This window comes from Pagrus pagrus (assembly GCF_965226575.1).
Source record: "Pagrus pagrus genome assembly, chromosome: 15".
NCBI lineage: Eukaryota > Metazoa > Chordata > Actinopteri > Spariformes > Sparidae > Pagrus > Pagrus pagrus.
This window is the reverse complement of record NC_140199.1, coordinates 28472923-28545011: the sequence shown is the minus strand read 5'-3', so window position 1 is coordinate 28545011 and position 72089 is coordinate 28472923. Positions and strand designations below refer to the sequence as shown.

General features: G+C 40.3%; 3 protein-coding genes across 5 annotated transcripts in view; 2 read left to right on the top strand and 1 right to left on the bottom strand.

Annotated features, from left to right (window-relative positions):
* The window catches only part of exo1 (exonuclease 1), a 26158-nt gene extending 20554 nt beyond the window's left edge, over positions 1–5604 (top strand). For both annotated transcript variants that reach the window (XM_084375118.1, XM_084375119.1), the window contains exons 13-14: positions 3405–3601; positions 5384–5604. In XM_084375118.1, the coding sequence (XP_084231244.1) occupies positions 3405–3601; positions 5384–5438 (252 nt within the window). In that variant the 3' untranslated portion in view covers positions 5439–5604. The remainder of the gene's footprint in view (positions 1–3404; positions 3602–5383) is intronic.
* A 22088-nt stretch (positions 5605–27692) lies between these two features.
* LOC311270950 (uncharacterized protein) lies at positions 27693–34649 on the top strand. Its single transcript, XM_084376228.1, has 5 exons — positions 27693–27756; positions 29533–29610; positions 29781–29901; positions 30030–30205; positions 30789–34649. The coding sequence occupies exons 2-5, from the start codon at positions 29605–29607 to the stop codon at positions 34242–34244; spliced, it is 3759 nt and encodes a 1252-aa protein (XP_084232354.1). The 5' UTR covers positions 27693–27756; positions 29533–29604; the 3' UTR covers positions 34245–34649.
* A 3251-nt stretch (positions 34650–37900) lies between these two features.
* On the bottom strand, positions 37901–71867 carry edaradd (EDAR-associated death domain). Of its 2 annotated transcripts, none has more exons than XM_084375358.1 (6): positions 71699–71867; positions 53150–53208; positions 52696–52738; positions 51080–51153; positions 41671–41719; positions 37901–38915 (listed from the first exon to the last, which is right to left on the bottom strand). In XM_084375358.1, the coding sequence occupies exons 1-6, from the start codon at positions 71754–71756 to the stop codon at positions 38527–38529; spliced, it is 672 nt and encodes a 223-aa protein (XP_084231484.1). In that variant the 5' UTR covers positions 71757–71867; the 3' UTR covers positions 37901–38526. The 2 variants fall into 2 exon arrangements, with proteins under 2 accessions (XP_084231484.1, XP_084231485.1); XM_084375359.1 differs by having other exon boundaries at positions 51080–51150.
* Between the last annotated feature and the right edge of the window lie 222 nt (positions 71868–72089).

Genomic DNA, 72089 nt, shown 5'->3' with positions numbered 1-72089 from the left:
ACAGCAAAAGTTTGGATTTAAAATGCAATGACTGTCATAAATTACACTTGAAAAAGATTTAGATGTAATCAGATTCTTTAATAGGTCAATTAAATACCTTTAATAGAAAATACATTGTTGTGTTTTGGTAGTGTCACATTTTGGGAGAGGAAAAATATTTACATTAAAAATATATAATATGTATAAATGTATATATTCACATTATCATCCGTTCTGAGTCATCCCATCACAAGTGGACCGCTTCAAGCCCGTCAGTTCACACCTGGCATTAAATGAGTCTTGACATGTGTCTTGAGTGACCCCCTGTGATTTGATCTCACTTTCCCGCTCTATATGCGAATATATACCTACATCGCTGAAACAAACAAATTAGGGGTGTAACGATACATGTATTCGTATTGAATTGTTTCGGTACAGGACGTTTGGTTCGGTACAGGGCTGTGCACGGGTGAGTTTCCAGAACAGAAGTTGCGTGTGTTTATTTTCTGCCTGCAGCTACACGTGCAGCCCGTTTACATCATGGCTAACGCTAGCGCGAAACCAGAGCTTGAAGACCCTCCCTTGTCGCTAAAGTCTCCTGCTTGGGAACACTTCGGCTTCCTGGTTAAATATTGCAACGGAGAAAGACAAGTCCGGCACGGCGCAGTTCCGCCGAACAGCTGGAGAAACGAAACCGGGGAATTCCCGTGATAATTACATAATCACACACGACTGCAGTTATACGTGTTATAAACATAACAACACGAAGTGTTCCCGACTGAAGGATTAGAAGAAGAGCGCGTATTTGTCTCTTTTTTTGAGGTTTTTGTGCTTGTATCAACTCGGAGTGTTTTATTTTGAAAATCAACCGGATGTATTGTTGTTGTTTCGTGTTAGACTTCCTGTCTGCTCTGTGCTAAATTCGGCTGAATTTCTGCGTTGTGCCGCAGCACTTGAAACGGCACCACCCAAGTGTGAATATCACTGCTACAAGAAAAAAAAATGACCTTAGTGCAAACGCAGCTGAATTTGGCAATCAAGCAGCCTCTCCCTAGCAACTCCGCCCATATGAACAACTCACCAGTGCAAACCTGGCAGAGGGACTTAAAGAGACAGTGAAAATAATTTATTTAACTTATTACCAGGCAGCACTTTACAACAGTATTCTATTTTTGTATTTTATTTTCATATTTTGTATAATGTTACAATAAATTGTTGTCTTACAAAAGTTCCGAATAAACAACAAGCAAAATTATGTTTTGCATTTTGTTCCTGTACTGTACCGAAAATGAACCGAACAGTGACCTCAAAACCGAGGTACGTATCGAACTGTGATTTTTGTGTATTGTTACACCCTTAAAACAGATGCGACGTTTTTTTTTTGGTTTTTTTCACAAAGAAAGAAATATCATGTAGAATATTTAACAGAATTAACAGGTGGGCTCAAATAGTTATGAATGTGTTGTTGTGTTGAGTTTCACAAAGTTTATACAGTTTCTCCAAACTCCAAAAGTGTACTTGTGTTATAAGTAAAATACTTCATTAAATATAAATCTTGTCACAAAGATTTTGTCTTGGCATTTTTATGGGATAGCAGACAGACGGGAAACAATGGGAGAGTGCGGCATATGACATGCACCAAAGGCCCCAGTCGTTTTCGTACTGAAGGTTAGTCAAGCTGAAATTAAAATTTAAAAAAGTCCTTTAAACCCTTATTATGGTCACATTGTGCATCTATTTAATGAAATGTGCAAAAAAAAAATCAATTTCTTTGTATTTTTATATCCACGTCCGTCATGATTTCTTCTTGTAAAACTCAATGTCACATGCACTTCCGTAAGCTTGTACTAACCAATTTAATCCAACGATCCACCCATCAATCAATCTTCATCTTTAAGCGATGAGTGAGTGGCACAGAGCTTGAATTTCATGTCAGAAAGATGCTGCTGGAGCATATTTCACTGATTACGGTACAAAAACAGAAATTCATAGCTTTATTCACTGATTTGAGTGAAACTGGATCATATTTTATGGAGGGAATGTCTTCTGGTTTCCCTCTAATGTCTTCCAGCTGTGGAGTGATTTAATTTCCTGATGAACAGATGGTTTTACCTGATGCTAATGTAGCCGCGTACAGTGGCTAACTGTATTGGGCTTCACGGGGAATCCGATATTGAGATGATCCAGTCAGACAGAGATGACTACATTGACATGTAGGTGGGGGGTGTAACTGACATTCAGTGCTAACACTATTGGCTACAATAACAAGCATTTTACAGGAAACGGAAGCAAATATTAGTTTGCCTCCCTTTTCAGCTCGACTTAAACCATTTGTCTATTAGGACACCACGATAAATATTAATTTTGACTTAAATGGAGTATCTTTGTCATTGCACAAGTACAACAAGTTTGAGTAACAGTTAGATTGAGAACAAGGTAAAAATGAAATGGTAAATAAGATAAATATTAATATAAAAACATAAATTGCCAACAAAGTAACAAACCGTATCAACAGTATGAGGCAGTAGTAAATGGTGCAGCAGCTCAGATGCGCAAAGCAGTAACACGACCAGTACAGTATGTAGATACTGAAGCATAATGCATGCATGCTCATGTGTGTGCGCAAATGCTTGCACTAACCCAAATATTTATTTCTGACATCGTCAAATAATCACTTGCCCCACCGGTTGTTAGCGGTAGAGATTGAGGAGTCTGGTGAGGTGGTTTAAATTGATTAAAATGATTAAGCATCCTAAGCCTTCTTAACCAAACTTTAATATTTGATCCGTATGTTGATGAAGGTTCATAGTTATCCAATTTGATCCTCATGTACATTTAATAGCAACATTTTGAGTTCAAGACTAGATTACCATGGATCAATTTATTAAATCAATTTTGCTTAATTTCTTCTGGTGTCTTTTTTTAAGTTTGCATTCCACATGAATGTTATGAATGTAATGAAATTAATCTATTGTGACACCAAAAATCCTTGAAAGCATCTTTCTGGCCAGTAAAAATTATATTTGGTTGATGTAATCTACCAGTCAACTTGGTTGGTGAGATAAAAGTCCATTTCAGACACTGACTGTACCCAACTGTTCCAACAAAAGAAATACGTTACGTATTTACGTTACGGCACAAATTCTCCTTCAAAAGTTAATTTTATGTGAATGGATTAAACAAGTAAATACTACTACTTTATTTATAAGCTTTAGAGGTGTTGGTAGGTGTATATTTTAAACAATGATCAGAGCCGTTTCCCCCTACTTTCAGTATTTATGCTTGCCATGTTCTGATTCTAGTTCTGTACACAGGAATGGGGATTGGTATTAAATCTCTCATCTTATTCTTGGATTTTTGTATTCAATTTAGAATTGTGTTGATTTTCCGCTGTATTTTAATTTAGTCTCATTTTCTTGCTACAGGTCTCAGGTCTGTCGAAGCTCAAATCCAGCAGTCAGGGTCAATCAGCAAAGGTGAAAACGCTGGGCCCTGCCAGGGCCAGCGGACTGAGGAAAAGACTTGTGGGTTGTGGGAGGAAAACCTCCTCCACCAATAACGAGAATAAGCCTGGTGTCCAGGCCACCATCAGCATCCTCTGGAAGAACTTCAGCTTCAAAAAGTAAAAGTAGTACTCATGTTACTTACTGTATTTGAGGGGCTTGCTTACTCGATACTAAATGCATCTTAGAAATCCATTTTTGCACAAAGAAAGGGGGGGGGGGGGCACAGTTTTTTTGTGTGTGCAAAAATTGATTGCCAAGTCATCCTTTGTTAATGGTTTGTAAGTGGTAAATAATGACTTTATTAATGTTTGATGAATCATTAATTAATACGTAATTTATACTAATGAGCAGTTAGACACATGGGCTGTAGCTCAGTGGGTAGAGCAGGTGACCAGCGTTCAGAAGGTCGAATCCCGGCTCCCCTGGGCGGAACTGAGCTACATGTCGAAGTATCCTTGAGCAAGATACTGAACCCCAAAATTGCTCCTGATGCGCAGTTGGCACCTTGTGTGGCAGCCTCTGCCATCAGAAAAGGGCCCTGCGATGAGCTGGCGACTCGTCCAGGGGTGTACCCTGGCCTTCGCCCATTGAAAACTGGGATTGGCTCCAGTAACTCCCGCAACCCCCTTGAAAGGGGGGGATTTCGCGGCAACATCCCCGCGACCCTCACGAATAAGCGGCAGAAAATGAGATGAGATGAGAGCAGTTAGACACCATTAATAAGAACACATTTTGGGGTGGCAGGTCGTCAAAATCTCCCTGGCAGCATGACACTGGCTATGTCTTTTTAGCCCTTTAGTTCATCAGGTCAGGTCAATCAATTCAAAGCCATTATTTACAGTGTATAAACCCATTACAGGTGCCACCTGGTACCAATAAATCTCAAAGCGACATTATGTCGAAATTGGCATTTTGTGTGATTTGGCATCCCCAACAGTTTCTGATACCACTGTCGTAGATACAAATCCCAGGGGTCTCATTTGTTAATGTTGCATACGCACAAAACAGAGCCTGAAAGAGGTGTATGCACTAAACGGCGCCTGAAAGAGGTGTATGCACTAAACGGAGCCTGAAAGAGGTGTATGCACTAAACGGAGCCTGAAAGAGGCATACACCACTTTCCACAGACAAGTTATGATGTATAAAAACAAACTTGATGGGAGAATGTGAGCACCTGTAAGTAAACTCTGACCCCTGCATAGGATATGATAACTATCTTGCAAGCACGTTTCAAGTGTAAAAGATATGTCAACTCAAATTCAGCTCAATATATATAGAGAGGTGAAGAGCGTAGGAACTGAGGAATGACTGTGATGGTGGATGTTTATATGTGCAGGCGGGGCTTCACATTTGTCACCACAGGTTATCTGCCTTAAAGGCATGATTAGAGGTGTCTTCAGTCAGACCACCTGAGGGTGTGATATCCCATCCAATATGTTTCGTACCGAGTTGACTGAAAGGGAACTGGGGCTGATCTGAGGCTGATCTTCATGCGCACACTTCCAAGTTTATTTGGGATTTATAAAAGGTAATTGTACACTGTTGGGTGAACACCAGGTTTTACCACCCGACTGGTTACAGAAATATTGAGTATGAATTCTCTTAGATAATTTAATAGCAAGGAATTTCATTTCATGGTTCGGTTGATGGTAGCCAAATTTCTTTGCCTTGCTCAGCCTATTCATCACAGTACATTTTATTGGCCAACTGAAGTAGAAACCAGATTGTTCAATGTTTAAAAAACACTGTAAAAGTAGGAAAGCGGAATGGTTTAAAGTCATAGACACACTCCAATATTGAAAAGTTATGTAAACAAACTGGCACTGTGATAGCTAACTTAAGAGTTGGAGTACTTTCTAATGGAATTGCTCTTAAACCAACCATCTTGTGTTTTTTAGAGATGCAAGGAAGATTAATCCCTGTGAGGACCAAGTGCCCATGTCTCCAGTCTAAGACAACCTGCCGGCCAGCTCATCTCAAACTCAACCACCAGCTTCTGATAGATGCTTTGAACTGTGGGAGTGAGGCTTTTAAACATATTATGTATGTTAACGATTTCTCATCAATTTGTATTTCTTAATGTATAGTTTTAATAAAACAATGTCTTCTGATCCCAGCGTATCTTGTGTTTGGTGTTGAGTTTATTAACTGTGCACAAGTTATATGAAGTGAAGTTGCAGGAAATCTTCACAGCGGTCAAAAAATGTGTCACCTAGCTGTAAAAATGCACAATGCAGTGTTAACTGCTAATATGCCCTACCCCCATGCAAGCTGAGGAATGTGGCAATGCTGTCTTCCTATGTTTTTAGAGCAGTGTTGAGTAACATTCAGCACTGATTTGTGCACAGGCCTTTCAGTGTGATTTAGTGTACAGAACAGAATTAGTTATTTCTTTAGTCATGTCATGTTGACAGAAGACAGCGTCACGGATCTGTTTTTTATAATCCCACTTGCAGTGGGTGATGTACAGTATGTCTTCCTCTACTTAACTGAGTGGTATATTGTAGCATTGTAAGCAAACATCAAATCAAACTGTTTACACTCAGATTAAGTAAGGGTGTTTGTCTGACGAGGTGTCCATTATCAGGAATAAATGGCAACGTGGAGGACGGTTGCCTCGCAAAGTTCATCAATTCCCAATTAAGGAAAAAAATACAAATGCGCCACACTGTCTGCTGATGACTAAAAGTTATAAAAGTAAAAATTTTAATTAGTAACTCTTTATAAAAACATTCTGCCCCTTTACACAAGAAGAGGAGCAACAGCTGAGTAGTAGGCCTACAGAAGGCTGACCCTTTTCTCTATATGAGCTTCATCTCTATTGTCAGTGATGACTGCTGTAGTGTAGAGGTGTTGTCAAAGAAGACGGATGAGTACGAAGTGAAAAATATTAGTCATTCCACAGTGTTGCTGTGGGGCAGAATAACTGAGCTAGTCCAGATACCAGGCATACTTCAGTCACTCTTCAACCAGCTTGATTTATTGCACAAGGACCTGTGGCCTCACTGACTGCTTTAACCTTGACACGTGTTTCCTGGTAAGGACTCATTGTACAACAAGATACTTAAGCACAGGTGATGAAGCAATTGCAGCATATTTGGGGTGATTTGTTTTTAATCCCATATATCCACTTGACTTATCCACTCCACTATATCCACTGACATTTTCTTTCAAGTATGATTTTGTTTGCTGCCTGAAACCTGTGTTTTCAACAACATGAAAAACATTTGTATAGCAAAGTAGGATGCCACTAGTATGAACAATGACAATCATGAGGACATTAAACAATCTCAGTGACGACTGAGTTAAACAATCTATATATAAAATCTTACCTAAATACTAAATGGTCCAACTTTTTAATTATTTTGGCAAGATGATACTTGCTGAACTCCACCTGGGAGAAAAAATGTTGCTCAATAAAGGAGTTAAAAATTAGAAAGCCACAGGTGTACTGCAGGTGTAAAATTCAAATGGGAGCATGCAGTATTCAGGGCACATGTATTCCAATCAGAGTTCTACAATTATGTTTTACTGTAAACAGATGTTATTACACAGGATATATAGACCAATTACATTATTAGTAATTATTTCATGTTCCAGGATTAGTTCTTTTGACATTTCCTGCCTCATACTTGTGCTGATGTGATGTAGATAGATCATCCAGTTACTTATGGTAGTAAATGGGGATGTACTGGGACAAAAATTCAGCCCTGGACCATTGTCTAGGCCAACCAACACGCCATCCCATAACCACCTATTTTTTCCTGGAATACAATTGAATAACACATTCTGCTGATACAAATAAGGCCCCCCTTTCTCCCTATATGTGTAAAAAAACAAACAAGCTGTAGAATAAACAGTAATACAGAGCCATACTTAAGCTCAAGAGGATTGGCGGAAACAATCTAAGAAATGCAATCAACTGACCCATAGACACAGCAGCCAACCGGAATTTTTCCCAGGTTGTGCAATGGCCAGTACATGCCTGAAAGTAAACCTTCTGTGTAACATATACAGAATGTATAGAATGCCAAATGTACAATTACATGTGTAGATGTTATTGGTTTCTTCATCACATAAAACTATTCACTGCACTGCAGAGGTTACATGTATCCAACAGTTCTGAAGGGTTAGACAGTAAGCTGTCTGAGTTCACTGTGTCTACTCTGCACAACAGTGCAGAAAGAATGCAGTTTCACAGCATTCCCTCTTGAGCTCATTACAATGTGAGACTGTATCAAAACTTGTGTAACACTTTGTTGTTACAGCAACATCCGAGCAATCAATCCAAAATCAATCATACACCAACAAGCACACCATTCTATAACATTTAGCCAGCTGGATGAACTAAACAACAGGCTATATATACTTTCATCCAAGGCAGACTTTTTAGCCATATGATCATTGTAAAGGTTGAAGTGTTTGGTAAAAACTACATGACTCAATTCAAGGAAGATGGAACTGTTGGAATCTGAGAAGTTTATTTCCGTGTGCTTGCAAAGGAATTGGCTGTCTGAAGGGCTTCAAACAGGATCTCTTAAAGTGTTGTGCATTAAAAAGTGATAACAACATTGTACATGAGTAGATGAGTAAATGTAACTTTTTGGTGGTGTTTAGAGACACGTCTTCCAAACTAGGAATTAACTTGGCTTACAAACACATAGTGATGAAACATTTAGTTCTTTGTTATATTGAAGATTGATACCATGTAATGTAAGTTCATGGAACCTTTTACACCTGCTGCTCTGCACACCTACCTACCGTTTGAGCACTATCATGCAAATCTGTAAGGCGCATAGGCTGGTAATGGTAGGCTCTAATACTAATGCAGCTGTATAAAAGACACTCTTCCTTTCATTTCATCCTATTTTACAATATGCAACAACATCTATATTCTTAATCTGCTAAAATATCCAAGTGTATTGGTTCTACTCACATAAATAACTTTACCAAATATTCAAATGATTCCAGCTTTGTTGTATAGAACTTTGTATGTGGAGTCAGAGTGTCAACAGAATCTGTCTTGAACCAGAGGTGGTCTTGGTTGAGGTAAAACAATATTTGTATGGGAACGATTTACATAGTTTAATCATGTTTTACTCTGTAACATTACATTTTTTAATTACACCTTGATTGGAAGAAATTTTTCTTACCACCTCTTTACAACATCCTCGCAGTGAGAGAGGGGGAAGGGTAAGCAAACGTATCAGTGTTAGATTAAGTAATTTTCTGCACTGCATGTACTCTCGAGTACTACAGTCTGTCAATTAAAAAAAGTTACATATTAAATATAACTTAAGACATCATGTTTATCTTTGAATTATTATTTGGATTTAGAAATCACCCAATCAGGTCAAGAAAACAGCTTGGAAACAGTTAACTGTTTCCTGAACGCACTTGGTTTGAATTATATGTTTGCATGTACATGTTGTCCTCCTCAACACTAGCTCAGTTTAAGAAAATTCTTTACATGTTAGGACTAATTGGTCAAATTGGCAAATGTCTGTCGCCTTCTTAAATCTTACAATAATGCCATGGACCGACATACTGGTCACATCTTTACACAATGCTGGTTGTTGGTAAGATGTGAGTAGTTACACCAAGGAGTAACTTTCCCTTTTCAGATTGTTTCATTTGAATAATTTGGTTTATAAAAAATACCCCTTTGAGCTAAAGCTCAAACAGGACCAATAATGTGTTAATGAGTGTCCCAAAACACCCGTCACTTCTCTCAGAAACAACTGCCCAGAAATGAAAACATATTCATTAAAATAATTTGAATACTTGAGTTTTTCATTTTGTTATTCATTATATTAACTGCTCAATCATACTTTTTCCTAACATGAAGATCAAAATGTTCTCCACACTGCTAAGAAAATTTGTATTATTTATCATTTTGTTGCCCTAAAATAAACACACATTCCGTCTAAAAATACAGAATTTATCTAACAATTACTTGTAATTGTTGAATGTTAACTCCTCCCAGGTTGATAAAAATGAAACTGCCATGTTTGAGTCTCAGTCTCGGCCCTTAAGAAGACCAACCAAAATGCCAGGACTAAATTACAAAAGAGGCATTTACTATAAGTAGATAAGTAAATCCATTGTTCTCTTAATGAACTTAATCTCAGATTACAGGTGCTCTCTGCAACTGTATTCAACGTACCAGATAAAGTTGAAGCTATGTTAAAGAAAATGTTTTTGTTTGGTTTGTTGAAAGTAACTAAAAAGTTGTGTAATAAATGATCTATTACTCTATGGAGACAGTAGTATTGTAACGTAATATATTACTTTAAGATGAAGGTAACTAGTAATTTGTAATATATTGCTTTTTGATCAAGTAACTTGCCCAACACTGTTTGTGTGCAAATCAGCTCAGTGTGAAAGACGGTGTAAAATTCGACATAAACACACCTCCGTGAGCCGGTTGTGCAACTGCCCAGGTACTTCCACGAAACTGATGCGTCGGACAGTTGGATTCGTTATCCCTTTTCTGATGTGCCTTCTGCCTTACCAGCATCTGAGCAGGAGAGCCTCATTGAAGTCACAACAAGTGGATCCATGAAAATTGAATTCAATCAGAAGCCTCTGCCGGATTTCTGGATAGGACTACACACAGAGCACCCTGCACTGGCCAATCGTACTGTAAAGACTTTGATGCTGTTTGCCACCACATACTTATGTGAGAGGAAACTGGTCGCTCTTTTCCTTTGCAGAGATAGCAGCTTGATGCTTACTTGTTTTTCTTCCTCTTGCTCGTGAAGCAATACAGACACAGACTGTGTGGAAAACGATTACACGGTATGTGGCTGGAAGTTGCATGTTTTTGCATGTGGTGGCCACAGACAATTGCTCTCTCCTTATCCTTCCTGACTGATTCTTCTCTAGTTTTGTGTTCTGCGTGTCCTTGTCATTACTGTTAGCATGAGGCCCCTTCAGGTTACACAAGTAGTCAAGCTTCAGGATGGCACATCCACACGTGTGGTCTCAAGAAGGTTTGCTGTGTCTCCCGGCACAGTCTCAAGAGCACAGAGGAGATACAGGAGACCGGCCATTACAGGAGGAGAACACATGTCTATGCCTGTCTGTAACAGAAATTAACTGTTGGCATATTTGTTTCACATCAATATTGTCCAGTTTGTCCTAGTGGATTTGGACAATGTGAGACATTATTCTGACATTTGTTTTCCCTGGATGCACAGAACAGCTTTGGTGCAAATAAATTCAACCAGGATGTAGGTAACTACTACAGCCAGCCCACATTCATGAGCCAGCCTATCACACGTCAGCAAGAAAAGACAAAGCCAATCCTTTTAGCGTTATTGGTTGCGATATGTCCCTAGTGTCTGTACCCAATCCTACATCCATGGAAGACATTGATGCCATTGACTGGCTCTCTCGTTTTCCGTGACCTAAATCCAACTGAGCACCAATGGGACGTCATGTATCGATGCATCCGGCGCTGTCAAGTACTACCACAGACTGTCCAGGAGCTCACTGATGCCCTGATCCAGGTCTAGGATTAGATCCCCAAGGACTGCCATCCACTGACTCATCAGGAGCATGCCCAGACGGTGTTCCCTTCATTTTTTTGAGCAGTGTATACACAGTATAAAGTAGCAAAACATCAGCTAGCAGTGTATGTGTGCCTGATAAGTGCCCCCTGACAGAACAAAGAAAACGGATACAATTAACATAAAAAAGACCACAACAAAGTGGGCCTGTTACACCTACTTGGCAACAAACACAGCACTCCAATGGTAGCCCAACTTCTCCAAAAGTTATTTTATTAAAACACTGGTTAGAAATCTTAAATATTGTCAGGAATCATACAGAATGGAGCTGGCAACTATTGAATCCAGCCAGTATCACATCTAATGTAAATAAAAAGTATATCAGGGAGTTTCAGTTGATGCAGCCTACCTCTCTGTCAGTTAGCAAAGGCTTTGACCCAGATGCACACAGATATACCTTGTCACGCTGAACAAACCCCAGAACACACACAGGCAGGGGATGAAAAATTAGATAACGGGATATTTTGGTCAAATTCATAAGCTTCAAAATGGACTCTGAACTTAACTCAGTTCCCCAGAATTCCCCAGTCTTCACACCTATGTGCAAAAAATCGCCAAGAGACCCAGCTTTGAGCTACTACTGGTCAGGGTGACAGATACTGACCAGATAGTCAAAACTTCAGCTTCTTCCTTTGTTCTATCTCTTCTCCCACTGGGCTGCCTTCCCTCTGAGCTCTTGTCTCCCTTCCTCTTCTCCACCTCTTCTCCCACTGGGCGGCCTTGCCCCCAGCTCTTCTCCTGGATTCTCCTGGGCTCCGCAGCTGCTGAGAGCTGCCAGTTGCAGTCCCAGCAGGCCTACAGAACTTCTCCCCACAGCAGCAATGCAAGGTCCTGCTAGTACCCCAGCTCAGTTACCACAAGCAGTTGTCACACAACGCTTGAAAGCTTACTTCACGAGCAAGAGGAACAAAAACAAGTAAGCACTGAGCTGCTATCCCTGCAAAGGAAGAGAGCGACCAGTTTCCTCCACCCGCCTTCTTTCATCGGACTCTCACAGCATGGACAGCACTGTTCAACATTGGGATTTCAACATCCTGCTTGGTTCATCAGCCAAAGAACCACCAGCACTTTTCTGCAAAGACTGGTAACATTGAAATGGGCCTAGATAGCAGACAGTGTAGCATAGCGTGGCTAAGCACAGGACTCTGGCTGATGTAATGCACAATCTCAATGCTCAATCTATATGTCTGTTCACTGTTTGGTTGTTATTGTGATCTCAGGTCAGGTTATTGGTAGTTACCTTTGCTATACGGCTAAAATTATGTTTGTTGGATTATGCTTCACACAGACTCATGGTCTTTGCATGCAGCTAACCATCTTCTCTAACCTGACACCACATACTCCTTCATTCTGGATCATATCATACCTACATGTGATATCAGTGAGCACATGGTACAAAGACACACCTATCAAAGACACATGTGGTGATCCGCCATCTTGGACTTGAGTCCACCCCTCGTCGGCCATGTTGTAGTTGTCTTTGTTCAGCTCTTTGAACCCTAGCCACCATTTTACTTGGATCTTACACACACACACACGCACACACACACACACACACACACACACACACACACACACACACACACACACCTGTATATCGTACATATTAGTTAGATTGTGTTTCATTTTGTGTTCAATAAAAGACTTTTGAACCTACATGCTGTCTATTTAATATTGTACAACAGTGAATGTTGCCAACCTCTACTCAAAAAATAGACTCAAATGCTCAAAGATCACAAAAGAATACTAAATAAAGTTCAAAAAGCTTGCCAAATACTCACTGTGACCACTAGGTCTCACTCATGCCACTCATCCCGAGCTTGGCTTCTTGCAACAGTTCAAATGCAGAAGAGATTTAAAGGAGGGGATGCCTGTTTTTCAAAAGTGGCATCATTGAGTCCTCAGTAGTCAATGCAGGGGCAAAGAGACTTGTCCTTTTTCACAAAGACGCCTGCTCAAGCTGGGGAAGAAGATTGTTAGCTGATTCCTGTAGCAAGAGAGCTCTGGTTGTAGGGGTTGAAGTCACTGGAAGGAGATAAATAGCTGAATCATAGGGACGATGTGGTGGCAGAGAAGTGGTGTGCACCTTTGTTGAAGACTGTCTTGAGAACCAAGGTTGATTGATGGGTGAAAAAAAAAAAAAAAGATGTACTTTTCGCGAGATCTCGCAAAACCTTTGCGGGATCTGCAAAGGGGTTTTTTTGAGATCTCGCAAAAAGGTTTTAATTTAGGTCAATGTTTTTCTGGGTCAGGGAAACCGAAAACAAACCAACCAAATACAGAAATGGAGTGTGCACACCCATGGGAGAGGTTAATAGAGTTTTATTTTGAGATTGGCCTCAAATATAAAGACATTAAATCAGTGCTTGGCAGTAGACACGGTTTTCTCATAAGCGAGAGACATCTGAAGAGACTACTTAAGCAAGGAGACTCTTTCATAGCAAAGCGTACTCTGACCTTGTATTAGTCACTATCCCAGGCTCTGTGTTATGTCAATTTATTGAATGAATTTTATGCCCACCTTGTCTCTTTGCATACGCATAATGTCCTCTTTTGGGACCTCTCTTGACCGCAGGAAATGCTCGAAATCCTCCTCCATGACCTTATACTTTTTGCTGATTCCCAAATGGCCAAGCTTTCGCGTTATTCTGCCCCCCACAGTCTGAAGATGTATCTGCATTTAAGGGGTGTCCCATTTCTAAGTGACAAAATAACCCTCAACACTTGGTTTTGAGGGCCAGTTAAGATTAGGGTTGAGCTTGAGGGTTAAGATCGAGGGTTAAGATAGGAATTGGAATTGGCCCTAAGGCTTTGATGATACCTGACTACATTGTCCAGGAGAGAGCACAGGAACCAGGTGAGAAAGTGGACAGGGAGTTAAGAACATACATTAATAATGCCAAGGGAACTACTGTTTTGGCCACAGTAATAGCAGTGGGCTCCACTATGATTTCACATGAATAAGGAGTGTGTTAATATACTGTTATCAAATGTGGAACCTCCACCTACATTTATTTACATCATTAATACCCCATTTGCTTTATTTGTTATCAGATTCTGTCATCTTCTGAGAGCCCAAAGGATATTAAAAGACAACCCCACCCCAGCCACCATCTGTTCACCCTGCTGCAGTCTGTTCAAGTGATAGAAAATTGTTTTGAATTTTTTATTCCTTAATTTATATAACTTTGGCTTTTTTGTGAGTATCATAAATGTGATGTAGTGTGATTCGCTTTGTGGAAAGTAAATGTCCACTAAATGAACAGTCCTCTACTGACAATATCGCTGTGTTGTTCGCTGGTAATCATCCTACACTTGGCACCTTTGATGTTATGACAGAAACATTCTCCAGAACAATGCAACAACCCTATAGCTTCACCAGTTTTAATTAGGGTTCAACCCTATAGCTGTTGTGCCAGTTTATTATTATTGGTCTTATGCCACGGCTCAAATTGCAGAGAGCTGGATTGAGCTAGACACATGAAAGTTGGCATAATAAGTGGAAAGGATGTGTAAATGTTTCTCAAGAAATATGAGCCAAATTGACCACATGGTGGTGTGATAAAAAAAAATGCAATTTTGGAACAGCCACGGCCCAAACACAGTAGGTAGATATATTTATTTCATCTTTTGTCTCTGATGAATCATGTTTGTTCTTCATGTTGCCTTTGCAGACAGGTCTAAACACTACAATACTCTTGAGCCTCTGCAACTGTTGGCATAGTGAAGAGCCCAGTCTGAGTTCAATCAATGACTTTCTATCAAAGAACCAGATATTTTTATGACATAGTTCCTAACCCTTGCACTGATGGTTTGACTGGGAGAGTTTCATGCTGATCCAAGACCTACAAGTATTCCATGTGAGAGGCACGTAACATTGCTTTGTGGAAAAATTAATGGGACTTTTACTTCCACAGCAATTACTTTATAGTAAAGTTGACACACTGAATAATATCCCAGATGTTCTCTGTGTATGACAGGACAGTTTATTGAGGTGATGGATGCGATGACTCTCTTTGCTCACTTGGTTCAGAATAAACCGCTAATGAACCAAACACGAGGTATGTAACCCTTGGCACACTTCAGGATTGAATAATCAAGCTTGTGTCAGTGCTCACTTGAAGCAGTATATATGGCCGTAATAATACTCACTTTCCTCCGCGTGCTTGACATACCTTTCCTTACTATAGGTAGCACTTAGTAGATAACACTGCTACACAATAACCAGAATGACAATGTCTAAACAATCTATCATCAGAGAGATAAAACACAACCCCCCACTGCAAGCTGCATCTAACAAAAGGCTGAAAAATGAAGAATTTTACTTAGATTTGAGAAGGCCAGCTATGAAGGGAATGCTGTTGAAAGGCTGTTCAACAAAATCCTCTGCTGCAAAGCCTACAGCATAGTAGTTAAGTTGACTGATGCAAACATAACATTTGTGCTGTTGCAACAGTAGAGGCGATGTGTATGTCTGTGTTTATGTGTGAATCTTTGTTTTACAAACCCCAGCCTGCTCAGCACTGTTCCACAGGTATTCATTAAAGGCACAAGTTTAGACCTGAAGTGCAGGCAGTGAATGAAACATGAATCGAGCACTCATGTTTCTTTTTCTCTCTCTCTGACTCGAGAAAAAGTAGCTCTCAGCTAACAGACATGTACTGACAAAACCACCAACACCAACCCCTCACTCTGAATGTTCTGTAACTTTTTGATGATTTGACAGTATTTATTTCACCAAACCCAAGACTGTCACTAATGTAAAGTCTGAGTGTCATGCTGAAAGTAAGGTAATGTTGGCACCAGGTTTTGAAAAGCAGGCAGTGGTGCCTCTTCCTCTGACAACTCCACTGCCTCCCACTCATCATCATTCTTCTACTTCTACAGCTTTTAGACCATAGTAAGCCTGGTCTGTTTATTAAGTCATAATAATAATAATAATAATAATAATAATAATAATAATAATAATAATAATAAACATTTCTTAGCAGAGTTTTAAGACTGGTCATATGCAAAAAAAAGGTGTGATAACTCTCTGAAGAAAATAATAACAAGATAAGCCATCTTGTTATTATTTTCCCTCTAGACTCAGTATTCCCAAACTGGGGAACGCGAAGTGACATACGTGAAAAAAAAAATGTGGTTCACACATTCTAAGTCAAATAGTACGATTACATTTCAAACTGACCTATAAATTGATGTAATTAAGGACAATTAGGGACAATTAAGGACATGCGTTCTGTAAACCAGTGGAAACAAGGACAACGGAAGAGGACATTTTCAAACTGCTGGACCCCTTCATAACATCAAATGGATGGAGTGGGTTCTCGGCTTTGGCAAGCATGAAAACAAAATATGTGCACGAGTGCATGCATGAGTTGTGTGCCTCATCTCAAGCACACCCTTCTCATTAACCAGTGGCACATGTGCAAGTTGATTTTATATGCTATATATTGTATGTGTGTATGTGTGTGTGTGTGTGTGTGTGTGTGTGTGTGTGTGTGTAGGGGGGGGGGGGTCTTAAAAACATGGGGAAAAAAAGTCATATGAATGTGTCATGGTGGTGGGGCACTGTTGGGGGTATGTGGCTGGAGGTTGAAAGTCTGAAGGGGTATGGGACCAACCAACTGCTGAATACCAATTATCTTGCAATTTCCATAGTTCTATCATTTTACTGCCAATTCTCACATTAAACAAGGTTCACTTTTTGTCATGCTCCAAGCTGGATTTGTCTCCCATCCTGGATCTCTCACCTCTCCTCCTTGGAGCGGCCCAGCTGGTCTAGCTGAATGGTCTGACCATGCCGTGGGCAGTGAACGTTTCATAGTCCACTGTGCTCTTACTTCAACACCTGCGCTTTCTTCTCTAATGGTGATGAATGTATTTATGTCATAGGTAACACTTGTTTCAGCAAGCCAACAAAAAAACTGTTCAGTCAAGAGAGAAGTGAATGCAGCAAAGAATATGTTTATTACAGCAGATGGTAGGTGAAAATGAGTCTTGTCAGAAAGTCTCCAAAATATCCCCCAAAGAAGAATAGTTTTGGCAAATGCAGAATCAGCAAGGGAGTCAGACTCTGTGTTTTCAAAATAGGTATACTGCCATTACTTTGAGCCTATCAGAGAAATGGGACAAAAACGTAGAAGTCAAGTGCAATCTATGTTCTGTAAAGCTGAGTGAACCCTGTACAGCGAAATATAGTTTTCAAGGACTCCTAACTGAGCAGACTTTGAACTTTTGATATTGCCCATTCCTGTGTCCAAAGCTATTCACTTATTTAGAAAGGTCTAGGCTATGAGTTACAACAACTCACCAACGACTCAACTTGAGGTGATTGGTGAGTCACCTTTTGCCGTACCACCAATGCAGCACGGTTCCATGGTTCTCACAATCTTCCCCAAAACACATCAATCAAAGCCTTTCTGATCACATTTGAGGTGGATCTGGTCAACCCAGTAGGAGGAGAACCTACAGTACAAACAATGCAATTTCCTATTGCCAGTAGGTGGCACTATGTCTATGAATTAAATTGTCATGTAGATGTCATCAGGCTGGAACTTTTATCTATTTATTTTAACATGTGAAGTTTACCCACACAACTACATCTTATAAATCTAGGTGCTACATCACAGGCAACTGGACTCCGTTTCTTGAAGACGAGTCACCTCTCATCCAAGGGGCTTCTTCAGTTCTAACTAGCTGGAGAGGAGTTGCAGGCTTCTAAACTCTGTGTGGGTGTGTTCTTACGGAGTCGTTAAGGACACATGTGAGCTCTGAGTTTCAGAGTCGTTAGGGCCACTTGTGGGTTGTTTGTCCAACCGGCCTTCATGTGGGTTGCTAAGGCTAGATGAGCCCAGGTGTGAATGATTGTTAAGCTGTCTGGGGAGGGACACATTTGCTCGAGGAGACGTCTTTTTTAAGACTGGAGGTATTCTAACTGCCTGCCAAATTTTGTGCACCTCAGTGAAACGTACAGCAGGGCCTACTTTGTTAAGATTTTGTACAGGGCACTATCGAGACATTTGTTCCAAGCGCAATCCTGAGACAAATCATGGTGTGCTACTGTTGACAAGTCACAAGAGTTTTCAAGCATCCCCAGCCCCTCTGTAACAACTTCCAGTTTCATGGCATATAGTATGTCGCCATGGCAACTCCATTAATAAAAACTCACAAATTTTGGATGGATGGGTCATTAGGTTCCTGAGCATCTACTCCACTAGAAGTTATTGATATGAGTATAGGACCTTTAACTTCTTTTAGCCAGTAGGGGGCGTTTAAATATACCTGCAAAAAAGCATGTTGATGTCTTTGGGGCAAGAATGTGATCAAACACATTCAGTTTGGGGCAGACTGGATGAAGTTTGAGTGTGTTACAACTTCCTATTTCATAGTGTCACCCTAACATTCGGTGCAGACATGTTGCCAGATGGGTGGAAAATAATGAATTAGCATTAAATAAAATAAAACAAAAACTCGGTAACAATAACAGTGGTACTTAGCATATGGCAATGTTCAAATTAACAAGGTCAACAAAGCTAAATTATTAGGAGTTAAAATACAAAACAATCTCTCATTGACGACTCATATTACAGATCTCTCTAAAAGAATGATAAAGATGGCAGAAATGGTTGGAAAAATGGCAAAGTTTTTATCTAAAGACAATCTCAAGGCGGTATGCCATAGTCTAATATACAGTCACATTATGCAGTGTGGGGAAACGCAGTTTCGGCCCACCACCTAGCCCTACCCCTCAGTTTTGTGCGTTCAAGTCTAGGTGTAGGCTGTCCTGATTCTTGTTGGGAAAGAGGGGTTGGGGGAGTTCTTGGGGCTACATGGCCCTCCAAACTGAGTTTTTCAGATGTACACTTCAAACCAAGTGTTATGAGAACAATCTGCCATTTCAATGTATTGTGGTCCTTTTCTTTTAAAAAAAAATGCAGCCAGTTTGCTGATGTCTCAGTAGCTAACCAGTTGTCTAGCTTACATTACATTGTTAGAGCTTATTTGTAAATGATAGTCGTGCATTTTTATGTATTTCAGTGTTGCATTCCCCCTTTGATGGCATATGCGCCTGATATTTAAGTCCAACATCAAAGTTGCTGCAGAAATAGGATTGGGCCTTGGTAGTGATGAGTGGGTCTACCCATAACCCACGGGACCCATCAATTGCCCCCTGAGTTGTGCGGGTTTGGGTCAGCTTTTGAGAAAATGATCACAGGTGAGGGTGGGCAGACAACGAGTGACAAAGCAGCGTTGCCTGCAGAGTCACTTCACTGTCGATGAGTGCCAGGAAGTTACACATACCCCTTCCCTGCTGGCTCCAGGATGGTGGTGCATTCCAGCAACAAGACCCTCCAGTGAGCGTGCTTGCAGCTCACCTGGCTGTGCACTCGAACGCGTCGAAACAGGTTAAATCCTGGAACTGCGGAACACATTGCAGCCAAAGGCTAAAACACTGCTGAGAAGACTGACAAGCAAATATTTTGTTACCGTTTGCTGTTATGATGTAAAGAATGCATAGTTCTTTTGTGTGAGATTGACAAAAAGAGAGGCGGAGTCTGTTTTCAAAGTTTAAACTTGTATAAACTTTTGCTGCCATTCAACAATAAATACTAATTTTGGAACATTCGTTAATTCTTTTCATTTACGATTATGAGTATAGGAGAAAGACTGAAAAGAGAAAAGAGAAAAGAGAGAGAGCACTCAGTAACATACTCATCCTCCTCAAGCAGTGTAATCACGCCAGTTTTGCCCTTTGTCTTATCCTCAGTAATATAATATAATGATAATGATAATAATATAATGTAAAGAGTTGTTGAATGGGTCGGGCTGGACACGGGTTGTTGATTAGCACATTTCATGGGTTGGGTGGGGCGGGTTGGCTCTCATAACGGGCTTTGTGGGTGCAGGTGTGGGTTGGAAAAAGGAGTGAGACAGCTACATTATATACTGGCATCGCTCATCATTGAGGAGCAAGTGAGAACATTCTATTGCATTCATTAAAAAAATGTAAAAGTTCAACAAGTATTGAAGACAAGCTGTCACTGGTACATGATAAACATCAAGTTATCATAAGAGTAAGAGATGAAAAAAAAAACACCATGCGCAACCAAAAATAACAACTGAAATGGGAAGATGTATGTTCATTTTCAGAGCTATTACATTATGGAAATCGTTATAGTAACTCACTGCCGATTGTAAAGTGTAGTTATCATTATATTATTGTATTGTTGGTAGGGTGTGGAGTATTGGTATGCCATTAATGTGAACAATGTAGATGAATATACATACATGAGAGTATATGTGGAAATGTATGTTGGTTAAATGTGTGTATGTTTGTTGTTTGATATGATATGTGTATGTGTATGTCAGTAATTATGTGCTTTAAATTCATGAATTATTGTATGCTTAAATGTTTTTAATGTGGAATCTTGGAAGATTAGCCAGTGAGAACATTAACATTAACCTGTTGCCTCAATTAGTCAGTTTTGTTAGCTAAGCACAAAGACTCAAAGCTAATGGCTGGCTGGAGCTTATTTATCATACAGACATAACTGTGGTATCAATGTGTACCTTCAAGTCAAGTGAGACATTATGCTGAGCAGTTGCAGATATACTGTATGTAACACACAAATATGTTGTACACAAAACATTCTACATTCTCTCCGCAGCTACACACAAAGATTTCACTTTAATATTATCTAAAACTGTTAAGTTAGCATGTCGGTCATTTTCCTTCATATTTAAATCACTTGTTTTAATTTCCATGGGTACAAAAAAACCAGAGGTACTGTATATATAGTAACTATTATCCTGGAGCAGCTCAGGCCTATGGTCAGGCCGCACCTGGATCCCCTCCAGTTCGCCTACCAGCCCCGGATTGGAGTCGAGGATGCCATTATCTACCTGCTGAACCGTGTCTACGCCCACCTGGACAAGCCGGGGAGCACTGTGAGGGTCACGTTCTTTGACTTCTCCAGTGCTTTCAATACCATCAGGCCTGCTCTACTGGGTGACAAACTGACGGCGATGCTGGTGGATCGCCTTGTGTCCTGGATTGTGGATTACCTCACTGGCCGACCACAGTACGTGCGCTTGCGACACTGTGTGTCAGATACTGTGGTCAGCAACACCGGGGCCCCACAATGGACTGTCCTCTCTCCTTTCCTCTTCACCCTTTACACCACAGACTTCAGCTACCAGACAGAGTCTTGCCATCTTCAGAAGTTTTCTGATGACTCTGCTGTCGTTGGATGTATCAACAAGGGTGATGAGTCTGAATACAGGGCTGTGGTGGATAACTTCGTCACATGGTGTGAGCTGAACCACCTGCAGCTCAACACAACAAAGACCAAGGAGAACCAGGAGATCTGAGGAGAAACAGGACACCAGTGACCCCAGTTTCCATCCTGGGGAATAATGTGGACATCGTTGAACAACTCTCTACTCCTTTAACATCTGCCGGACTATGCTGAGGATGTTTTATGAGTCTGTGGTGGCCAGTGCTATTCTGTTTGCTGTTGTGTGCTGGGGCAGCAGACTGAGAGTAGCAGACGCCAACAGACTCAACAAGCTGATCAGGAAGGCCAGTGATGTTGTGGGGTGGAGCTGGACACTTTGACAACAGTGTCAGACAGGAGGATGCTGTCCAAGTTGCGGGCGATACTGCAGTATGGCTCTCACCCTCTCCACAACGCTCTGGTCAAACAGAGGAGCACCTTCAGCGAGAGACTAATTGCTCCCAAATGCATCACTGAGCGCCACAGGAAGTCATTCCTACCTGTGGCCATTAAACTTTACAACTCCTCCATCTGATGATCGGACTCAAATGGCTATATATGTTTATATATTTATATATGTACATATATGTTTATCTATGTATATTTCCCATATACCATATTTTTATTGCACTGTATATATGTACATACTTGGAGTGGTCACTGTACACTTATGATTGTCTACTTTATAATTTTTTGTTGTTGTCTACTTTACTTTGTATTTATATCTTTATCTTTATCTCTTGTTTCCATTCATGCTACATTTCTATCTCTATTTTGCACGGAGCATCTGGAACAAAAACAATTTCCCCCCGGGGATTAATAAAGTATTCTGATTCTGATTCTGATATTACTTGAAACAAATACACTTCTATTTTGCAGTAAAATAATCAAATGTAAAAAGTGGCTCATCTTACCCTGGCCTCCCCTTACTGAATCATTAATTACCGTTTTTGTGTACCTACAAGTAAAGTGAAACATAATACTAAGTAATTACCCAACAGACTAATTAAAGGCTAATTGATAATCATTAGTTATTCTTTTTCCTTGGAGTTCAGTATTACTTGTTTTGTAACAGACCAGACAGCAGGATTCTCAAAAAATATTAAAATTTTATTCACATCACATACATATACACCGATCAGCCACAACATTAAAACCACTGGGTACAGAATAAATTGGACGAAGTCAGCTTTCTTACCTCTGAATGACCAAATGAGAAATATAACTTTACCTGCGAATATACCAGTAGTCAACCAGTTTAAGTATTTGGGCATTAAGATTGGCTCATCATTACAGACCATTGTCAAAACCAACTATGAAGAAACCTTGTCCAACATTACCCGTGATCTTGATAAATGGTCTGTGCTGCCAAACTCTCTTAGGTCTCGTATATCTATTATTAAAATGAATGTGCTTCCCCGGATTAACTTTGTGAGTGCGATGCTGCCTTTACCACCTCCCCCACGTTTTTGGGACAAGGTCCAGCAGATAATGTCTAACTTCGTCTGGAACGGTAAGCGCCCTCGTCTCAGATTATCCACAGCACAGAGAGATAGAGCTGACGGGGGACTGTCACTGCCTAACCCTAAGCTATATCACTGGGCCTTCACTCTGCGCCCTTTGATCAGCTGGTTCGACAATAGAATCGAGACTTCATGGTGTGCTCTGGAAGAGAATATGGTTCTTCCATTGAAACTGAATGAAATCTTATTCTCTAATATTCCCATAAGAAAATCTCAAGTCCGCTTTGGGCCCATTGTGTCTCACTTATTAGCAGTCTGGAGGGCGGCAGAAAAAACGTGTGGCATTTCATCTAATTGGAACCCTTATTCACCTATTTTTTTATAATGATCGTTTGTTGATTGGTAAATCCCCAATTAAGTTTGGTCAATGTCGCCAGTGGTACGACAAGGGGATTCACTCCCTTGGTGACATATTTGGAGACAGGGGCCTATACTCCTTTGAAGAACTCACATTCCGGTTTAATTTACAACATTCCACTTTTTATATCTACCTGCAACTAAGAACAACCATGAAGACATATGGGGTATCATGGCAGGGTCCACTGGAGGAGCACTCTTTGCTCAAGGTTTTGCGTCAGGCCCGGGAATCACGAAAAACTGTGTCTAAATTGTATCGCTATTTCCTGGAAAATTCATATGTTGCTCTTCCAGTGGATGCGTCTTGGCGGGCAGATATCCCCGACCTGAACCCTGACTTCAGCTGGGATGGTGTCTGGGATACGGTTAAACAGTCATCCAGAAATCCTGACCACCAACAGATCCATTTAAATTTCATTCACCGAACATATATGACTCCTCGTAAACTTCACAGTATGAAATTTAAAGATAACCCAAACTGTACACTATGTTTTCCAGGCACAGTAGGTACCTTTTCCCACATGATTTGGGAATGCCCAGGCGTTGCTAATTTCTGGAAAATGGTAGGGGGAGAACTGTCCTCATTAATGTCCATCCCTGTCCCATTGTCCCCATCTGTTTTTTTTTTAAATGATCTCTCTCAGCTGAAACTACGAAAATCCCAAAAGCGGGTGTTTCTGGCTGGCCTGACAGCCGCTAAAAAGATGGTTGCAACCAGGTGGAAACCTCCTCATACACTAACTCGGCGACAGTGGCTGCTTATTTTCATAGATGTTGCGCATCTGGAACTGTCTACAGCACGCATCCATGGGGCAAAGGAGGAAGTGATAATGTGCTGGGCTCAGACAGTGGAGGATCTCAAAGGCCTTTTGATATGACCCCCCCACCCCCCACCCCCCCTCTGGTCCTGTTTTCTTTGGTTAATGTTCCCTGTTGAGTTTCGTATTATGTCCTTTACAAATTATTAATGGTATCTAACAGTTTGGTATATTTAGCTAGGTTGTAAGACTTTCAACATCAGTAGCACTTTATCTCTTTGCTTATGTAACATTTTGCCTGATTTATTTACCTATTAATTGTATTGATTTTTTCTGTTTAGCTAATTAATTATTATTATTATTATTTTTTTATTTTTTATTTATTTATTTATTTTTTTCTTTCATTATTATGTGTGTGTATGTGTGTATATATGTGAATGTGTATATATATATATATATATATATATATATGTATACATATTTATTTATTTATTATTATTATTATTTTTTTTTTTCCCATTTATGTTTTATTTGCCACCTCATTCAGTATCCCTTACTGTAACTACTTGTTTGTATGTAGGCCTATATGTTGTATGTCTGTGTGTATTATTTGATGTGTCACCTAAATTATGCGGGAAAGTATGTACATACTCCTTCTGGTAGATGGTGAACGTTATTAATTTTTTTTTTTTTTTTTGGTAAATGTTGAATGTATTTTTAATTTACTTCACGTGCGTACTTTTTAGAGGCTGGTTATCCTTCCTATATTCTGCTGACCGTTTGTGTTGTTGAGTGTTTTAACTCTTTTGACTGCTGCTGTGCTGTTGAATGTATAAAGATGCCTTTCAAATTCTAATAAAACATTTGATCACAAAAAACATTAAAACCACTGACAGGTGACGTGAACAACATTGATCATGTCATCACAATGTGATGTTCTGCTGGGAAACCTTGGGTGCTGGCATTCATGTGAATGCCACTTGACACGCAGCACCTATCCAAACACTGTTGTGGACCAAGTACACCCCCTCATCACAACAACACTACCCGATGGCAGTGGCCCCCCAGCAGGACAGTGGGCCCTGACACACTGCAAACACTGCTCAGGAACAGCTCGAGGAACACAATAAAGGGCCCAAGGTGTTGACCGGGCCTCCAAATTCCCCAGATCCCAATCTGATCGAGCATCTGTAAGACGTGCTGGAGCAGGTCTGATCCATGGAGGCCCCACCCCCCAACATACAGGACCCAGAGGACCCACTATAAAACACCCTGGTGCCAGACACCACAGGACACCCTCAGAGGTCTTAAGTCCATGACTTGACAGGTCAGAGCTGTTTTGGCTGCACAAGGGGAACCTTCACAATATTAGGCAGGTGGTCATAATGTTATGCCTGATCGGTGTATGTATTCACATCCAAGTCACATTCTGTAGCATTAGAGATGCTGACACCTTAAAAATAAATGTCTGCTGCTGCACACCTCGCTTTAAACCCACCATCCTCTGTTTCCAGTGCTTCCCAGGGCCTGCTCGGCTCACACATTGGATTGACCGGCATGCTGCCCCTGATTTGGACCATCTCCCGGCTCCACCTCCTCTGGGAGGTCCCCCCAAAACCTCAAACAAAACATTGTCCAACTTTAGCTCTTTTCATATCAATATATACTATTGCTATTAATAAAATATATGCCCTTGTTATGCATATGTATTTGAAATCAGCATTACAGTAAAATCCGATTTAACTAAAATAGTCAATGAGTAAAATTTATATCTAATGAAGCCAAATCAAATGCTTTTCACTAGATGTGACCATGTGATTACATGCACAGTCATGGTCAGAAGTTTACATACACTTTTAAAGAACATGTATATCATGCCAGTCTTGAGTTACAATGATTTCTACAACTCTCACTCTTCTGATGGAATGAGTGGAACACATAGGCTTTGTCACAAAAAACATTCATGAAGTTTGGTTCAGTAATGAATTTATTATAGGTCTTCTGAAAATCTGACCAAATCTGCTGGGTCAAAAATATACATAAAGTAATTCTAATATTTGGTCAAATATCTCTAGACCATTTTCACCTCAGTTAGGTACTTTTAGCCATCCACAAGCTTCTGGTAGTCCTCTGGCTGAATTTTTAACCACTCCTCTTGACAGAATTGGTGGATTCTGTGAAGAGGACTTAATTTGTTGGCTTCCTGGCAAAGACTTGCTTCTTCAGTACAGTCCAAATGTTCTCAATGGGGTTCAAGTCAGGACTTTGTGAAGGCCATTCCAAACCACAATTCTAGCCTGATTCAGCCATTCCTTTACCACTTTTGATGTGTGTTTGGGATCATTGTCCTGTTGGAACACCCAACTGCACCCAAGACCCAATCTTATGACAGATTTTGTCTCCTGATTTAGGCCATGATGTTGGGAAGTTGGAGGATTGCTGACATGATTATTATGACCCGACCCCTGCAGTGGGTAATGTCACAGAATGCCTACAGAATTCACAACTTCACCAATACCAAATCTCAGTCCAAAGTAAATTGAAAAGTTCGTAGCACTGATTGCAATAAATTTTTACATAAGAAAAGTACACATGCGCATATTACATCACATTCAAGTCTCACAACACCAGTCTGTTCTCGAGTGAAACCAGAGCTAATCTTACAACTGCCAATTCATTATCATGGCCTCTGGTGAAGAAATGCTTTCACTGGGTGAGACTTTCACCATTATTTTGTCTTTAAAGCAGAAAACATGCAAATATCACAATACAGTGCAAGTTATTTCTCTTGTCTGTATTCAAGTATTTGGTACTGAAGTAATCCAAAATTAATGGAAAGTAATCAACCTACATTACTTTAATATTTTAATACCTGGATTAGGTTACTGACAACATTTTGTAACAGGTAATGAGTTACTGTATCTGAACTCAACACATTATTAAAGTAACCCTCTGATTATATCATTTCATTATGGTGTGAAATTCAGATTGATGAAACATGATTATCATGTCTTCTTGTTTTGTTGTTACATTTAGTTTGTTTGTAGTAATAACTGCTGAAGTATTTGCTTCACAAGTCTACACACCAACTTGATTTTCATAATGTACCTGAGTAGAAAGCAGTCTGTTCTGAAATAATGAAAATATTTGTTACCAACCCTGAAAACATTTTCGTGTTTTCAGGAATGTAAAGAAAAAATAACTTAGTATAAATTCAAAACAGCATTATAATCCTTTAACTACTCGCCTTAATTGTCAAAATTAACTCATACTGTCACAAAATTTGATTGTCATGGCCTGGCAAGAGTGCCAAAAAGAGATTGTAAAAACATGTGCTCAACATCAAAATGTCATTTGTCAAAATGGAAGCAGTGTGTGAGTTAAATGTTGTGTGTGAAACAGTGTTGCTATGTGTTTGTTTCTTTGTAAACCTGGTTAGTCCTGTTAAGGAGTGGTATCTTCTCTCTTGTGCTTTCTGGTCTAGGTTTCGGTTGCCAAAAGGCCTGTGAGTCACTCTCTGTAACATAGTTTGAAGTCAAGGTGTGTGTGTGTGTGTGTGTGTGTGTGTGTGTGTGTGTGTGTGTGTGTGTGTGTGTGTGAAATGGAAAAGGGGGCACTATGAGAGGCGGTACTGATGCAGCCTAACCTGTTCTCCTGGCTCAGTTAAAGCTTATCGGTATTTAACTGGCAGATCCATCCCATCCTGCCTGACAGAGCAGCAGTGATACACTGAGGAGACATCTCGCTTCCTAAGGTGGCGTCTCTGGAAGCAACATAAGGTGAGTCCATCAAATATGTTGTCTATGGCCTCTCCCAATGACGAGATCATTTGGAGGAAAATTGTATTGATTTAAAAGAGTTAACTGAAGTTAAAATAGTAAAATAACTGAGGTACATTATGAATATTCAATTATATGTTTTATACATAGACAGGTGCTTTTTAAGAACATAGCTATAAAGCTGATAGGTGAAAATAATTTTTACGACTTGCAAATGAGAACTGGTGCAAGGATACACACAGGGCTTAACAGAATTGAGGTGGATCCATATTCTTTACACAGACTTACATATCACCTTGTATTATTCTACAAATCTGTTCGCAAGTCGAGGTTTTGATATGACCTGGACCAAATGTAAGGTCATGGTCTCAGGAAATGTGTTGCAGTTTTTTTCACCCTGATAACAAGTAAGGTCTACAAAAAATGAAAAGACTGTAGTTAAAAGAACATACCGTATATCAAATTTTATATTCTGGATAAAAGCAGTACTGTTATTGTAACCTGCTGTTGTCTAGATTGGGATATGCTGCCAGCTGACTCACACCCTGCTGTTTTGTTGTTTGTTGTTCATGTTATTATTGGGAATATTTTCTTTCTTGTTTGCTGCTAATTTCTAGTTTATGGAGTTATGCATAGAACCTGAAGCCACCATGCAGTTGTCATTATTTTAATTTATTATTTCTTTGGAAATCAAAGTTGCCTATAAAGTGATGATGGGTCTATATTTTGAAATCTCACTCTATAAATCATTTGAAGAAAATGCATTAACCATACCCGTTGCCATCAGGTTACTAATTAGTTTACATATGCACATAGCACATAGTTGCACATAGCAAAGTTGTTGAGTTAGTTATAACTATGTGACTATGTTATGACTGCTGAGTTATTTTTTCTCTTCAAAACCTAATAAGCTTTCAGAGGTGTGTCTTTTCATGACTGTTGCATTAACACTGACGAGTATTGACCACTTAACATCACATGTTTTTATGGTATTGATGTACAGTTTAGATCTAAGTGGAAGAAAACATCGTTGATTGCCTATTCTTGAGGACCAGTTTCACAACCCAGCATTTTTAGACTTAAAGCCTGCTCTGTCTGCAAGCGAATTACATTAGCCTTTCCATCTGCAGTTACTGGGGTGTGGTTGTAGGAAGTGCTTCGCAAGTATTTGTGTGCTGAGTGGTGTGGCATGTCAGTCATGATACATCCAAACCAACAGGTTTAGATGCATACATTCCCCCGAACAAACCTGGCAGAGGCTTTGAATTCCTGAAGGGTGAGGTTATTATAATGTGTGGGGGTGGCAGTTCCCTATCAGAAAATTAAGAGAGCTGCGTAGATCTTCAACTAGTGCTGTAGTCACAATATAACTTTTGGTGGAGCTGTAAGTACTTCTGAAATCTTGTCTTCTTTTACATTTCAAGGTCAACTTCTATGTTCAACTGTATTTGATCATCCATGGTCAAATATTAGTTGACTTGTACACATTCTGTAAGATATATTAAACATGAAAACCATGTTTCTGGCAGTATTTTGGATGAGGATGAAACAAAACAGGAGAAGGCATTTGATGAGCAACTAACAATCATCCGAGTCAGCATATAAAGATATCACTTTTGGTTTCAAACATGTTTCAAAGGCTAAATCAATGATGATTTGTTGAAGTTCTGCTTTGCTTTTCTGCATCTTCATTTCCCAAAAAGAACATAGTATAGTAATGTCACTGATTTAAGTCATATAACCATGACAGCTAAAGTTGCTTTCTCTCTTTTACAGAAAACCTTGCTGTGGTTTGGTGTTTACATGGTTTCTTGTTTTGTGGATAAATCCCATAATATGTGGATGTAAATGATGGTAAGTATGAAAAATCAAAATACTAAATGTATGTGATAGCAATCATGAAAATATCTTTATCCATAAGCCTCAGTTTGAAAAGATGGAGTATAACAAAAGGCTTGGTGCAAATATGTAAAAATGGTGCAAACCTGTCTAATTGTTTGCATTGTAAATCACTTTAAACACAGAGCGGGGACAGCAAGAGTAGAAGTTTTTCAGAAAGCCTGGTGCTGGACGACTCTGAGAAAGGAGTCATCATTACAGGAATCACAGATGACACAATTGCTGCAGAGACTGGCCTGCAAGCAGGTAAAAGAAAAGCTAGTGAACATCGAAACTTGTGTTATTCTTGCTGCAATCAATGAAAGTTTAACCAATGTCTGTAGGTAAATGATTTGAGGAAAAGTTAGAAAGCTATTTTTTCCCACTTGTTCCAGGGGATGAGATTGTTGCAGCCACTATACACCTAGACCACCTCAACAAACATGAAGTGATGAACATCTTGAAGGTCTTGGAGCCATATGATAACAACATGAAGGTTCTGACAAAGAAGGAGCTGAGCACCAGTGCTGACCTTGGCTCCTTGGGATTTGGTCTCAAAGACCCTGCAGAGGTAAACATCACTAGGGTTGGTTCAGCCAAATAAAAAACCTCAAACCCACCCATCTATACAGGTAGTTGTAGTTTTCTTTGACCAAATTCCTGCCTCCCCTCCTCTGCAACAGAGGTGAAGGGGACTGAGCTTGTGGTGCTAGTAGCATTGAAAATAATAGCTGTGAATAGTTTTCATAGGGCAATTTCTTCATTAAAAACTAGTTCCAATCTCTAACCAGTCTCTAAACTTGGGTATATTAAACCAACACTATGTGCATTCCTATATACCATAAGAGATAAAATAGAACATCTGATTTTTGTAATTTGGGTCAATTGACGTAATGGCCGTTAATATTACACTCATATATTGTTTGTTTCTCCAAGGCCATTTAAAAAGTCCCTAAAACCTGCAACAAATGCTTTTTTTGCACCTTTTACTTATACATTTAATTGTCAGAAATCGTACTATTAGTTGTTTTTGCAGCTCTCTGATACAGCGTCAATAACAAGTGAACAGTATAAACTTCATAAAATTGATTAATGACATAAGAGCTGCTTGAATCAATTCTAACCTACTTTGTGTATCACTTCACTCCCAACAGATTCTCAACTTAAAGAAAGATCTGTCACTGGACGCATCAACTGAAGCACCAGTTGTCTCCCTTGGCCAGAGTAGAGAGCGCAATACTGTGCAGGGGTTGGGGGGTGGAACAAGTGGTCCTACCCTCAATGGAGACCTTCCCAGTCTTAGTCTGAATAAGCCCTCAGGACTGATTGGTCCAGATATTAAAGGAGATCTAGGTGGCACCCTCAAAGCACCTGAAGTCAGTGTTGCAACTCCACAGGTCATCACTCCCAGTTCCTCACTTGATATCAAGAAACCAGAAATGAAAACAGGCAGCCTGAAATACAAGCCCCCAGTGTTTAAAATGCCAAACTTCGATCAGTCAGCCTTAAATTTAGATCTTAAACGTCCAGATTTGGATCTGAATGATCCTGATGTAAATTTGGAAACCCCGCACGCTGAAATCGAGACACCTTCAGACAAAATCAAGTGGCCCCATCTAAAATGGAAAGGTCCCAAAGTTAAAAGACCAGATACTGACTTAAATGCTGACTTACCTGCACCTGAGGCCAGCCTGTCCTCACCAAGGATCAATGGGGATTTTAGTACACCGGGTATTGACTGTAACATTCCCAAAGCTGACATCAACGGCTCTGATCTACATATTCAAACCCCAAATCTTAACAGTGATGCCCCTAGTAAAATTAACTGGCCTCATTTGAAATGGAAGAAACCCAAACTTCCTGGCTCAAAAGCTGATCTGGACTTGGATACAAACCTGAACACACCAGATGTTGATGTCACTGTTCCAAACATGGAGGGTGGAATAAATGCCCCTAATGCAGAGATACATTTGCTGAATGCTGACCTCAAAGGCCCCAATGTAGACATGCAAAAACCAAATATTGAAGTGGAGGCTCCATCTGGTAATATCAAATGGCCTCATCTGAAATGGAAGAAGCCCAAAGTTCCAAAGTCAGGCTGTGACATAGAACCACCTGAGTTAAATCTCCAAAATCCAAAGATTGATGGTGACATTAAAGTACATGATACAGAGCTTAATCTCCCAAAAGCTGACCTCAATTGCCCTGGTGTAGATGTTCAGACCCCAGATCTTGACATTGATGCTTCATCAGATAAATTCTGGCCTCATCTGAAGTGGAAGAAAAACAAACTTCATGGCCCCAAAGCTGATGCGAAACTAAATGCAGATTTGAGCACACCAGATGTTGATCTTTCCGTTGCAAAACTTGATGGTGAGATTAACACAACGGCGTTAGATGCTGACATCGAGGCCCCTTCTGGTAAATCCAGGATCCTAACACTCAAAAAGCCCAAATTCCTGCTTTCTGGAGCGAAGGAGAAAGCACCAGAAGTTGATCTTGATGCCGGAAAGACGCCTGATCTCAGTCTCTCTCCTGAAACTTCACTTGATGGGCCTGATGCTGACCTGAATTTAACCAAACCTGAGGTTGATGTTAAATTAACAAATGTAGACAGTGGGCCTCCATCTGGGAAGTTCAAATGGCCCACCCTTAAAAAGCCAAAGTGGTCAGCATCAGGTCCTAAGGTTGATGGTCCCGGTGTTGATCTAGATGCTGATGTTTCAGCACTTGCCTTGAGTCCCTCAGCTCCAAAGACTGACATTGAGATAAGTGCAAAAGATGCAAATCTTAACTTACCGGATGGCCCCAAGATTGACAGTAATGCTCCAGATTTTGAAGCTGGAAAATTCAAATGGTTCAACTTTAAGATACCCAAACATGGCACACTGAAGGGTCGAAAGGATGAAATTGATGCTGACGTTAAGGTACCAGATGTAGACCTCAAGGGACCTGATGTGAATTTGAGTGCACCAGATGTTAATCTTTCAGGGGGTGTGATTGAAGCTCCAGACTCGCAGGAGCTCAGTTTCAGCAAACCTAATGCTGATGTGGATTATAATGGTCCAGATCTTGACCTTGACTCACCTGATGGCAAGCTTAATTTACCTAAAATTAAACTACCAAAATCAAACATTGATGTCAGTCCTAATGTAGACCTAAAAGCAACAGATCTCTCTTTGTCTGCACCTGAATCAGACAGTTGTGATGTATCAGATCCTGACATTAATTTAGCCAGAGTGGATCTCAAAGACACTGATGTAGATCTTCAAGCTCCAGAGGCTGATGTCTCAGCTGGAAAGTCCAAGCTACCCAAAATCAAATTTCCTAAGTTTGGTTTATCAGTGCCAAGGGTAAAAGGATCTAATCTTGATGTTAATGCTGACCTTAAGAGCTCAGATCTAAAACTGGAGGCTGGTCTTGGGACTGATGTAGAAGGTGTATGTCCGAAAGCACCAGCTCTCAGGCTGTCTTCACCAGATATGGCTGAAAACCTCTTAGCTCCAAACACAGACACCAAGTTGCCACAAGCTGGAATGGAAGCACCTGATGTCAAACTGAACGCTCCAAATATGGATATCAATATCCCCAAAGCACCAGATCGAGATGAAGATTCCCATCTCGGTGACTTTAAATTGCCTCATTTCAAGCTTCCAAAACTTGGCATTGGAGAAGTTCCCAGTGATCATCCTTCAGTTGAGTCTGGAATAGAGGCACCAAAGGTCAACATAAGCACCCCTATAGAAGATGCCAACATCTCTGTTCCTGCAGCAGACTTGGGTGTACCAAAGGCAGAGGGAGATGTCAAAGGACCTGACGTAGATGTGAAAGTTCCAAATGTAGATGCCGATATTGAAAAGTCCAAAATGCCACACTTCAAGCTTCCAAAGTTGGACTTTTTGGGGTCTAATATAAAAGCTCAAAAGGTTGCCACCAGTACAAATCTTGAGGTCTCACCTGATTTGATTAAAGCTCCCAGTGTTGAAGGAGAATTCAGTTCACCTCATATCAGTGCCTCTGCTCCTGAAGTAAAGACAAGCCTCAGCACACCTGAACGGGATACCACAGCTGAAGCTGATGCTGAAGTTAAAGGTTCTCAGAAAAGTAAGCTGAGATGGCCATTCAAATTTGGATTAAAGTCTGGTTCAGGTACTGATGAAGAGGGAAGTGGTGTTGACTCTGAAACAGATGTGTCCAACACGGAGGTAGAAGTTCCTGTATTCAAATTCCACAGACTGCCCAGCAACAGTATTGATGGCATTGGGGGAATTTCTGATAACTTGGGCTTATCAAAACTTGACACAGAGGAAAAGGATTATATTGTCAGCAAAGGGATCCGCCTGCCAATAGTGAATGCAACATCAAAAATGGGAGAAAATATTAACATAATGGAGAGATTAAAAATGGCAAAAGAGAAAGCAACATCAGCTAACGTCTCACCAACTGAAGCGAAAACTGATATTGATCTGAAGCTTGATGCCCCAGAAAAGCCAGAGTCTGGACTGGGCCTGATAGCCCATGGAATTTCATCATCAGATGAAAATGACAAATTGTCATTGGGCCTCTCCAATATGCTGGGCCTCAATATCAAGGATTCAGATGTTGACTGATTCCTGGTAGGCCAACCTAAAAAGCTCAGTCCAGAAACATTGTAAATACATGTAACTAAACCAATTCAATGCCTTAGTTTGTGATCAAAAAGGGAGTTAACTGTTTAATTAACACTTGCCAGTTTTCTGCAGAAAATGCCAGCTACTATACCCTTCTTTTGTAATAACTTGCTGTAGTCTAATGAAGATTGTTTTTATAATGTGTATATCCCTGTTATTTATATAAGCTTTTTTATCTAAACATTGTTGATTTGAATTTATGCTACTTATTAAATAACTGTCTCAGTACTGCACATGGTCACATTGAACTGTTTAGGTTTCTGAGAAGAGCATTACTTTACCATAAACATAATTAAGTATTAGTGAATGTATTTGTTATTTTTTGTTCAATAAATAACTCAATATAATCAATATGCTTGTAATTCTTTACTAATATAAAAGAAGGTAAAGAGGAAAACTGATGACTAGGTGGTTTGTATCCAAAGTGATCAATTTATAAAAATAAATTAGGCTTTAATAAGCTTTATTTAACAGATCCATAATTATCTGAGAAATTGATAGGAAGCTCCCTGAAAATTTCCTTAAAATAAAACCAGAATTACTAATAATGTATTATTGGACACCATCTTTTATAAAAGTTGAATTGTGCTTCTGCCTTAACAAAGTCTAACCAATTAATAAGATTAATGAAAATCACAATATCAGAATCCTGTTGTAACTGTGAATGTATTTAACAGATTGGTGCCTTCAAGGTTGATGCTGATCCTTATTTTTCCTTTAAACAAGTTTACATGTGTTTATTTCATACTGAGAAATCAAGTACAGTAAAAACATAAAATCCAGTTGTTTCTTCAAAAGTAAAAAAATATTAAAACTGCAAGCAGTGATTAACGGGCCCTCGCAGTTCACGCGCATCGGGGCGTGCTGCTGTCGGGGCGCTTATCCGGCCCCATTGGCCGATTATTGTGTATGCGTGTCTTAACTGTCCGTCAAGATATGCAAGACTGTCTGTTTGACCATAATATGCAGGAAATTGTTGTTTTATATTTTGGGCGTTCTTTAGATTATCACAATTATTTTAATAACTTTTTGTCAGGAGGGTACACAGATGCTGTGTGCAAAGTTTGGTGCAAATGGGAGAAATTGCCTGGGAGGAGTTCAAAAAAGTAGGTTTGCAGCATTTTGCGAATGGAAATTTAGCGCGAAAGTGGGCGTGGCCTACATCACACAATTCAGCTGTATGCAGGGAATACGTAGATCTAAAGTTTAACAATGTGTGCCATATTATGTGGGAGTTATTAGCCAAAAACAGTTTTGTGTTGATAATAGCGCCACCTGCTGGTCATTTTTGGTGTGTGGGTTACAGGTGCCAGTTTATACCACCCCTATCAATTTCATCTCCATAAATGTTATGGTGTGGGCACAGTGCTAAATTAGTGACAATAATTCTACCAAGTTTCGTGTTAATCCGAGCAACCGATGTGGAGATATAAAATACTTGAATTTAAAAACTGCCACCTTGTGGTCATTGGCCAAAATTGTGCACAGAGCCTTAGGGTCTCATGGGGAAGTAGTAACCTGAGTTTCATGTCATTCAGACACACAAATGTTGAGATATGCAACACTTCCTGTTTGGAACGAAATCTGCAGGAAGTTGTTATTTAATAACTTGAGTATTCTTGGGAATATCAAGATTCTTTTAATACATTTTTGTCAGAAGGGTCCACAGATGCTGTATGCAAAGTTTCGTGCAAATTGGTGAAATTGCCTGAGAGGAAATAGAAAAAGTAGGTATGCGACATTTCGCGAATTTGTGAAAAAAAAAATGGGCGTGGCCTATATCAGGAGATTCAGCACAATTCACTGAATGCGTGGATATCAGGTTTTTGAATGTGCGACAAAGTATATGGGAGTTATAAGCCAAAACGCACTTTCCTTGAATATAGAGCCACCTACTGGTGGAAAAAAATAATAATCACTTCAAAAACAATAGGGACCTCGAAAGGCAATAACATTGACCTGAGCATTAATTTTAAAGGAACTTGGGGCAGGATCAAGAAATAAGACTCAATAGTGACACGACAGCCGTTGCGGCCGTTAGGGTAACTGCAGCCATCAGCCAAGCTGGTGCGGGAGCGCGCATGAACTCTTCACAGCAGTGAACGCACACAAAGCAGCCGGGAAGCTGCGACACACAAGCGCGGCGATTTACCGTTACGGTCTGAAAGGCACAGGCGAAAGCAAAGACGGCATATTGGGGGACAAAAATATCGTCTCTGATGTGGGATTGCTGTGTGTAAGCGGCTAATGTTACTACACAGACACAAACAAACCGCTAGCCTGTGACTACATCCAGCTGCTAACGTCCCCTCCCGGATAACAGGTTGGGCTTTCGGCCCCATATATAAAGGGACATATTTCTAACTATTCGGTTTCAGACCAAAGGACCGTGGAAAATGCGCAGTCTGTAACTATTCAGTGTTACACAGCGGTGGACTAAGTTACATGTTTGCAGCTAATGCTACTTTGCACCTTAGGTCACTCCGAGTCCTCTGTGATCTCATATGATATTCAAATCAAGCTCTAAACATGACCTGAAATGTTTTCTTACCTGGTTACTAGGAAATGAGCCATGTCAGCATCTGTTTTCAGTCCCAATTCAAGTTGAAGCTGCCTTCATGAGCCGAACACGTATCTGATGTTTATCTGGGTGCCAGCCCGGCTTCGGTTGTAATTTCGTTTCGACTCATGACATGCCGCTGATAAAACCTTTGTTTTCTTCTTAGTATGACTTTTTGTGGACTTTGTGTGGTGGTGGGTCGTTTGCTGGCCGTAGCAGCATCCATTACTATCCAAACACTGGTTTAGGTCCACCGTGCTTGTCTTCTTCCCATATCCAAGGACGTGCATTCAGTGTCATCTGACGTCACATTCGCAAGACTGCGCGGGAAATTCGGACACCGAATTGCAGTACATTATGCAGCACACAGCCTGTTCAAGGCAATGGAGAGATACGTGGGTGGGCTCAGTCTTTTTGGTTTTGAACACTTCATCACCCATTAGCATTAAAAAACTTAAAATGCATGTTTATTTTTTCACAAATCCTGCCCCAAGTTCCTTTAAGATGCTTGTAAACTGAATGTTTGAAAATGTAACAAATGAGATCATTTGTAGAATATTTGTCTTGGTCAGACCAAATTAAGGGGGTATCTATGAAATAATTGTTTTACTTGATCAATTTTTTTTCATAATTTGCTCTGATATTTACCAAAAAGCTCAATTCCACACCAAAAGAACAGTCAATGAAAGACAGTCAATGTGATTGACTCAAAGGTTGTAACACACATCCTGCTAACATGGCATGTATGAGTATACAGTAAGCATTACTTGTGGAAATGAAATATTTAATAAAAAATAAATATTATGCCATCACCTTTGTGTTGTTATCCAGACAGTTAGATGTGCATTAACTGGACTAAGTCCACTGCCATGTGGCTCTGTAATGCTGTACTCAATGCTAATCGCAAACACGCACATGATGACAATCCTAACATGCTGATGTTTAGCAAGTATAATGTTTATATTATTCACCACCTTAAATCAGCATTTGTTTGTGTGCTAATATTTGGTAATGAGGCTCAAACATAAAGCATACCCAAAGCATTGAACACTTTAATTTTTTGACCAGATAATGGTGCTAAAGAAAAAACAGGGGATCACCAAGTTTATTCCAATTATCCTGAAAGGAACATCAATTTCTAAAACATATTTCTCGGCAATCCATCCAACAGTTGTTGAGACATTTCACTCAAAACCACAAATGTGAACCTCATTGTCATCATAGTGAAAAAGTCAGGTGATCACCAAAGTCACCATAAGATGTACTATCTTGGATCCATGAATCATGAAATACAAAATTTCAGGGCAATCCAACAGTTGGTATTTCAGTCTGGACCGAAGTGATAGACCAGTCGACAAAATGGCTGTCAGGCAAGGTGACATTACCATCCCACGAGTGACAGCCAAACTGTTAATCAGTAGTAAGTCGTGCTTTATGGTCTGTAAGATCCTACATTTCCTGAGGCGCCGAGTGATGCTGACCTTGTCTAAATGAAGTTTTCACTTGTTGGTCATTGTTATCTTTTTCTGCAGATCACTTGCTAAAGTTACTATGCAACTATGGTAAAATGTATACAAGGTTATGAAGAATAAAACCCTAACAAGTACAAACCTGAGAGAAGAAATAAGAGAGATGGGATAAATATAGGGAGAGTCGAACTCGTCAAAGAGTCTGTTGCCAGCGTGATGGCCAGTCCTTCTCTATCCAGCTCTGCAGCAGTCGCAGCACATCAATGCGCTGGTAAATGCGGCAAAGTTCGGTGAGCTCAGTGACCGTCTTCTGGTTGTAGCGCAGCAGGAACTCCTGAGTGGGGCTGTGGGACAAGGAGCCCTGCGTCCGGTGCTCCAGCAAGGTCAGTTCATCATAGCTCATTCCCCATCGACTTGCAAAGTTCTTCCAATTTTTGATGGTGCAGTGGTTTGGATCCAGTTTGAGCCGCAGTAAGTCCAGGAGATCTTTGTCATTCATGAGATCACTGATCTTGGGAGGAGGTGCTGGGCAGCAGCACTTTTCACAGGGGCTGTTTATTAACTGCAGTTCCTTGGGGTAGTCTGAGCTCAGAGATAGAAAAAGAAGATGGAGTTATCTCAAGATGTGTATCTTTGTATGTGTACATTATGTACAACCCTGATTTCAAAAGAGTTGGGATGCTGTGTAATACATAAAGAAAACAGATTGAGAACAGTTCATATACAATATTATTTGGAATGTTTTATCTGTTAGGACAGGGGCAACAAAAGACTGGGAAAGTTGTGAAATGCTTCAAAAACGCTTGTTTGGAACATTCCACAGGTAAACAGGTTAACTGGAAACAGGTGATTGTATCATGACAGGATAGAAAAGAAGACTATACAGTACACTTTCACTTTAGCCATTGTTAAAAAGATGACTGCTCCCATGAGCTTATTTTTCAGGTCTTCTGCCTAAGTTGCAAAGCTGTGACATTACAAATACGTGATTGGTCAGTTGTTGTGCCAGGACTATCAATGATAGTCCTGGCACAACATTAATTATGATGTTCCAGGAACAACACCATCACACCAATATCACACCTGTCTCTACTGTCATCTATCAAATGAATATTCTTGTTAAAATTTGAAGGGTGCTGTATCATTAAAAATTGCAGATTGCAAATTGCTACACAGTTTACACTTTCATTATGCATTAAAAATGCAATTGCCTCATTAATGCTGATGATACTGAATACATCTGGCAACATTTCAGCTAAACAAGAGTTACAAATGTAGCTAAGGTTCTATGAATTCTGAATGACCGCCAGAGATGTTACACAGTATAAAACCTAGATATATATTGCACGCAGGCGCTGGAGGTCAAGACATGATACCAACAAAGTCACGTTACCTGGGTGATACAAGCAACCTGATAAAGGGTCCTGTTACCCAACAGTTGTCTCCTACAGAATCTTCTCCCTGTGCACCATTACATGCATTCAGGCCCAGGGGAATCCAGGTCCCCCTTCACAGGGGGCACCTGGAGGCCCCTGGGCCTCTTAGGTTAGTCTGTTCAAGGAGCGCTTCCATGCCTCCCCCAGATCATCTGAACCACAACCAAGTTCAGCCTCTAGTCGCCTGGAGGGGGCTTTTGGCGGAAAAGCATGCAGCCTTGTTTTGCACCTGTATTGCCCTGAGTCTTGCAGTTTAGGAGCTTCTGAGCCCCCTGGAGGGACTGACTGGATCTGGTGCCTCCCTGGTGGTTCACATGGTAAACTGTGAAACTGTTGTCTGACCGAACATGGATATGTTTCCCTTCCAAAAAAAGGAAGAAAATATTTGAGGGCCAAGTATACTGCACCCAGGGTGAGCCCCTGCTGAGAACTGCAGGTTCCTCTGACTGCCCTGTGGTTCCACACAGGTACCCACCCTGAGTGGGAGGAATTTTTTCACTTCTATCTCCCGGGTGGAGGGAAGTGAACCAAAGGCAATGCCGGGCCACAGATAAGACTTGTTTCTCCAGTGTTCTAGAGAACGAAGGCACTGGTCCAAGATCCTCACCATCCTGTTTTGGTGCCTCTCGGGATTGAGGCCCAAACCGTTGACCCAGACCTCCAAGGGGTGCAATGACAGGAGCCCCAGAGGGATGCCTGCTGCTGCTGCTGTTAATTTACTCAGCAACTGAAGGAATAGTCTGTGTGTTAGCCTTGTGCCTCTCTGAAAACAAGAGAGAAGGCTCAGAATGTAGTCCACCCTCTGGGGGCAGGGAGAGGCCCTCATCAACACTAAATCGAAGGCAACACTGATGAAATCAATTTGCCGACTGGGAAGTAAAGAAACTGGTTTGCCTGTCCCTCGAAGGCAAAGGGGAGGAATTGTCTGTAGTGCGGTGGAAATGGAAATACATGGAAATAAGCATCCCTCAAGTCAATGCTGGTAAATCAGTCTCTCTCTGACAGAGCCATTGTATGAAGCATATGAAAATGAAGAACCCTTATGAACTGGTTCAACTGCCTCAGATCGAGGATCAGGCAAAAGCAGCCGTCCTTCTTTGGAAAATGAAAATATGTTGAATAGAACCTCGAAGATTGAACCAAACTTTCTACAAATTTGATGGTGCCTTTCTTGAGAAGCACCAAAATGTCCCACCTGAGACCTCAGAAGGTCATTGACCACTGTCATTCTAACTTGTTGAACTTTGTTAGGCCACGCCTGAAGTAGATTCAACAACACCCAAGGGATGGAAATGAAGGCCTCCTAGTGGTTGAGATTTTGCTTGGAGAAACGGCTGGTGCCTGGAATTTGGTAGTCAGGCTCAACTCGAAGGTGGTTCAAGGGGTTGGTTGGTATGAGCCCCTGAACTTTCCCTTGGTGTTGGAAAGGCAGGCTGTGGTGGGGCCTGCTCGAGGGGGCCCTGCTGAAAGGAGGGTTGTCCGGCTCCTGAGGGACTCTGAACGCTGGCTGCCTGACGAAGAGTGCTGGTGTGCCCGGACGTAAGTCAGCAAACGGTTGCCTGACTGTGTTCACTTGCACACTATGCTACAAGGCTTGTTGGGGTGGGGGCCAAAACATCTGTCCTGAGATGACAGGCAGCACGCAAAGCGTCTTCCTGCAACCCTGCATGACTGCTGGGTGCCAGGCCCCTTATCAGGTTGCTTGCATCTTCCCAGGTCACATTTGACTTCCATAGTGTATTATGTCACGAGCTCCTGTACATGCGCACAATGCATATTCAACTATAACATACTGTCTCTCATGGTAAGGAAGAATGAAATAGAACATATAGTAAAAAGCAAAGAAAGCAAATTTCATGCAGAATGATTTAGTTATTTTTCTACAATAAGAATATATATACCTGGTGAAATAGATGTTGGGCAGGTGCATTCTTCGACATCTTCAACTGGCTACAACACAGAGAAAAACAAATGATTACTGTTAGTTACATCACATCCATTGTACCGGTAATTTTCGTTAAAATGCCCAGTCATGCTTGTGTTTCTTTGAGGCTGTACTTAGGCACAGTGGTGCTTTGAACTAAATGTGTGTTACTAAAAACACAATAACATCCTTGTGCCAGTGTTACAGGAAAAGTTAAAGGATCACTAAATGTATAACAATTCTTCCTTTAAGGATCATGAATGTCTATAAAAAGGCTAGGGCAGTCTGAAATATCATGGAATGCCATCCAGTTGTTGTTGGGCTATTCAGGCTTGACAACACTTCACAGTTGACTTGCTTGTTCCCAATATTATATATGTGTTATCTGATCTGACACTAAAATACCTGCAACCTTTTTGTCAGCAATGACAGTGTTGGCTGGTAATGTTTTCACCTTGTGAGTATGTGTGTGTGTACATGTGTCATCATGGCAAAATGTGGTGGAAAAATAAAACACAGAATTGGTTCTGAGTAATTGCAAGGTGGTTTTATGTCTGTCTCAACAAATTTTCATCTTTCGACACAACCACACAAGATGCAGCCATGAAACGTTATAGGTAGTCGAGAAAAAAATGAAGGCCGAATTCAAAAATGGTTGTGGTCTGACGTCGCCGGAACTAGGAAGGTAGGAAGTAGGAAAGGGGCCATTAGCCCCCTTCTTTACGCCCCTGCCCCACATTTGTTTTAAGTTGCAGATCACTGTAACAAAGTATCAATCATGTCTTTCTCAAGTGTAGCTGGTATTGTTTTTACCCTGCCTGCCTGCCTGTGGACAATTCCATCAGTACAACAGCGTTACAACCATAAAAGTTGCAGTGTAAAGTGTGTAGTTGAGATCCAAATGAAAGCCAAATTTGAGACAGGTGTGGTTTGAGCAAGAAGGCCGGATGAAGGGGGGTTGATAGGTGCTAATGTGAATGTGAATGGTTGTTTGTCTCTATACATACATACATACATACATACATACACACTCTTTATGCATACCTCCCCTAAGGCTAATAGTCCCTTTAATTCAATCAAGTCCAATATGAACCTCATAAGTCCAGTATCACTCAAAATTTTAAATCCCACCCATAACTGCTTAACCATATTTTTAGCTCACAAGATCTAGAATCAACATAAAATTGTACTCACTCATAGATACCAGCCACCTAAATACACCTGATTTAACAGAGATTAATGAAATTTGGGAAAAACTCACTATCTCACAATGTTACGCATACAATATGTACTGTACCACCAATAGGGGACTCTCTGTCAAAAATGAAACACAAGACATCTGCAGAGTGTTTGGTGGAAGGAGCCACTGCTCAGAGGTGGCTACGGCGTTGGAGGCTAAGCAAGGAATAAACAGTCACATTGGAATCTGCTCTGTCGACAGCAGAGCATTGCAAGACATCACGACCCACCTCCTCCCCTCCACCACCTCAACCACAGCTACCTGGCCATCTCCAGTCAACCCTCCATTCAGAAGTTGTCGAAGATGTCTCCATCCAAGCTCCATTCCTTACCACCATCACCACTGTTTAGGCACCGGCATCTCATACTGGAAGCACCCAACACGTCAGACTGTTTCCTTTGGTAATCTACTTCCTACAGGGGTCTAAGCAACAAAGTCTATTCCTGTATTCACAATAAAATGTATCTTTCTTCACATCCACTCACTTGTTTAATTTCTATAAAAAGCTCTCCTGAAATAAATCAGCCTGCAGTAAAACTTCCTTTGCTGGTTGTTAATACACCCTTTAACAACCACCATTGCTGATAAAAATCAATCTGATGTGAGGCAGGCACAAGTTGACACACAAGATCGTTTGAAGTTTTTTTCATGTTAAGTGCAGTCTTGTTAGCCAACTACCCAGACCAAGAAGTAGTGACAGCGACCTAATTAAAAGGCACTGTTAACTTTGAGTAAACTTGTGGATTTCTCAAAAACTCATTCAACTCAAAAAATCACACTTTAATGCAGAATTCATACATATTATATCTGTAAAGAAAGTGTGAAAAAAAATCCTGCATTCATCTCCAAGTTAACAAGGTCTATTCTGGGCTGAGACCCATCCTCCATCCAAGTTTTGTGGCAATCTGTTAAGTAGTTTTTGTGTTATCCAGCTATCTAATGTAATTACGGACATTTTTAACATCTCACTCTCACAGGAGACTGTTTCCTCCTGCCTCAAGACAGCCCTCATAGTCCCTGTACCTAAAAAGTCTGCAGTGTCTCGTCTAAATGACTACCTTCAAGGCCCTTAGTTGCCATTGAGGACACCGTTGTCATGTCCTCCATTTTTTTTATGCCATGTGTTGAATTAAGGTTGTCATTATCCCTCCAGCAGAGCTGAACAGCTCTACATATGCAACTTGTTACACAACATACTGTATATGTAATTAGTTGCTCACATACAGTCCTGTTATTCACTCCATGTGCGAAGGCTGCACCTGACCTAGACACTAAAATAAGTAATTAATGCTAATTACACGACAGGGAAAGAAGCAAGAAGAAAAACTGCGTTCAAGATTTAAAAATATAAAATGTTATAAATGTTAAATATATCAATTACAAACGTGACATGTTTGTGCCAAGCTTCACGGGAGATTCATGGAGGATCGCATCAGGGCAATAAATATGTTCGCATAGACATGAGACACAAGTCAGTCTCTTCTGGGTCATTTTGCTGCTAAAGATTTTGTAATGACAAGATGTTCTAATTCCTTTTGCCCTCTGTGCAGGAAATGAGACAGATAGAGTGTTGTTTGTCCAGAGTGATTATTACCAAAATGTTAAAGTGACCTCATTCCATTGCTCACTAATGAGAAATACCTCTTTATATTTTATTGCAAATAAGAATTACATTTACACTATCTTCTTATTTAAAATGGCATATTATTGGAATATGCTTAATTCAAAGATAAACAGGGCATTTGTATCTTTTAACAATTTTGTACAACATGGAATTTAAGTTGTATCTATGTTGTATAGATTCTGTCTACCCCATACCCAGCCTAAAAAAAAAAAAAGGCAATATGGCCAGTAATGGCCAGTGGGCCAAACTAAATTAGGTAAGCAGTATCCCCAGCTCCAAAAAGAGCAGCTGCAGCCGTTTTGCTTCTCTGCTCAATTTGAGGAGAAAAACTGCCACCTACCAGGACTAGGACATGTCCTCTGATTTCTCAAACCCTGGCTACAGCCCTGCTACCGCCCTGTGGCTCCCACCCCCATACTGATTAAGTGCTTTGAGAAACTGGTTCTCATCAAAAACAACATTCCTGCCAACCTGGACCCTCACCAGTATGCTTTCAGAACCAACAGATCCACAGAGGATGCCATATCCACTGCCATCCACTCAGTCTTCACACACCTGGAGAATAAGAACAGCTACATCAGAATGCTGTTTGATTATTTCTGCTAGCATTTCATACATTCTCATCCATGAAGCTGATTGGAAAACTAAACACTCTGGGCTTCGGTACCACACTTGCAATTGGATATTGGACTTCCTCACCAACAGACACTCCTCTACTTTAGTGCTCAACACTGGAGCCTCCAAGGGCTGTGTGCTCAGGCCCCTTCTGTTCACACTGTGCTATATGATATTCTAAAGGGTCATTTTGATAACATTTTTATGGAGACAATTCATTTAAAAAAATAATATAGATAAATAATTGTTTTAAATAATACATCTATAGAGCTTGTAGAAAGGTGCTGAATAAAAGTATCTCATGTCTTTAACCTGTTCTTAGTCCTGGAAATGTATGTAAACTTACCCTAAAATGCCTATCTCAGTCCAGCCCAAAGAAGGTGGAAAGCTGTCGTTTTGGTTTTGGCCACTTTTGAAAGGTTAAAAGCTGATCTCACTATACCCACTATAGTTAAATATTTCCTTATTTACATTAACATTAGGTATACAATAGTCAAAAACAAGTGCTTAGGTGGAAAAACAGCCTATTCAAAGAGGAAAACCCATAAAACTAAATAAACTGATATAAACTATATATTACTGAATTCAAAATCTCATTGTTTACATGATGCATCAGTCATCAAAAGGCTGGCGTGTAAGTGGCTCGGGAGAGAGAAGGAAGAAGAGAGAGGGGATCACTTGTCTACATTTTGTCTGTATTTATACTGTGTACTGTGTCTGCTCAAAGGCACAGGAACCATTTGAACTTGCAGAATGCGTTTGTGATATTTACTCATCATTTGCCTCTGTATTCAGATATTCTGATATTCTGATTATAAAATCATCATTTAATAACCCAGCATGTGATTATTGGTGTCTTCTCAACACTGCTAAATGTTTTAGGAAAAACTGAAATAATGTAGCGTATCAAACCCGACACTCAGAAATTATCAGCCTCATGTGAACGGAGACTGATCATTCCTCATTTAACTCAATTGTGAATCTTGTGTTTAATCTCTTATCTGTCTTCAACTCCAGTGACGTGGTGATGTATGTCAGAGCAGTCCAATCTGCTGCAGCATCCAATCAAAAACTGATATCCACTTAGGGGGCGTGTCGGCCGGTAAAAAAACACTTCCGTGAAGCCTGCTCTCGTGTGTCCTCACTCATAACTCCTTGGTCATCGGATCACAAATAAGTACCCCAGGTCACGTTAATCACCAAGAAAACTATATAAATTGTGTCAGACTCTAGAATGACAGACAGTACATGTTGAAATTTCACCTCATTTCTGCAGTGCCCCTGTAGCTAAATTGGTAGAGCATGTTCCCCATGTACAGAGGTTGTGTCCTTGCCACAGTGGCCTTGGCTTCAAATCCACACTGTGGCTCTTTGCTGTTATCCTCTCTCTTGCTCTCACTATTTGCAGTCACTCTTTCTTGTCCTATCACAACATGCCATGAAGGCCAAAAAACTTCAAAATCCTTCTTACATAATGACTTTTCAACTTACTGCATATTATATATATATTATATATATATTATTATATTATATCATACATACATACATTCTGACAAACACATGCACAATGCTGTCAGGCTCAGTGGCCAAGAGGTTAGAGCAAAGAGCTCTTGTCCATGCACAGGACCACATGAAACTGTCATGGTGCATTTTGACAAAATGCAACGAGAATACGTATTTGTTTTGCGTTACATGCACAAGTTTGATCGCAGAATTATTAATTTTTACTCACATTACTCGAGCGGCACCCAGCTGGGTGAATGTCAGTATCTGGAGCGGTGTCTGGATGACTGCAGCTTCCACCGCTACCTGAGGCTGACCAGTGCCCAGTTCACAGCTGTTAAGTACCTGTCCATCTGTCTCCACTGCGTGGCAGTTTCTTAATAGGTGTCTCAAAATCAATAAATAGTAACTGTGACCAGCAAGTAGACGCAGACCTAATTAATCTGTTTTAGCACATCGGTATGAACCCAGAACAAAGAGATTTCTCTGTGATCTGGCTGCAATAAATGGATCAAAAGGACGCTAAAATAACAACATCATAATGGCGCCTTGTAAAAAGCCTGAATTCATGCCTTGTCAGGTCTGTCAGCCAGACGACAACCAAACAACCTTTAAAATGCTTGTTCCCTGAATGGAGTTCGGATTGATCAGGGCGGTGCTGTGCTGAGACATATTTCCATGACTTACCAGGTAGTCTGACTTTCTTGCCCACTTCCATGGCAGCTCCTTATTTGTCATGTCTTGGTACAAGTAGATGTGTTATCGTCCAGCTCTGGGTGTCCGCAAACGGCCACAATTAGTGATTATTATCCTCTCCTCCATTACTGGTCATGGTTGTCCGGACATCAGCTATGTTAACGTCATGACATCAATGTGAATGTCAATGCTTCGCTTGAGTTCAATATTTTCAACTCATGCGAAAATTACACATCATTTGAAATAAATAAATGAATGAATAAATGCAAATTTGCATCTATTGGCGTCTTTTCATTGACTTTGTATGTAATCTAGATGTGCAAATGATTTGCCTTACAGTTGGTATCAATGCTCCATTAGACACTTTGCCAGTATGACACAGATACTACAGGGCTTGTACATATACACTGCCTGGCCCAAAAAAAAGTCACACGCTCTAATATTTCGTTAGATCACCATTAGCTTTGATTACGGCAGGCATTCACTGTGGCATCATTTTGATAAACTTATGCAATGTCACAACATTTATTTCCGTCCAGAGTTGCATTCATTTTTCACCAAGATCTTGTATTGATGATGAGAGAGTTGGGCAACTACGTAAAGTATTCTCCAGCACATCCCAAAGATTCTCAATAGGGTTCAGGTCTGGACTCCGTGGTGAGTTACTTATAACATATCCAAGCACTTAGCCAGTATCCTAGCTCCTTTGGTCGATAAAACTCAACACCACATCAAAAACTCACAGGATTTCGCCAGCAAGGTGAGAGAGATAACACTGGACCCAGACGAAACAATGCTTTCTTATGATGTCACATCCCTTTTTACTTGCATTCCCACTCGTGAAGCTGTTAGAATGGTGAAGAAATGCCTGCTACAGGACAGCACTTTTTTCCAGCAGAACCAACTTCACCCCAGATCACATTTGTGCCTTACTTGACCTCGGTCTGACAACCACCTACTTCCAGTACAGTGAAGGCTTTTACAGACAGAAGCATTATTGGTGTCCCCAATAGTGGCCAACCTCTACATGGAAGAAGTTGAGCGCAGAGCCTTGATTACCTTCACAGGAACTGCTCCAAGCCACTGGTTCAGGTATGTGTACAACACCTGGGTCAAAATCAGAGCAAGGGAAGTGGAAGCCTTCACAGAACACATAAATGCTGTGGACAATAACATCAAGTTCACACAGGAAGATGTCAGAGGAGACAGTTTGCCCTTCTTGGACTGCGCAGTACATATTGAAGAAGACAGAAGCCTCAACATTGAGGTCTACAGAAAACCTACACACACAGATCAGTACTTGCTGTTCGACTCTCATCACCCACTGGAGCACCAGCTGGGGTCATCAGAACTCTAAACCATCGGGCTAAGACTTGTACAGATTTGTACACTGGGGAGAAAAAACAACCTCTCCATAAACGAATGGCACAACACAGGAGGGCCAACTCCTCAGGTCAAGACTCTGCTGTCCACTTACATCTGAAGGAGAAACATCATTCCTTTGAGGACAACAATGTAAACATCTTGGCCAGAGAAGACAGATGGTTTGAAAGAGGAGTAAAGGAATCCATCTATGTCAAACTGGAATGACCGTCTTTGAACAGAGGAGGTGGCCTTCAACATTACTTATCACTCACAAGCGGCTGTACTGAGTTCTCTCCACAGACAGCTTAACAACCATTCATACCTGGGCTCACCTAGCCTTAGAAACCCACATGAAGGCCGGTCTGACCAACGACCCACAATTGGCCCTAACGACTCTGAAAATCAGAGCTCACACGTCTCCTTAACGACTCTGTAAGGACACTCCCACACAGAGTTTAAAAGCCACCCTACTCCCCTCCAGTTAGTTAGAGCTGAGGAAGCCTCTTGGATGAGAGGTGAAATGTCTTCAAGAAACTGAAACAAGTCCAGTTGCCTACGATACAACACCTAGATCTGGTCTGCTTAGAACACTGCACAGTTATATCTAAGGAATTCAAAGCATGTAATGTATTATCATCACTCCTTTATCTATTAGCATAGAGTATTATCAGCACTGATTGGTTGTTTGGTATATGATCACTTTAAAATAGGCTACTGCAATGCAATATGAAAAAATGAAAGCTTTCCTTCAAAATCAATAACTGTATTTTGCTTTGCAACATAAATACACAGCTACAGTAGCTAAATGTATAATGTAAAACTATTGCTGCCAATGATCTGAAATATACTGCAACTCCATAAACTGTTGATATTAAAACAAGAACAGTTTTTGGCACCTTTCTTTGTGTGACAAACACGATTCCTTGCATGAATATAAAACTTGTGATGAAATATCATTGGAGTTATTGTTTTTTTTTTTACAGAACAGACCATTTTTGTGGATACAACTGTATGTGTTGTTTAACAGTAAAAATCAGCTGACTGTTATTCCTGAAAGAAATGTTTGTGTTTTGGAATGAAACCCATCAAAACCATGCTTTTCTCTAAGATTTTTTGCTAGCCATCAGTTCTAGGTCACTGTACTAAACGCATGTAGCAGGCACTGCAGTAACTTTTACATTACCAAATGACTGACCTATTCAGGTTTGCCCTAACGCAACAACTAATGCGTCAAGTTTGACGTGGTCGATCCAGCATCCTTTATATTCATTCCACAAACATTGCATTTGGTGATTCTTTTGTTTGCGCCTTGTGTTTAGGTCCTATAGACAAAGCTTATGACAAACAGGAGAGCAGCAGTTGTTGTGCTCGCTGCTATAGTGTTGTTGTAGTGTTGTTATCTCTGGCCGGGTGCAGCACGCACCAGATGAATAAGGTTACGCATGAGAGACTGACTTTCAGCTTGTCAGACATTTCCTTAATGTTGATGCGCCAAAAAATAAAAAAATGTTCACAAGTCCCAAATCCTGAGTCCAAGTTGAGTCTCAAGTCTTTTGAGGGCAAATCTCAAGTCAAATATCAAGTCATTGAGTGTGCGACTTAACTCTCTGACTTGTGTTGCATGGCAGTTAAATCAATTTTTAATCTTATAAATGTTGGTAACACTCGTTCTTCCTTCTACGTTCCTGTTCTGTTAATAGCAACACTCACAACTGCACCTTCGAGTTCAGTGGGAGTAAACCACATCCTGTATGTTCACAGCATAAATTAGTGTGTGTGTATCTCTGCTTTAACAGTTTGTGTAAAGTAACACAAATGGACTATTTGTGGATTGTCAGACCTTTGCAACAAATTTAGATGCAGAATTTCAATTATTTATTAGACTGGGGGCTGGGAGACACCATATCTGCAGGGTTTCAGTTGTATGCTCTGCCATGCATTGTACCTCAATTCATTTTAGAACACGCCGTTCTTTTTAAAAATGGCCGTAGAGTCTACGATACGATTGATACATACTGTATATTATATGTTTGTGTTTATGCAACTTTTCATGGTACTTAGCGGTTCTACATTGTGATCCCACAGGTGGAACAGTTTGTGCTTAAATATTCGGCAGCACTGAACTACCTGACTTGTCTAAGGAAATATCAGAAGTCATGGGCGAGTGAGAAAGTGTGGACAACAGTGAAACTAAATGTTATTTGGAAATGAAAATGACGTTTTCTTAGTGATGTATTCTAGTCTATTACATTTCGCAAATTCTGTATCTTTGGAAGGTTAAAAGAGAATAATGTTTCAAACACAGGTTGCATGCACACAAGCCTCAAAGGCGATGATACTGACCTGCCTTATTCTGTCCGAGGAAGGGCTCCGGCATCCGGATGGCATGGAGCTCAGATGGAGTGTCACAGCGTCTGCTGGAGACACATTACTAGCATCAGTGTTTTCAGATAGAAAACACTGTATGAATACATTTAAAACTGACAATTGTACTAACACAGTTTTCAGTATGCATTTAAAATGTATGTACCATAAATTCTCAAATAGTGGCCAGGTCTAAATTTACTTCAACTGCAAAGCGAGTGCTCAGTTAGAAAGCACAGGCATTCAATATCATTAACTCAAGTCATTACAGCTGCAATTTAATTGACAAACAATTCCCCACGTGGAAACACTATGAGTCAAATTTGTTCACACATCATTGGATATGGCATACAAGGGGTATTTCCCCACTGTCTGGCTAGGGCTAATATTGCTGTGATGTAGATGAGAATTTCAGGTGTGAACCAGACCAGAGACAGGATGCTGATGAAGAATAAATATGATTTCTTAATTTATGAACATTTTTTTTCCATTGGTTTATATTGATAAATACATGGAAATTATTTTTCTATTTTTTTTATCATTTGCATTTTTTTTTCTTAAAGAAAGAAAGAAAGAAAGAAAGAAGGAAAGTTACTGTGCTGAGAATCAAGCAAATCAAGTCAAGTCTACTTCTATAAAGAAACAAACTGAATTATAAGACCACAGTTATATACAGTAGTAACCCACACCACAGAAACTGTTGTCGCCATACACTTTGAACTGTTCAGTGGAAAAGATTACATCACCAACTTGGAAATCTTCATTGAATATCACAGTGCAGCAAGCACTGGGGTACACAGACATGTCAAGAGAAGACTAATGTAACACCTGTAACCATTTAACCATGTTTTAGCCAGTAACATCCACATAGTTTAACTGGTTATATGGCCTCAAATCAGTCCCCCTATTGTATTTTACATTAATGATGTGTCTTCTCAATAAAAAAGCTTGGTGAAGCTAGGTCTAACATAAGACTACGACTCTTAGCTGATATTTGATCAACCAATAAGTTAGCATTCATGTCTGTATTTGCATATTTTATAGTGATGGATGGAAGTTGAATGTTGTTATGTCACCAACTTTTGACCTTACAAAATTATGTATTCTGCTGTATTCTCTTTTTAATCCCATAATCGCATCACATAACCCTTGAATCCAAGTTTTATTATTTTTGGACTACACTCCTCCATGATAGCTGCGTAATACGTTTACCTCTGCTGGTCTGCTTTGTCCTAGTAGCCAGGTTTGTGTGCATTGCACTAGAAATCCCCCAATCATGTTTCTTAAACAAAACGTAACTTGTCAATACCAAGAATAAAGCTAAAATTTAATAAGTAAGTCAAGTTCTCAAAGTCATATTGAGTCTTTCATTAAAGCTTGTCAAGCAGGTCTCAATAAGGTCCTCAAAATTGCTACTTGGGTCTAGGCAGGCAGGCAGGCAGGCAGGCAGGCAGGCAGGCAGACAGACAGACAGACAGATAGACAGATAGATAGATAGATAGATAGATAGAGATTTTTGTAGGTGTTTCCTTTAATGTGTCATACGTCTGCATGCCTTGTAAAATGGACAATTCTGTTTTGTGTCCCTTATTTACCATGGGGATCTGTCACCTGCACTGGATAGTTGGCCTCCAAGGACTGTGGGAGAGACAAGGTCAGACAAGATAATATTAAAAAGTACCATGAATAAACCTGAGAACAAAGATCAGTCTGCTCTGTTAACCCTCTTCATGGGAGCTTTATATATAGTCTGCTCATAAGACTGAGTCAACATCTAAAATGTAGTCTGTAAATGGAGAAGAAAATGACTGGGAAAAGCCTGCTACAACCTGCTACAACCTGTCCTTCAATCCCCGAGGGCTCATTGAAGGACAGGTTCTGCACAGTGTGTTCAGTTATAGAACATTCCTTAGCAGATTACTGTAAGACTCTACTTTCTAAGAAAAAATAAGAGATCATCACAATCACACTGAACAGAAGTAAAGTCAAGACAATGAGGTAGATAAACAAACACGCAAATGGAGGAAAGAATAATGAAAAGATGCTCACAAATTCTGCCACAAAGCTGGTGGTGTCTGTGTCCTCCACAGGTTCGGAGCTGGTTCTTTCTGTTACAATGGTAAAGGAAGAGGCTTTAATATAGTCATAAATGCTGTCACCTACTAACTTTATGCATTCCTACATATCAACAGTATGAACCGCAGAGTTGCAGAGAAAAACCACATCCTCTATGTGAGTATGACCTAATTTGGACATGTTGATGTAGACAGTTAAATTTGGTAGAAATGACACATCAGGATCTTTTCAGTGAGGTAATCAATTATTTTTAATGGCAGGAAGACTTTTTCATAATAATTCGGCAATATCAGTCTTGCCAATAAAAAAGTTTGAAGTGTGAGTTTAGGTGTGCTTATTCTGCACGTCAGCTTGTAATAATGCATTTAAGCTTCTCAGAAGCAATTAAAATACCGCTCAGCACCAACATTAACTCCCACATTAAATGCTTCCGGCAATGATAAGGGATATTCTAACAAGCACATTCACAGATGAGCTGGGCACGAAGGCAGCTTTTGAGTGTCGCTGTGCTCTGGCAGCACTACACCTATGTTCATCAGTCTCTTATACTGTATAGCCACCTCATCCAAAGGGTACAATAAAGATATGCTTTGGCCTTTCTTGGGTTAGACTCAACGACGATGAGACTTTAATTTACATGTAAACCTAGTATGAGGATTAAGTGATTAGATGTCATCAGGCTGTTTCCTACATACAGCTTTCCTGGTGTTGTTAACTTGAGACACAGCAGTCTTGTATGTTGGTCATAGGCAGACCTTAACCTCATGTCAACCTGATTTTTATATAATGTGACCAGTTGCACATAATAACACTACTCTCTTTCTCTCTCTTACTACTTTCTCTTTCTTTTAATTTTGTTCATTCCTGGATACAGTACTGTACTGTAAAATGCTGAAAACTAATCATGTGAATCAAACCCACTCTAAAACACTGGCCCAAGGGCCTGCCAGGGTCACCCCAACTCCCCTGAGTGCCTTTAAGGGATAAGACAGGCAATTCGGTATTTTTTAGTGCCAACAAATTCTATTGGACCCACACCAATAATGAATTTTTCCTACAAAGAAGTATTACCTCCTGCTGTAGGTGTATGCTTTAAATGAAAGTTCTTAAACTCCATCATGCTACACAAACACAGAACATAGATAGTTATTTATATACATATATGCATAAACAAGTAGTGCATCTTTTTAAATTTGTATCGGGCTTCTTTGAAAAGAAGAAGATGGCGACCAACATATAGGAGCCTATGCTGAAGAGCTGCCAGGATGAGACGTTACAGACCCATTCTCCCATCGATCATTGTAGGGAATGTGAGATCTGTCCCAAATAAGATGGACAAGTTAGCAGCGCTGACCTGGCACCAGAGGGAATACCATGAATTCAGCATCATGCTGTTTACATGCTGTTTAACTCCAGATATGAATACTAGTTTGTAGTATACATATACAGTTTCCACCTGATGTGGGTGGACAGGACAATGGAGAGTGGTAAGTGGAAAGCAGTGTATGTGAGTGAAAGATGGTGCAACTCTGGGCACATCAGCAGCTAGCATGAGGCCTTACTATCCACCTTGGGAATTCTCATGTTATCGTGAAAGCAGCATTTATTCCCCCCTCAGCTAATGCAGATGCGGCCTGTGATGTCCTCCACTCAACTATAAGCAGGCCCCAGAGGCGGCGCCCACATGCCCTCCTTTTCTTTTCTGGGGACTTTAATCAAGCCTCTCCATCCTCCACTCTTCCTACATCCACCCTGTACGTCACAATAAATATTTATATTATATAAAGATTTATTCTATGTCAACACCAAGGAGGCATATAATTCATCACCCCTCCCTCCCCTGGGAAGATCTGATCACAAACCTGTGTACAAACCCCTGGTACATAGACAACCAGCTGTCACCCACACAGTGAAAAGAACAAGACTGAGGAGGCTCTGAGGCTCAAAGTTTTGTGTGGGAAAAACTTTGTGATCTTCATGGGGAGGATACTGACCGTCTCACACACTATATAACAGACTACATCAACTTCTGTGTGAAGAAAACTCTACCCACCAGGACTGTACAGTGTTTTCCCGACAACAAACCCTGGATTAATCCTGATATAAAGGCTCTCCTTAAGGACAAAAAGGGCCTTTGAATGAGAAAATAAGGAGGAGCTGAAGGCTGTGCAGAGGGAGCGGAGTCTGGAGAGGCCTTAAAATCATCTCTCGCCACAAGCAACCCGACTCCCAGGCTGTAGGGGACCAAAAGTGGGTGAATGCCCAGTCACGCCCAGTCCCTCCCCATGCCCAGTCATCCCTGCTGCAACCCCCCTTGTATATAGCCCCAGTATGCTAAACACACAAGATTTTTTTTTTCTTTTTACAGATGACATATTGCTCTTCTTCTCATCACTACAAGAACAATATTAAACTCACAGAAGCATAACATCTCTAATCACTCCATAAACTGGCATAAATACTCCATCCTTCCACTGCAAAGTAACAGCTGGGATTTGGCAGCCCGCACATCACCTATCCTTTTATGCACTGGTCACATCACATATTTGGGAACTAATATCTCCCTCAGGCTGTCAGAGTTGTTTGGTCTCAACTTCAAACCACTACAACAACCATGAATGACAACCTTCTCCACTGGATTAAAGCTATGGTCTACATTCTGAGAAACACTGTTGCCAACTCCTCAGTAAGGAAAGTCACTATTAATAATAATAATTATCTAATAATAATTTGCATAACTGGCCATGTGCATTTAATTGTAATGGACGCTGTAGGAGAGAGGAATAACGTTGTGGGAGAGATAAAAAAACACCCTTAATATGTTTAGAACTACAAATGAACTTATTTTAGTGCAGTGATTTATTTTGGACAAAGAAAATTTTACATTTACATCCGGCCCTGACTGTTACCCAGGGTGGGATCAGCCAGCGGCGGATTCGCGCATGCGCAACTCGCAGTCTGGACGCGAGGGGTGAACTTCTCCCGCTCTGACTGCAGCTGGGAGGGACTGTTGTGTGAGGACTGGGCCGCCTGTGAGTGCTTTGGGACGGTCCCACAGCAGCACCCGCTGCTCGTTGAACGATACGTGCTGTCACGTCAGAGTTTCCACAAGCCTCCAATAACACCAGAAAAAGTCGCTAGATTTGTTGCTGGTCGCTTTTTTGAAAAAGAGTCACTAGAGGGGTCTGAAAACTCACTAAATATAGCGACAAAGTCGCTAAGTTGGCAACACTGCTGAGAAAGATTTGAAAAAAGCATCCCCCCCACACACACACCCCTCCCCTCTGTGCTCCTTAATCCCTCCCCTCGAGCTCATATCGCCCTCCCCTCGGAGCCTCCCACATAGGGTTGGGCGGTAATACGGTAATAAGGTATACCACGGGGTCTTAAAAATAATGCTAACGAGAAGGGAGAGGCGGTCAATACTGACGAGGCAATTTGTAAATTGTGCAATAAGGATGCATCTCCGAAACAACAACACAGCACGCCCTTTTCACACAGAGACCTCCGCATTATCACCGCAGCACCGTTCGCCAATTCTCCACCGCTGGTTGTTCACACAGAACCGAGCCGCTCCGGCATAAAAGACGAACCAGAGTATGATTCACACAGAAAGCCGGCGCCGCGGCTCCAACAGAGGCGTGACGGTACACGTCTTGATGGTGACGTGTGTTTTTTTTCAAGGTGTTTCCCCGGTGTTTACCTGTTAATCTAAACATGTAGCCTACACACTGACAGTTTATAATCATATGGATGCGGTTATAATGTGTTGTGATTGAGATCCTGACCCACCAAACATCCTGGAAAGTGACAAAGTTATGTTTTTCTCTAAATTACATAATTACATAATCGCCATCAGTAAACTGGACCCTGTCTGACTATTTCACTCGTGGGGAGAGAGTGAAACTGAAAAATCACCGCGACAAACAGTTGGTGAGTTAAAGTTTTTTGCCGGGGACAGACGCTGTTTTTCGGGCAGAAATGTGACGAAGAGTCGTTAGCACCGACAGGCTGACTGACACATTTTTTTCCTCATGTAAGTTACCAAAGACACGATCAGTTACTACGTTACTGTTGTTTGGTCCTGTAACGTTGCTTTGTGGGACATTGCTCTATATTTTGTTGAGTGAAGGACCTGTTTAGCTTAGTTTCTCTGCGCCGCCAGCTTATCTGTTCACACTGGTTCGGGTCACCATTACTGCGCCCCTGATACCTCTGGAGGCGCATCAGAGGCGAGTGGCCCGAAAGTACCTGTGCGTCTGTGCCACAAGCTCACCATCGGAGCGGGTTTTCAGCACTGCAGGTAAAGTTGTCAGTCCACAACGCGCCCTGTTAAAGCCGGAAAAGGTGTTGCTCTTTGTTGTTATTAAAAGTTGTTCGGGCTGTGATTTAATTTAATTGATTTGTGTGCGCGAAAACTGTTCTGGATGTTTATGTTAATTGAATTCTGTTTGACTGTTGTATTTGCACTTTTTTATAAGCTGCTATTTGTAAAAGTTGTTAATATTGTGCATGTTATGTTGTTATTGTTTCAGTATTAGTGTTTGGTATTCAGTTTCTGAACGGTGTAGGCACAAGCCAACAGTTTGGTGATGCGTCTGAGCCTTACGTCATAATTTTTAATTAGTCACGGTAATACCGAATACCCTGGTAAAATAGGGAGGAGGTTTGACGGTATCAAAATTTGGATACTGCCCAACTCTACTCCCACAACACACCGCCACCCGCAACAAGCACCAAGAGCAACAAGCCGGCCAGCAGAAACCAAATACAGCCCAGCTTTGAATGCGGAGTAACGATGTCGGATTCACAGGTAAAGTTATTACAATGTACGTTGAAACGTAAAACTTGTAAGTCATTACAATGTCCACAGCCCAAGCTCCACAGCCAAGCTAGCGTAACGTCATTAGCATGTTACAGCTACGTTTCACGTTACAGCTACATAATAAGTTACTAGTTATCAACAGCTAAGTTAGCTCTGGTACTGGGATAACAAGAGAAAAGCTAACAATATTAGTCATGTCGGTCATTACAGCAGGAATTAGGTAATGTCGTAAGCTTGTGTATCGGGATTATTCGTTGTATATAAGTCGTTATTTTTGCTTTTTTAGAGTTCCCCTGATAGCATGCCAGAATCTCTGGTTCTGGGTACTTCCACGGGCCGAGCTCGAGCAAGGGGGGCCAAATGGTCTGCAGCAGGCAGGGGATTGGATGGAGGGTCCGAGAGAGAGCGCAGTTTGAGCAAGGGGAAACTCCCATCCGGACAGGATGGCTGCTATTGGTCAATTTCTTTGCAGTTTTGCAGGTGCTAGAAAGAATGGATTTATTTGGTTCCTCTTGCTCTTCACATTGTGTAGGTCGTACTATTGGGCCATAACCACCATCTAAATGATGTTAATAATAATGACAAATCTGTCACATCGTAGACCATAGCTTTAACCTTCCACGCTCCATTATTGGCAGAATAGCAACTGTTAAAATGACAGTACTTCTTCAAATAAATTATCTTTTCACATTGATTTCAACTCAACCCACCCTCTCCTGTTTCAAATCCATAGATTCAATAATCTCCAAATTCTCCAAAACAAAACTCTACAAAAACCCAAATCACAAGGAAGACTTGCAGCACCAATTTTGCATAATTATTTGCTGGTGAATCAACTTCAATACATATTATAATGGATCCACCCCTACCAATCAGATAACACTTGGTAAGATGCAGAACATACAGTTTGTAACAATATTCCATTCTCAGATTTACCATTTCTCAGCTGGTCTATTAAACGATTTCCGCACATGGTCAGATAAAGAAATCACACACATTCAGCACATCTTTCAGGATAACATGCTGGTTTCACTTCCCCATCTGTTTCAGGAGTATGACATCGATAGCAGACAATTTCTGGAATATCTACATTCAAATCATCAAGCCACATTCAAAATGTTGGAACATATAAAGTGCATTCAGTGGTAGTGCACAAAACCTAACCGCTCTGTGACCCTCCACAGTTTTGTCTTTGGTCATTATTCCCTTTCAATGCCAAAGTGAACAGTGTATCGCGGTTTGCTGTCCCCTGCACTACTGCAGGTGCCAGGGGCGGTTTCTCATATGGGCAGCCGCCCAGGGCGGCATTCATGGAGGGGCGGCATGAGCGCCCGCAAAAAATAAAAATAAAAATACCGAGCGGACAGTCGCCCACAGTAACCGGCTTTGTAGCAGCCATCTCTGGGCTTATCTCGTCATCTCGGCTGATCGCCCCCGGTGCCGACCCGTACCGGCTGCCTTAAATTTGTTTGCATCCATTTCATCCAGTTTTTGTATTGCTCATTTACACGTCAAGTCAACTATGTCATGTTGCCGTGTGGGGAGTGGGCGGCTGGGCGCCCTCTGTTTTGTAAAGGTGCGTCTGCTGCTGCTCAGAAAGTCTCACAAACAGAGACTGTGGAAGAAGGGGAAGGGGAGGGGGGCGGATAGGTTCACCTACTGGACCTCAGCTCTCCCTACTGGTGCAGGGGAGTGGTGAAGCAGGGGGTTCAGAATCAGAATCAGAATCAGAATCAGAATCAGAATTCCTTTATTAGTGCGCAAACGGAGAAATTTGTGCGTCACAGCAGCCAAAGGACAGTTCAATATAACAATAAGCAATAATAATAGTAAAGGAAGGTGAGGTTCGCCCAGGGTGTCATGCAAGCCAGGACCGCCACTGGCAGGTGCTTTTGATGTGTCGGTGCTGGCAGAGGCTGACGCACTCAGGCTCGGAGGCCGCAAGACATCAAACGCAATACAGTTGTTCACATTGATGCCATGCTGCCTTAAACGTTTCGTCAGATTTGACGTACAACCTGACTTGTCATGTTTTTCTTTTACAAAGTAAGCCACACTTTTAACCGTTTTCCACAATCCTCTACCGCACTGTGACTGCTGCTGTGTCACGTTAGTTCTGTTGTGTTGATGAGTGATGTAATAGGTCCTGACTCCTGGCAGATGAAAAAAGGTCCTGGAAGGCAGCCAGATGAGCCACGGCCTTGCAGATTTATGTAGCCTTTGTTTGCACTAATCAGTTTTTATGTCACATTTAGGAACTGATAAGCAGACCCAATTTTTTTTTTTTTTCACAGGTACCCATTAATTGGCATTAAGTACTTGGTTCAAACTCCGAGTTTTGGTTTCCAACCCAAATTAAAACTGTAGTAAAATGCTGGTATGATGTCGACATGTCTACAGGTTGTTTTCAGGTCTATTTTTGCAGAGAACTGTGTGTGTGTTGTGGGAAAATTTGTCGGGACTCAGAATCTCTAGATGAAGTGCGGCTGCAGCCTTGCTTGATACGCGCATGAGCAGCACTAGTCATGCAGCCAGTGTGGCTCCTCTAACCTGTTAACATGGACGCCAAAATGAAAAGGGAGGAGGAACGCCACACACATGCACTGCTCACACATCCAGTGTGTCCAGCCTGTTAGACACCACCACTAAGCGTCCTACCACACACTTATTCAGTTATGGAAAAATAAATATTTCTTAGTTTGTATTATTTCCTCATTAAAATTATAACTACTATATATAACTATTTTGAATTTAAATTTCTTCAAAACTACATAGTGTCCCTTTAAGACAATCGTGATGGTTTTGATAATTGTACTTATATTCAACAATATTGTACTAAATTGTTAAAAGTGAATTATTATTTTTCTAATTATTATTATTGGTGGTACTGTTACTGTCACTATTACTATTTTAATGTATAATGATATAATGATATTACAGCATGTTATAATTTATTTTAAATATAGAATGATGATTATGATATGTTGATGGTGTTGGAAATGGCAATGTATTAAGTTAACTAATTAATTTATTTAATTTAATCTATTTAATCTGCACACCTACACGAAAGGAGTGTAGGTGTAATGTTAAGGTCAAAGTGGTATTTTCCAGTGTGTGGTGCTTGCATTTCCTGGCTGCTCACAGCTTTACATCTCTACATTTAGTATGTGTACTTCACCCACCTTGTAGTGACAGTGGATTTTTCATTATGGAATTAAATCTTGTCACAATCTTGAAATTAATGGTGAATCCCCATCACCACAGCTTCTGTAGACCAACCCACACAAGACTACTAGGGAATTTCGACATGTTGCCCTTTGCTTCCATTATGCTTTCAGTCTCTCTGTTTCTATATAAAGTAATTAGGTATCAGGTATTTGAGTTTGAAATCAGCAGGCTTGGAAAGTAAAGGAATACATGGAATGTGATTACATAATCAGGATAGATAAAAAGGTAACTGTATTCTGGTAAAGTTAGTGAAACAGAACTAAGATTACGGATACTTTCAGTAAAAAAGAGGATTACTAACAGTATTACAATTTTAAAATAAAGAATAATATACTAGTATGTAACCATGCATCCTAAGTGAAACTGAATACGCTCTTGTTATTAAGATGAAGTCAAAGTCATCTTAAATATATTGTCTTTATTTGTTTATGTTCGGTATTAAAGTAATCCAAAAGTAACGCAAACTAATCGAGTTACATTATTTATATTTTGAGACTTGGATGATGTTGCTTTCCTTTTTTTTAATCCTGATATAGCTTTCACTGAAACCACCATCTTTATTATGTTTTCATCAACAATAAAACCTCTGTACGTAGATCTATAGAATTTCACACCACAGCTCTTGTGAGTTACTCCCAGTTTCCACTGGGCCCGTCACAGCCTCGATAAGGTCGCGATATGGCCGCGATACAGTCGCCATACAGTGGGCAGAACTGTTCGTGGCCATTTTAGACAATTCTCATGTTTCCACTGGCTGTGCCACGCCACGTTTCAGCAGCGTCCCAGAAGCATCTCTTCGCTCTGCTCCGCAGAGAATACGCACTGAGTCTATTTAAACACAGTCTGCGCAAGTCAACAACATCAAGCAGACATGACGCTTCCCTGCTGAGACACTTCCAGTGGGATGTGAAGCTGCATGGAGGATGGAACAAAATAGTGTCCTACTCACCAGGTAACAGAGATGTTCCCAGTGGAATCAAGGGTAAGTGCCAAAGATAGATTGTTAAAGGACTTGCTTAGAATTTTTTGCCACTTGCCTTTATTTTAGAATATTAGGGGCCATTTTCCAAAGCATACAATTTCAGACTGGTTTAAGAAGATGTGGTATTGAAACTGCTCTGGTACAAGTTGTAAAGTTTAGAATCAGCTGTAATTTTCTATTCTTGTACCTCTGGTTATACTTCTGATTAGAAAATAGGTAGAAGTCCTACCTATAAAACCCTAATAAAAAATTCAGCAAAACACCAAATTACATCTAATGCCAACATTTTGAAACGTACTCTTGCGACAACAACAGCACAGAGCAGAAGGACTGTGGTGGTATGTGCAACGAGAAATGAAATTTTTTCTCCTGTGCGAAAGCCATCTCAACCTCCACACCTTTACTTTCTACTTCACTTCATACAGGCCATGCTACAGTATATCAGGGGTTATTGAATGCTTTCATAAGACAGAAATCAGGAGGTGCTTTTGCTACCTTGACAACAGAATGTCTGACTCCAGTATCCCACATTTTCTTAAATGAATCAGGACAAAACAGTGACTGTAGTTATTGGTCGGTAAAGCCATGGTTAAAACTTTGGGGCTCCAACTAACAAATAATTTCATTGTCGATTATTCAGTCAAAAACATTCCTTTATTAATTGATTGCAAATTGTGAATAATGTCCTTTTATATCCCCAGGGTGATGTCAAAACCCAGAGATAATCATTTTATTAATACATGGGACAAGGAATAGCAGCTTATCCTGACATTTGAGAAACTGAAACATTTGGAATTTTTGCTTGAAAAAATTCTTGTCAAAATAGTTTCCATTTAAATTCCTGTTTTCAAACTTGAGTTTCATAAACTGTCCCCACAATTCACTGTCTTAGCACATAACACCGAAGGCACAAACCTGGCTGCAGTAGAAAAACAGACAACTCTAATCTGGTCAAAGTCATTGAATGCAAGCTTGCAGTGGCATTACAACAATACATAGTGTTGCCACATTTCTAGTCAATCTGCTCAAACATGCAAAATTACCAATAGATATGATGTAAATTGATATATGGGTGGTATTCCCCTTTAAATATAGAGCATCAGCTATGTACAGCCAGCCACCAAATCATCCAATGTAAGTTGAACCCAAGACCAGTTGAGTGTTGTTTCTCCTTCTCCGGGAATGCAAGGGCATGTAACTGCACGCTCTGGATAAAGTTCAAGAGATGAAATAACCACATTATAATACATTGCTTAGGGCCATAATTCCAAGCAGGTGAACCCAGCTTTTCTCAATTTTGACCACCCATGTCTACTATGAAAGGATACAGCACAGTGTGTAAGCAGTCGTTTGCTTAATCATGAGTTTGTTTCCACTCATGTATGGAGATGAATGCCACGCCAACAATACCTGATCCAGACAACAGACAGCAGCTATTTACACATATGGGGCCGGATCTACTAAAGGTTTGCGTGTATTAAAACGTGTGCAAACTGCTTGCACACGCAAAAAAATGTACAAACTGATTTACTAACAGTGCGCAAAAAGGGTTGCGTCTGTCAAAGGTGCAAAATAGCGCGTCTGCATTCAGTTAGTACGTTTGCAGCAATGAATATGCAACATGGGGCATTTACATGCAATTGTGCGTGTTGTGGGTGGAGAAAATGTAAATATATTAATTTAGTACACGCAAAGTGATTTATCAAACCGGAAAGCAATTTTGCTCATAGAAACTGCGTCTATATTTACCACGTCTCAAAGGGAGGTGCAAACGGTTTGTATGCGTAATTGTGCACACATGTCTGCCGTTTTTGTTGCAAGAAGGAGACGCCGAGAACGCATTTTTCACCCTCGTGTGAACATTTTTGGGATGAATGAGGAAACTATCATTAGAACATATGGCCTATCCAGCCTTGCCATTTTGAAGCTGTTGGAGGAACTCAGAGCGGATTTGGAGCCAGCTACGAGAAGGAGTCATGCAATACCTGCAATAACAAAACTCCTTGCAAGTTTACTATTATTATTATATTTATATTATTATACGCCAATTTTTCTTTTGTTCTTCTTCTGATGTCTTGGTATCTCCTGTTTTTTCCAACAGCATCAACGTTTTCACCGATTTTCTCCCACACGGTGTTCCGGTGTTGACCGTCAGATTCCTTTGCTGCAGCTCATTGAAATGTTTATTCGCTTCCTCTACCAACACTTCTAATTCCAAAGGGTCCAATTTCACTTTGTGCTTTCACTCTCTCAAACTCGCCATGCTGAAAACCATGAAACACGCTAAACCCTCATTTAAATAGGCGTGTCTCCAACACGTTTGCACCTGTTGTCATTAACGCAATCACTCTTAGTAAATCGCCCGCAAACCGCGGTTCAACCCCACACGCAAATTTCTAGATTGCGCACGCAGATTAGTACAAGCAATTTGGGATCTTAGTAGATCCGGCCCATGGTGTACAATCTCTCTGCTACATGTGTGACATAGCTGATAGTGGGTGGTATGTGTGTCTCTGTATATATATGTGTGTGTATTAGTTGTATTAAAAAGGTACATCAATGCTTAAACTACCTCTTTAATGAGGTATCAGCCAATCGATTTTCCTACATAATCAGTGTCACATACAAAACACTTCAAAAATCTGACATGTACTTTTTAACTGTTAGCTGTTAAAGGATATCTACCGTTTTTTACAACCTGGACCTTATTTCTAGCAAAATATATGATCATTTACTCACCCAGATAACTTTGGTGTCATTTGGAGTCGTTCGGACGAAATTAGATCCAGTGTAGCACCGGTATATCCATATAATGCGAGTGACGGGGCACCGACACACAGCCTCTATATAACGCATTATCTGCCACGAAACTAGTTCATTTCACCAATATTTTGTCATGATAGGCTAGTGCTATTCCCCTCTGAGTCCGGGCTTGTCTGTTATCAACATCCGGGGTCAAACTAGCAGTAGCAGCTACAGGTAAACAAGCCGGCTGTCGCGGGTGCGCGCGCAGCTCAGAGATGACATCTTCCAGGTCAGAGGTAGTAGGTCAACCTACAGACCCCGGATGTTGACAACAGACGAGCCCGGACTCAGAGGGGAATAGCACTAGCATATCATGACAAAATATTGGTGAAATGAACTAGTTTTGTGGCAGATAATGCTCATAGAGGCTGCGCTTCGGTGCCCGGATCACTCGCATTATATGGATATACGCGGCGCTCCACCGGATCTTATTTCGTCCGAACAACGCCAAATGACACCAAAGTTATCTGGGTACGAAATACGGTCCAGGTTGTAAAAAACGGTAGTTATCTTTTAAATTGTTGACTTTATTTATACAGCACATTTCAAAAAACATGCAGGCAAAAGTGCTTCACAAAGCAACATGAAAACAACACTGACCAAAACAAACAACAATAGATAAAACATTGTAATACTTTAAACTATAACAATAAATCAATAAAATGTTGAAAATCGATAAACAAAAGTCAATGAATTAAATGGCAAGGATAAAATGATGTATAACATTACTATAGCATAACTCCAAATTAAAAGCCAGATTAAAAAGACAGGTCATTATTTTCCTTTTAAAACTTTTTGAGCAAGGTTTCCATTCTATCAAGTGGCAGTGAGTTTAGGACTTTAGGAGCAATAAAAACAGAAGGCACTCTCACCAGTATGTTTATGGTGCTTACAAGAGAAATTAAAAAGAAAAGCAGTGAGATGATCCGGTTATTTAAAGCCTTATAAACAAGAGAAATAATTGATTTTAAAGAGAACCTTAAAAACAATTCTGAAAGATACAGGTAGCCAGGGCAGTGTATTAAGCAGTTAGGAATTACAATTTATTGACCTTGATTTTGTTCAGCAGTTTGACTTTGGCAATATTCACAAGATGAAGAAAGGTTTTGATGATCTGGTTAAAATGGGGATTCAAATTTATATTAAAAGTTTGTGAACGAAGTTTTAATCTGTGTGTTATGGCCATTAAGAATTGAGTGCACTTTTTATCTTGCTGCTCAGGGCAGAATATCATTATATTTTCCTCATTTAGCTTAAAAAGTTTACCCATCCATACATTACTGTCAGTGAGAAAGGCAATAAGAGTGTGCAATGCATTAGGATCATTTGACGAGAAAGAGAAGTACAATTGTATATCATCAGTATAATAATGGTACTTGACCTGGTGATGGGGCCAGGAATGCTGCCTCTAGGGATACCATATAAAATATCATGAGTCTCACATATGACAGAAAACTGTCTTAAATGTGACCAAAACCAAGCTAATACATAGTCAGAGACACCCACCTTTATCAGTCCATTAGAATACTGTGGTCAGCTGTGCCAAATGCTGCACTGAAGTCTAAGAGAAGGACAGACACTTTGCTAAAGTACCATCCACAATAATTCTCAAGTCATTTACAACTTCCAGTGGGGCAATCTCAGTGTGGTAGTCTGCTCAATAACGAGGGTAGAGCTTTTCTAAAGTGTTGTTGTTAGATAGACAAGTATTTGTCCAACGATTACAGAGGAAACGTTGATTAGAAATGGACCTGAAACCGTTTAACCCTAGGTAATCTAGATTGGATTTCTTAAGAAGAGGTTTGACCAATGACTTCTTGAATTCTGTGGAGGAGATGACTGAATTAAAAGAGTTTTATATACTTCTTGTGACTTGGGAGAGGCTTTGGAAACAGGCTTTAAACAGGTTGGTCGGGATGGGGGACCACATCTGGAAGACTTCATCATGCTAATTACTTCACCTATGGCATCTTCTGACTTTCTCTCAAAGGATGTGCAGGGAGTTTGCAGGGATTTGGGTGTTACAATACAAGCTCTGTTAAAAACCCATTTTTCCTCTAGTGAGAATTGTAATTTATTATTAAATTTGTCAGAAAGCTCATCAACTAAACCAATGCTGAACAAAGGAAAGTTATATACAAGAACTGAAAACCTGTCAATACCTTCATAGTGCATAACAATAAACACAGCAAGTAGAAAAATGTAAAGAAAGATAAAGGGCTGGTACATCAAGTCAAAAGAATGAATAGATCAAATGAAAAAAAAACAGTAATATAAAATGTATATACATACATCTAGTTTTGTCCAGGAATGTCTAAAGTATTGACCATTGAAAGTGTGTATGTTCACAGTATGCTGAGGACAGTCAAGCTCAGTTCTATAAAAATATCTAATCATGTTGCTCATCTGTTGCTTTACAGGCCAGAATTCTGGGACTACGTTTGGAGCAATCACACCAAGTGCTGAACTCTGCCTAACACAAATTTATTTTATTTTATTTCGTTCTGTATTTACTCCTTGTTTTACATTATCTCTAACTTGTTTGAATAAAGTCTTGAAAATGATAAATGCCTTTTCTTTACACTTCCAGCAAAAAACAAAAAACCCATTACAGTTCTTACACTTTACATAATGCACTAATAATAACAACTGAATTAGGTAAGACTCTTGTTTATTGAATCTTTTGGATCACATGTAAATATATAACACAACAAAAACAGTGTACCTTTTAGCATTTAGACAATATACGGTACAATTAGCATAAACAACTATATACAGGAAGGACATCCAGAGGGTTCTTGACTGATTATAAACACAGATCAGTGTTGGCCAACAGGTTAGGTTGTTGATGTCGGTGCTGTCCTGTAGAAAGAATAGCACAATTACTTATCTGATAGGAAACACAGCTTTTCAAAGACCTTGAAATATCATATTACTTAACAACAGTACTTATCCAACTCCTCAACTCCTGTGACTGAAAACTCATCATCTCAGCAAAGACTATAATAATTGCAGAAAACTGGATAAGGATGGAGAACTAAATGTATTTACAGGACATAAAGTTGCATCTGAATGTGTCTATGGGGCATAAAACATGTTATTGATTCTCTCAAAGACAACACAGGACTGTTGCTATATATAAAAAAAGTACAAATAGAAGTCTAGGATTAGGTGGGTGATGAATTGAAATGCAAAGTCTATTTCGTTAAAGAATGTTTTACTAATATGTAATAGTCTCAAGTGGTAGGCTAACATGTGACTGTTAGTACTAGTGCCAGTCCTTTTTGTATTGTATCCCTGCTAAGGAGCACATTCATTCAAGGAAATTCACCATCAGAACATTTGTAAAACATCCAGCTCAAAGTCTATACGAATGAATCACATAAATACCATCTAACAACATCTGCTTGCAACTACAAAACAAACTTTTTTCACAGATATATGTAATCTTCCCATGACCTCTGAACAGTGAACTTGGCCTTTCACACATGAAGCACACAAGAATTAGTCCACCTCTCACATACAGCTCGTCTGGCTAATGTCCAAACAGCCCAGGGTAGCAGTGCATGTGTGAACACTGCGTCATGGATTAGATCCACAGTACGTGTAAACGTTGGCCTGCATGTAAACGGTAACATTACATGTAAATATGTTTCATACGGCAGTAGTCTATCATAGCTAGCTAGCTTACGTTAGCTACAAGCTGACGATGCTAACGATGCTAGCGTTGGACTAATACATACGACAGCAACATCAACGTCAACTACATTGACTACATAATGCAGGGTAATAATACATTTCACCCATCCAAAACAAACCAGCTCATTACCTGTCCAGCAGAGGCACAGCTACCATGGAGTCTGTGTTCAGGCCTTCGACTCCATCAGTTGTCTCCATCATTGAACAGCCACTCCAATGTCGTTTCACCTCTTGAGCAACTTGTTTTTGTTTGTAGCCTTCTCCAGTTCAGTCTTTCTTCTCTTGCTCTGTTTGGCAGTGCTAGCTGCTGTAGGTACAGCTGCTAATGAAAAGTGTGTCTGTACTTTCTCTGCCATTCTTGTCCGTAAACAATGAGCTCACTCCACCACAGCTCCAGCAGTGCGGTGAATAGACTCCAGTCACGCGTGTTGTTACAGCCCTGTTGCTGCCACAGACCATGGATATTTTTCCTTTTTTTCCCCAAAGCATTTGATATTTTGATGGCTGTCTGGATGTTCAGAGATTTTATACAAGTTTAATAAAAAATGCTTCTGAACAGAATTACCAACCCCAGCTTGAATTAATCATTACATATATGAATCACTGTAGTCTATAATAATTACAGTGTTCGCACTCATTGGCAATTTATTTACGATCAGTTGTGGGAAAGTGGCAGAAATATGACTGTATAACAGTTATGAATTATGTTCATATTTAGGATATTTGTTCATTTATTTACTTTAGATCTCCTTAACTGACCGCGGCAGCCAACACGTTTCAAAACGCACAACTTTTATTTTGAAGGTGGGCTGTCTCTGTTTCCAACACTTGACTTCCTTGTTCAGTATTCATTGTACAAGTTGGATAACGGAGCAAGCATTAACAGTGTTTAGGCAGCATCGGCTGTCAAAGAAGGAGCTCACGCGTGGCAACATGCATTTGCTTTTGCATAAGTAGGACAATGAAATAAGGAGATACACCCTAAACTGGCATTTACCATTATACAACATGAACAAGTGCAAATGGATTATCATGCATGGACCACCTTATTACAATAATATTATACTCTTACAATAATGTGATACCTTATTACAATAACGTAATACCTTATTACAATAACGTAAAACCATATTACAATAATGTAATACCTCATAACATTAATGTTATACCTTTTTACAATTTCAGGTGGGTTGTCTGTATTTTTTTAATAACTGATCATGTAATACCGCTGACATTAATGTATTACTATGTTCATTTTCAGTTCAGAGGTCATAACTGTGATTTAAGAATTTAAAAAATGTTTGTGCATTGACTTTGAAATAAAACAATGACTATTAGGTTCAAGGTATAATAATAATAATAATAATAATAATATATTAGTATAATAATAAAGTATGGCCAGCATTTGAAAGTAGCTCCAAAAACATAGGAAGCGGCATATCACCAGAGTAATCAAAACAATGGTTCTAAACTCACTGAATAATGCATTTTCTGTGATTAACCTACTTCAAAATAAAAGTCAGGTTGTGTTTTGCCAATTAAATGCTTTTAATGTAAAGCTGCAGCAGTGGGAAATTTTCGGTTTGGGTCAATGCCCGGCGTGGGGACTGAGGTGCATGCGCAGAATGCCGGGGCCAGTTCAGGTCCAACTAAGACGTATACAGTAAATTGTGGCTTATTTTGTGTCGTAGACTGCCCTCTCACATTCATGGATTTCTTGATTATGCAAGGCGGCATAAAACGCATGATTATACTTCGTATCCACATTGCACACCTGTGTTTGTGCTCGTGCAAGAGCAACTGTACCGTGCCGAAGCACACCATTTCCAACCGTGCCAGGGCCAAGAAAGTGTATTGTGCTTGAGCATGGTACAGAGCGCTCACACTAGCCAAACAAACTGGACTTTGGGGATCAAATGTGCTTGGGCACAGTACCGATTGCCTAGTGTGAGTGCACCCTTAGTTACCAACTTTTGCTGTAAAAGTACTAAAGTGAGAGCCCTGATGAACTAGATGAGTATTTTCAAAAGATCAAAGGAATGTCATGATGGAAGAGGGTAAATACACTGAATTTTAGACATAGCAACATTCAGCTCAACCCGAGTAACTGCTAATACAAACCGAATATTTCCCACTGCTGCAGCTTTACATTAAAAGCATTTAATTGGCAAAACACAACCTGACTTTTATTTTGAAGTAGGTTAATCACAGGAAATGCATTATTCAGTGAGTTTAGCACTGCTTTGTTACTCTGGTGATATATTTGGTTACAAGGGTAAATGTCAAAGTGTAGGTGGTTATTCAGCAGCCCAAAGGATTCCTTCACAGTTAGGTGACATTATTAATGGCTTGGAATTTCTGTATAAAGCATCAGTAAATAATTAATTGACCATTAATGAAGACATTATTAACAACATATAGCTTCACTGGGTTGGACAGTTTGTAAATACAAAATAAGTAAGCCTACTGAACATAAATATGAATGAGGCAAAAGGCAAACTACATTCTGATAACGAATTATATGACAGTTATTTATAAGTAGGTTCACTGGGAAACAAATATGACGGTGCAAAACGTAACGGGTTTTTCATCAGTAGAACAAGGGAATTTTTGAATTGTGGAAACTGTCTGAGCTGTGGTTTCTGACGGCTAACCAGGAAATGTTTGTTGGTTTCCTCAAACTAACATCGTTAAAATGACTTTCAAGGAGGGTAGAATTTCCTGAATGTACCTAATGGGTTAATGCTTCCGATAAAATAATATTTCATATTTATATGAATAGTAGGCTACTAACAATAACAAAACAATAGTTTTGGTTGTTAAAACAAAAAAATAAGACATGACGAAATAAATGTAGGCCTAGGTCTAGTGATGTAAAGCAAATGAAGAGGAATAAAACGGTGAACACTGCAACAAACTGCAGCCACACAGTATCTCTAATATCCACACACCGTCTATAAAGACACTTCATTATTTGACTTACCAAATGGCTCCTTACACGCCCTCAAACTGCTCATTTTGGAAACTGTGACGTCTCGCATCCAGGGAAATGTATCAGGGTGGGATATAAATTCTCTATAAAGTTAACAGATTCAAAAACAGGCAGTAATCCTCACGCTGAGGGTAGAGTAGAGGCTGGTGCCAGCTCGGTCGGCGGCTCACACAAATGAAACTCCTCAGTCATGAAAACGTACCAGATCGATGCTGCCTTCAGGGTCCCCTCGTAAATTCAATAACATCCCTTCGGAAGTCGTTAACAGGTGACTACTACTTGAAATAAACGCTGTGCTGTCTATACATTTTTCTGCCAGCTATATAAAGTTACAAGTTACAGTGGGGTATGTAACATTAAGTATGAATAAAATAATAAAATA

Coding starts and splice junctions, on each gene's coding strand:
- edaradd (XM_084375358.1), bottom strand. CDS start 71,756: ATGCGAGACGTCACAGTTTCCAAAATGAGCAGTTTGAGGGCGTGTAAG. Junction 51,154..52,695: donor GCAGGTGACAGATCCCCATG/GTAAATAAGGGA, acceptor ATGTGTCTCCAG/CAGACGCTGTGACACTCCAT. Junction 41,720..51,079: donor CCTCGGACAGAATAAGGCAG/GTCAGTATCATC, acceptor TCTGTGTTGTAG/CCAGTTGAAGATGTCGAAGA.
- LOC311270950 (XM_084376228.1), top strand. Junction 29,902..30,029: donor AGAGACTGGCCTGCAAGCAG/GTAAAAGAAAAG, acceptor CACTTGTTCCAG/GGGATGAGATTGTTGCAGCC. Junction 30,206..30,788: donor GTCTCAAAGACCCTGCAGAG/GTAAACATCACT, acceptor CACTCCCAACAG/ATTCTCAACTTAAAGAAAGA.